General features: G+C 43.8%; 5 protein-coding genes across 6 annotated transcripts in view; 2 read left to right on the top strand and 3 right to left on the bottom strand.

The window, feature by feature from the left end:
* The window catches only part of clu (clusterin), an 8,071-nt gene extending 187 nt beyond the window's left edge, over positions 1–7,884 (bottom strand). Inside the window, exons 1-9 of one of the 2 annotated variants that reach the window (XM_062550131.1) lie at positions 7,766–7,884; positions 4,950–5,082; positions 4,269–4,417; positions 3,783–3,953; positions 2,979–3,360; positions 2,350–2,490; positions 1,475–1,701; positions 775–950; positions 1–301 (exon numbers count right to left, since the gene is read on the bottom strand). The exon at positions 1–301 is cut by the window's left edge and continues 187 nt beyond it. In XM_062550131.1, coding sequence (XP_062406115.1) covers positions 289–301; positions 775–950; positions 1,475–1,701; positions 2,350–2,490; positions 2,979–3,360; positions 3,783–3,953; positions 4,269–4,417; positions 4,950–5,037 — 1,347 coding nt within the window. In that variant the 5' untranslated portion in view covers positions 5,038–5,082; positions 7,766–7,884 and the 3' untranslated portion in view covers positions 1–288. The remainder of the gene's footprint in view (positions 302–774; positions 951–1,474; positions 1,702–2,349; positions 2,491–2,978; positions 3,361–3,782; positions 3,954–4,268; positions 4,418–4,949; positions 5,083–7,765) is intronic. The other variant, XM_062550132.1, reaches the window with a different exon arrangement.
* Positions 7,885–14,904: 7,020 nt separating this feature from the next.
* scara3 (scavenger receptor class A, member 3) lies at positions 14,905–29,275 on the top strand. The gene is made up of 7 exons (XM_062551238.1): positions 14,905–15,428; positions 22,000–22,035; positions 22,289–22,333; positions 23,014–23,133; positions 25,136–25,216; positions 26,471–27,514; positions 27,897–29,275. The coding sequence occupies exons 1-7, from the start codon at positions 15,422–15,424 to the stop codon at positions 28,331–28,333; spliced, it is 1,770 nt and encodes a 589-aa protein (XP_062407222.1). The 5' UTR covers positions 14,905–15,421; the 3' UTR covers positions 28,334–29,275.
* Positions 29,276–46,135: 16,860 nt separating this feature from the next.
* Positions 46,136–50,398, bottom strand: ccdc25 (coiled-coil domain containing 25). The gene is made up of 9 exons (XM_062550651.1): positions 50,193–50,398; positions 49,655–49,702; positions 49,526–49,565; positions 49,315–49,366; positions 49,073–49,148; positions 48,870–48,973; positions 47,226–47,428; positions 46,899–46,944; positions 46,136–46,786 (listed from the first exon to the last, which is right to left on the bottom strand). The coding sequence occupies exons 1-9, from the start codon at positions 50,215–50,217 to the stop codon at positions 46,757–46,759; spliced, it is 624 nt and encodes a 207-aa protein (XP_062406635.1). The 5' UTR covers positions 50,218–50,398; the 3' UTR covers positions 46,136–46,756.
* A 591-nt stretch (positions 50,399–50,989) lies between these two features.
* On the top strand, positions 50,990–58,092 carry esco2 (establishment of sister chromatid cohesion N-acetyltransferase 2). Its single transcript, XM_062550650.1, has 11 exons — positions 50,990–51,109; positions 51,764–51,837; positions 52,141–53,140; positions 53,736–53,820; positions 53,933–53,960; positions 54,241–54,388; positions 54,646–54,777; positions 55,160–55,249; positions 55,631–55,774; positions 56,540–56,739; positions 57,423–58,092. The coding sequence occupies exons 2-11, from the start codon at positions 51,788–51,790 to the stop codon at positions 57,553–57,555; spliced, it is 2,010 nt and encodes a 669-aa protein (XP_062406634.1). The 5' UTR covers positions 50,990–51,109; positions 51,764–51,787; the 3' UTR covers positions 57,556–58,092.
* Positions 58,093–58,793: 701 nt separating this feature from the next.
* pbk (PDZ binding kinase) lies at positions 58,794–62,462 on the bottom strand. Its single transcript, XM_062550664.1, has 8 exons — positions 62,369–62,462; positions 62,090–62,154; positions 61,908–61,995; positions 61,666–61,805; positions 61,318–61,487; positions 60,721–60,850; positions 60,114–60,305; positions 58,794–59,391 (listed from the first exon to the last, which is right to left on the bottom strand). Exons 2-8 carry the CDS (start codon positions 62,148–62,150, stop codon positions 59,156–59,158), a joined length of 1,017 nt encoding a protein of 338 aa, XP_062406648.1. The 5' UTR covers positions 62,151–62,154; positions 62,369–62,462; the 3' UTR covers positions 58,794–59,155.
* Between the last annotated feature and the right edge of the window lie 7,556 nt (positions 62,463–70,018).

Raw genomic sequence — 70,018 nt, 5'->3', positions numbered from 1 at the left:
CACAGAGCAATCCCTATATACCAAGAAGGGTTTCACAAGGTGTTTACGGAATGTGATAATTTTCTTTCATGGTGTAAGGTTTGGAGCAGGACTCATGCTGGATTTCTAGAAGGAGAGGGGTAGTAACTCTAATACAAGTAGCATGAGCTGGTTCACCAACCCCTAATGCTGAAAAACGCTTCTACTAAGCTCCTTGAAGATGATTTGCTCTTTTCCCCCCCCTCCCCATCCTTGCAAAGGAAACATTTCGAATCCACCATCGCAGCTGTCACCTGGCACTGATGACGTCTACTTGACGACCCTAGAGGAGATGGGCAGAGAGCTACATCAGAATCACAGATATCAAACTAACATTTATCTTATTGAGGTCGGCAACCACAACCATGGTTACTCTGTTGTGTGATGAGTTTTGTTTTTTGTTCATTGACTAACTGGCAGGGAGAGTTTTTTTTTTTTTTTTTTTTTTTCTGGATAATCACCAGTTGATCATATTTTGAGCCCCATTTCACTACCGAGTAGCTTGCTTGGTAAGGCAGATACTCACCGAAACATTTAAGTTCAATAAAGCTCACAACTGATAACCTTGAATCTAATAATCCACTGATAATCTTGAATTTCCCCTTGGGGATCAATAAAGTATCTATCTATCTATCTATCTAACCCAGCCCTCCCAATTTGATGTTGGTCATTCCATTATTGCCTTTGCATGAAGGACCAAATGGTTTACCAAAGCATGACGTGCTAGTATTCTGTGGACGGTCTAGGAGAACTCACACGGTAGTCTCTTTGAAGCGGTCCAGAGCCTCTTGTGCCACCACCTCGGAGAACTTGGGGTCACTCCAGGGGATGTCCCCGGGCACGGTGAAGGTCATAGGGGGAGCATCGAACAGCTGTACCGAGACGTTGGTGTCGTCCGGCTCTTTAGATTCCTCATTGCCTCTGCTCAAGATCTATGAGTACAGTAATTTCCTGTGTATTAGCCACATTGTGTTTAAGCCACAGGACAGCGTTTCATGCAAGTTAAGAGAAACAAAGCTATATATTGATACCATATTAACTGCCCCCGTGTATTAGCCTCATAGCTGAATACATTTTGCAGAATCAATGCATTAGCCGCAGCTGATAGTTGGCAAATTACGGTAAGAGAGTGCACTGGTCAAACAAGTGAAGCCTTATGTGGTGCCAGTTTCAGATGAAAAGCTTTTTTGTAATGGATATTTTCATATTTTCCTTTCAGTCTAGGACAAGTCTTAATCCATGTATGGGAAACAAGTGTTTACTTTTAGTGTTTAAGACAAGTTAATGATTCAGACAACTTATTCAAGATGATTCATGTCAAGTTGTTCTTTTCCCTTATGGTTGCGTAACCCTACCATTTTTAAATGTCAACAAATGGAAATAACTAGTATGAAACCCAGAAACCCAAACAAACATCCCAACAGGGTTTTCATCAAGGCTTGAAAGAGTCACTAACCGTTTTGACCTGGAAGAAGCCATCTTTGGTCGCGGTGTTGTTGGCCAGAGTAGAGACCCAGCCAAACTGCTTGCTAAACATGTCCAGCAGTCTGGAAGTGTTGAACATCTCCTCCTCGAATTTGCGCAGGAGTCTGTTGTACTCCTGCGTGAACCTCTCAGCCCTCTCCAGAGCCTGCTCCAGCTGCTCTTTCAGGGGGCCTTCCAGAGGCTTCTTTCCAGAACAGTCTGAGGAGAAACAGAACAAATTCCCGTGAGCCACTACGCCTGAAACACTATTCTGCTACATCAGAGATGCAGTCCTCGGTTCAGTTTTGCGGAAGGTCAATATTTGAGCTTAACAGCCAAACAAATTACAGCTCGCCCTTCCATGCCCTTGAAACACTGTGTTGACTGGCTAGGCTCATCTATGGCTTGAAACTAGAGAACTGTGTGGAGCAATTTGGCATTTGGTGTAAGGCATTAGAATTGCTAACTGTACCTTTTAGTTGATATTTTTACAAGTCATTTACAAGATCTTTTCACAAGGCTTTCTTCACATTAATTCTTGTGCAGACTATGCACAGCATCAACAGTTGATGTGATAAAGTTGGCTGAAGTTCTGACTTCTAAATACTGTAGTAGGTAATGCTTTTGTTGGGAGAATAATGTCTGGTGGTTGCTTAAGTTCTGATTTCTAAATAGTAGGTAATGCTTTTGTTGGGAGAAGAATGTCTGGTGGTTGCTGAAGTTCTGACAGGTGTCTTTTTGCCCAGTGTCTGTCCGGACACTTAAGCCAGTGTAAGCAAAAGTTTCTGGCTGCTAGGCTGTAGGCCTAGTTATTGGCATCAGTATCAATGTAGCATTGCCCAGAGGAAATGCCTCAGTGGCTCTTACCGATGTGCTGGATAGCTTTGCATTTCTCACACTCCTCCTTGAGTTTGATGCAGCCAGCCGAGTTCCTTCGAATCTCCCTGCAGGTCATGCGGTCGTTTCCGAAGGGCTTGGTGATGACAACATCCTCATTTGTGCTTTCATCTACAAGCAGACAAAACAATTATGTTACATTACTGGTACAAACTACCCGAAAGAAATTGGTCAAACTGAGAAGATGGCTATGCAAACGACTAAACTAATACATTAAAGGTTGCATCAGCAATCGCAGGCCCACACATAAATGATCACGTTCATCTAATCTTTTCTTACGATCCGCTAGCTGCTGCCCACCCCATAAGCAGGCCATCAAAAGGGCAGCCTAAGCTCCGAGATCTGTACACCAAAACAATTGGTGCTACTCAAAACTAAAATAAATTGTGTTCCAACCAATCACCGACAAGGGGTGGGTGTAGTGGGGTTTCGCGTTCGTCCACAGCTGCACACAAAGTCTTTATTTTTTCATGATGCATGAAACGCGGAGGGGAGGGTCGAGCTAGCTCGGTTTTGGGATCTCGCTTCAAAAACCCAACAGAAGTGACATTGCCCGCAATCTGCTGATACAACCTTTAAGGGTAACACAAAGGTACGACTACCTCCAGATGGGTTGAACCCAAAGTCCCCATCACTCCCCATGTGTGACTCCATAGACTGAAACATGTTCCGAGCCATATCCATCATCGGCTGGAACATGCTCTGGAATCCGTGGAAGTGCGGGTCCGACAGAGGAGACCGGTAGACGCGCGGGCGGCCGAAGGGGCTGGCGAAGAACGGGTGGTGGAAGGAGCGCATGCGGTCGAACACCTGCATGCTGTCGCGGAAGATGCTGTCCACCCCCTCGGACACCTCGGAGTAGTGCTTCTCCAGGTCCTGGAACTCGCGGCTCTGCTGTTGGTCCTCCCGGGCCAGAGTGTCGATGTTCTCGCCGTTGATCCAGATGGAGAAGGGAGACGTCCTGTTCAGCACTTCCTCAAACTGAGAGACAGGGAGAGTGTTACAACATTCTTCAAATATCATCTAATACAGCATCAACAAGGATAGAAGCCTCACAGGTTCAACAGTACAATTAACTATCATGCTTGGAAGCAGTGGATAAATGCCTTATAAGTGCCCTGTGGTTGGGGTGGTGGATGTTATGCATGATGTTGTGCATCACCCCACAGTGTGACCCATAAGACAGAGGGCCCTAACTCCGTCAGCAGGCAACAAGTCCATCATCCATTAACTAAAGCTACAGTATGGCATAAGTAGCTTGCTCATGGTATCATTTCACAATGCGATTTTGCCAAGTTAATCAATTAGATTCAGATTAAATTTAGTTCATACACTTTGCTCCGTGTGTGTCAAGCTGGCTGTGTCCCCAGGGTGGACGTGCTGCTGTCGCTGCGGCTGCTCACCTGTCGGCCCACCAGGCCAGAGCCGCTGGAGCAGGTGCGTGAGTAGAACTTGACGCAGGTGTTCTTCAGGCAGGGCTTGCACTCCTCCCACAGGGCCTTGACGGTCTCGTTGCACACCTCCTGCTCCTCCTCCAGCTTCGTCTCCATTTCCTGAGCACTCTTCAAAGCCTCCTGCGGTGCGCACGCACGCACACACACACACAAACACGGGAGGGGGGGGGGGGGGGTCTTCAATATTACTTTGAAATATTAATTATTTATTTCACTCTTAATAAAAAATATCAGAATGGCATTATTTTTTCAAGTCCATTTAGTTTTTTTTCATGGTTTTAAACTGGTGTACTGGTTGTTTTTCACCATGTTTTTTCCCCACTGAAATCCTTGCATACCTATGCATGCCAGTTCAAGACAGGAACTCTGCCTCAACCGACAATTGAGGCAACCCAGGACACGTTCTAACAGCTCATGGTCCCAGACCCACAGTACCTCCTTCTCCTGTTTGGTCTTCTCCAGGGCCGTGAGGAACTTCTTGTGGTCCTCTCCTGATTTCTCCATCACCGACTTCATCTCCTTCACCCCAGTGATGGCATTCTCAATCTGCTTGTCCAGATACTTCTCTCCCTGGAGCGAGATCTCTGCGCCACACGGAGCAGAGCTTGTGTGAGTCTCACACAAAGCTGGCAAGCTAACAATCAACAACCAGCTAATTTATAATACTCGTAAGAATATGACCAAAGATCCTTCATTACTGACAAGATAGAGCAACATAATGCATCTCTATGGAAGCAAAATTCGAACAGTTCCTGTCTGCTTAAGGAAAGATGTCATAGTGGGATTTCGATCGGCAAGCAGTTCAGTTCAAATGTAACGTCACTTTCTAGGTCTGCCCCCCCTCCCCTTCGCAAAAACAGAACGCGGAAATGGTCGAACGTTTGCGCCTCTTGCTCCGCTTTAACCCTCTCTGATATGACTAAATGCTGAGTGGTGCATTCCTTCAATCATAAAACTATAACAATAATGAAATACTTCATTGTACGAGTACATTTCAATAATGAAGAGATCTATATAAAACACACATTCATGTTTAATCAATAATACTAACTATCTGACCATGTCCTAACTAGCTATAAAGGAAGCTGATTAATGATGATTAACTTTGTTACTCACGGCTGAGGTCTTCTTTGGAAGGAGGCAAAATGCTTTCTGAGAGGACACATAGAAGAGTGAGAACTGCCACTGAGCCTAAGACCCTCATCTTGTGTGGATCTTTGAGACCAGGTTTTGAATGCAAAGCAAAAACCTGAAACACAAGACATGTGAACTTAAAGGGGTTTACCTACTGATTACAGTAATAGATAGGGTTTTCTAGACCCACTACCTTGATAAGAACGCAATGGCAATATCAGATACAAAACTGAATACAAACCATTATGAGGAATAACACATCTAGCCTACATACAGCATTAGCTTTCAGATACAACTACTGTACAGTACATTGCTGTGAAATATCAATTACAGATATGTGTGTATGATTATATGATAACGGTTACTTTATTGAAGCATTTTAACAACTCACCTTTAATATATAATAAAAGGGTAGCTACACTTGAAAAAACTTTTTAGAAAATAAATGTGACAGTTGATGTCACTGTTTGTTGATAAAAAAAATAATTTGAATACTACATGCCGCATAGCGAAATCCAGTCCATCTGTATACGTGTGTGTGTGTGTGTGTGTGTGTGTGTGTGTGTGTGTGTGTGTGTGTGTGTGTGTGTGTGTGTGTGTGTGTGTGTGTGTGTTTGTGTGTGTGTGTGTGCGTGCTTATACAGCTCTGGAAAAAAGCTCTGGAGACCACTGCACTTTTTTCTGGTGTCATCGTACGATTGCTGTGTGAATGTAAAAAGGTCTACATACTAGACACTGCTTCCAAACTGATTTAATGCACAGATTCAAATGTGCACATCCTCGTTCAGTCCAGTCATGACTCATGCAGTGGTCCACTGGTCCAAACAGCTTGAAATGTGTCAGTTATAGCACATTTCATGACATGCATCTAGGTAATGATGAAGCAATTCGTCAAATTTCCTTAACTTCACATCACAAGATATTGGCACAAAATTGTTTTGCCTGCTGATGTTTCATTTGGTCAATTTTGTTGAGTGAGCCAAATGCCATAATAGATATATTAGTCTTCAGCAATCAAGTGATCTGAATGAACACCACCAAAAGGCAATCTATTTTCAGTTCAAATATCAACCTGACCTATTTTTGTCAATTTAAAAATAGGCATTATCTGAGAACATTCACGTGTACTGTTCTCCTATGACTTTGCAGTTTTATATTTGTCTGGCTGTCAATAGCAGGGTAATACAGCAGTGCTCATGGCTTTGTTTCTAGCTGCCCTTGGTGGTTTTCATGTGCTGATACTCAGTCTATTTTGATACCTGGGAGGCGCTCCTGTTTTTCTGTCCCAAATATTCCCACTAAAGATTATTTGTGAGTCATAATAAATGAAGAGAATGATAACAAAATGCTCCTGCAGCACAATACGCATTCAAATTTAGTGTCAATATCTAGACAACCTGGACAACATAGTCCTATCATCCTCCTTCAACAATCTGACACCTTTGAACTTGTGTAGCTCCATCAGTGATTAAACAGAAGCAAGCACAAATCCCTGCCAGTCTTTAATCTCTCTTGATAATCTGCGAAATCTCCTAATCCAACATCCTTCACTTTATGTTTCAACAAAGCCTGTGTTTACCTTCTAGAAAGTGTTTACTGTCATTTGTATAAGACTGAAGATAGGGTAGCAACATTATAAAGACAAAGGTAACAGAAAAGTCACAGCGTTTGGTCTGGTCTGTGGTCATTTCATCTATGGAGGGGGTGACTACTTTGAGTGTGGTGGTCCAGTCTGAAAACACACTGCAGAGTTACTGCTGTGGCTGAGAGGGCTGAGACTGAGAGGGTGGAGAGAAATTAGAGTTCACATCCCAATCAAGTGCAAAGAGCACACAAACATGACGGCTCTTCAGCCAAAGCAGACACAGGGTGCCTTAGTTACATAAGAAGCATGCAATCCCCTGAATGTTTTACACAAACGTTGCCTGTGGTGCAGCTGGTGGACTATGAGAGAGAGAGAGAGAGAGAGAGAGAGAGAGAGAGAGGGGGGGGGGGGGTCCTCTCAGGATTGCAAAGTCATTCTAACAGCTGTTTGCAGTGCAGACCTGGGGAGCAGTCGGTACCCTACTCTCTCCTCTTTCCTCAGTGAGCTGGGCAAACATTGGGTGGAGTGAGATGCACTGCTAGCTATCCATACAAATCAAAGTTGCTTTCCCTTCCTCTGAGAGAGAGTATGTTACCTATATTGGTAAACCTAAAATCCCTCTCAATGAGACAACAATTTGGACAGCGTTAAGAAATGAGACGCCCGAGAGCGCACGCTGCTGACAAAAGGCAGCCAGGCGGCTCGCCATCAAATGTAAACATGCAGTGGAAAAAAGACAAGCGGCGCGCTTACAAACCTGTCCCATCATATCAGTGGGACGAGTCGAACTGCGTCGAAAAATCTATATGAATTCTGTATCATTGTCAGCCTAATGGTCAACATCAATAGTGGTGTTGAATTATTCTATGCACGTCACCTGATTGTGTGAATAAATGTTTTCCTTTTCTGAAATTAAAATGAACATGCGCCCCCAAGTCAAAATAAAATCGAAATGGTACATAGTTGCAATAGCATGCGTTTTGAAACCCATTTACAGCCCAAATCGTTAAAGAGAGACGGGAGGATGCAAATCCATATTTAAAGCCTATGTAAGACATGGCACTGTACACCATATGTAGATATGATCCTGCAACACATCACTCTGACAATTATTGTGGTAGTTTTATCTTGCAAATGAATGAATGCACAGGGAATAGGCTATTTCTACATACTCAAATACTCAAACATGGAAGCATTAGAAAGCATCTCTCACCTCAGATAAAACCTTGAGCCTTCCCAGTTGATGAAGTGCAGCAGCGACTGTTGTCCACCGCCATGTATTTATACTGAGCCGCGCGGGGATGTTGATTAGTGATTCACTAGACAAGAACGCCCTGTGGACTTTTCCAGAAGTTGTGTAATTTCTCGCGCACCATCCATGTATGGTTTTATGTGGGCGGTAGAGGGCGTTGTTGTCCCATCAAGTTGAAGTTCATGGTCCTGTTGGTAACAGTACCAAACATTTTTGAGTGTGTGTGGGGGCATACACGTTTCTAATATCCCACAAATAGGCAAAATACACATTTGTCGTTTGTTTTACAGAAAGTACGCGCATCTTACTAGTCCCACAAATGGCTTTCATCTTTTGGTTTGGAAGTTTCAGAAGTGGGGATAGTGTGGAAGTTTCAGAAGTGGGGATAGTGTGGAAATTAAAGCAGACCCGAGCAGTTGCAGGTTCTAGTCTATCCCAGTGGTCTACGCCAGGGGTATGGGCAAATGAGCGTTGCAATTACAGCTGTGGTTGCTAATGCTCGGAGAAAGAAAACCGCAGTAGGCTACTCCCATTATGGGCTATAGTCGGGTAGAGGCAGCAGAATTAAACATGTTACCTCATGCCCTTATCACCCCTTTGCCAACATCCCAGACAAGTCCAAGGCGTCTCCGCCTGCACACCGTTTTAAACGTTTTACTTGTGAAGTAGGCCTATGCCTTTCCTAGTGACGCATGAAGGTCATTATATAACTCCGGTCAGACCCGACGTTGGTCCAGACAGCCTTAGTGGGAATACAGGCAAATGTTGTAACCTCATAAACAAGGGAGAGGCTTCACCGATGCCGTCTGCTTTGGTTTGGTACCATGCAGTGCGCATGTAGGAACAACAACTGAATGTCCACCACCGTTGTTTTCTATCTGATCACTGCGCGCCCTACTAGGCCTACTGCAGACGTTCAATCGATGGCATGAGTAGGCCTACTGCAGTTAGCCTATGTCAGGAGGAGCGAGGGCCATACTTCTCTGCATAGTGCAATACATCTGGCAAAACTCTGTGTGGCTGAATGGCTATATACCAAGTTATTCCAGTTCATGCATGCGGGAAAATATTCGTGCCCAGCTTGTTTTCCCTGCAGCCACATTCGTGTCTTGTCCCGTCGCCTGGATGTTTTCTGGTGAAGATGACAAGATGATGAAGTTGTCAGATGTAAGCTGATTCAGAGAACTCGTGTGGTGTGCTGCTCTGCTCGGACGGTTACGGTAAGGGGAATGAGTCAGGCATCGTTTCAGGCTGTGGGGGTTAGAGTAGCCTAAATTGCGGTTACAAATTCATGTCTATCTCCCCCATCATCTCCACAGGCAGTCGGCCAACGGCAGGCCCTGGGGCAAGTGCTGTGTTGATGTTTTCCCCTCTCCCCCTCTCCCGCTCTTCCAGTCCTTTGCTCTTCCCAAGGTCAGACGCAGGCCCAGTGACCCATTACGGAAAAAGCGGCTAGCTCTTACGGCGCGCCAGAGCGACACCATTTCGCGCTCATTAATCCGTATACTCCACTGTTGTGTTGGAGGAACAATGCATTCCTTGAACTCACACACCAAAAATCATAGCATTCCTATAGTCACCATCACAGTCTGGATCAGAATTTGCAAAGATGTGCAGTAAACAAAACTGTTTTTGTTATTTTCAATGTCCTACAATTTAGTCTATGCTGTCTAAAAGACATGACATATTAAACCCCAATGCTTTTAGTGTTGCAGAACATTGCAGTGAGTGTATCACATGTGACTTGATCTGGCATAATGTAGGCCTATCGTGTCTGTCAGGCCATTCAATGCAGTTGGTCTGGGAAGATTTGCATGTGATCCCTGACCTCCTAATCCCCTAACCGTATACTGTACATTACACCTACTTTCTGTCCACTCTCCAAAAGTTATGTTTAAGTACATGATTTATCATAATAGAAAATGTGATTTATTATCATAGAAACGCAACGCAATCCAGAATCCTCACACAGCAGTGAAGATGACATCTGATTTTAGTAGACAGTAGTTGACTAATTATAGTTTATTGCCTGGCTTATAGGATAAATAAATGGCAGATAAACTGCTGAAATAGTCAAGAACAGTCTGGCCTTGGCCAAGATACTTTACATATAAACTAACTGTATCAAAGAATAGCAAGCAACGTCTTCACTTCAGGAATACACCCAAGATTTATAGTGGGTGGTGCACTTTCTTTTTTCTCTTTTGCAGTTTTCTTTACAATATGTCCACCAGATGGCAGTCTATTCCCTTCAGAAATATTCAACTCTATCTTCATCTTCTATTGTGAATGATCTGCATTTTCACCATCAATTCATTCCAGCACCTCACCCCACTACCCCATTATAGTTTCTTCCCAGCTCTCGAGTGTGAACCTGGAAGCCTATTTATCCTTCACATCCCGTATCGAGTAACGTAGGGGAAACCTCAGCGGCATCAGAAGTATTTCTAACACTCACTTGCACTTGAGGAAAAAGATTAGAGACTAAGTTGGACAGATTTCCTCAACTCAATGACCTACAGATGGAGTCTGAGCTCCTTTTTTCCTCCATTGTGTTTTTTTCCAAGTTGAGCAGCAGAGAGGAATCAAACTGCAGGAAGTCATTTTTAGTGAAGTGCTGTGTGACATTTGGTGTTCTGTTTATTTGACACATAGCCCGTGTCATATCTATTTTGCTTTCGCTCCTCGCAGCTTATTGAACAATCTGTGGGGGGGACTGCAACAGCTTTGGGGGATGTTCTGCAAATCTCGCTGACAACAGTGATAACAACCGTAGGCTACAGTTCTTGAATTTCCCCTTGGAGATCAATAAAGTATCTATCTATCTATCTTTCTATCTATCTATCTATCCATCTATCTATCTACATTAAATCTCTGTCATAGTGTGGTTTTGAATCTAAATAATGGATTGTCTTGTGGTCAGCACGATTTACATAGGGCCTACGTCTGTGTGACCACATGTTACTCATTGTGCTGTCGTGTCCATTGTGCCATCCAGGTCTGATATAAAGACACAGGCTGAAGTTGACACTGACATGATAATATTATATTTATTTTTAAACTTTTCAAGTCATGTTGCCGCTATGAGCTACATCATAGATACCACACATAGCTGTAATCAGAACCAGAAAATGTCTACCAGTGGAGGAATACTGTACGTTTGACCAAGACTCAAAAGTTAGGAAAACTCCATAAAACACTTACACATCCAATGTGTGGTGGTCCTACAACATTGGGAGAGGTGTTACACATGTAATATGTTCCCTATAAATCTGGAATGCACAATTTATTCATTCATTTGAAGTATTGTTTAACTTTAAGATATAGCTTATAATGTACCTGCCCTGGTAGAGCATGTGTCAAAGCCTCTTCTCAGATCAGTAAGGGGAGGGGATCACTGGAGCTCACAGATGTTAACGTTGCTTATTTTCACTTTTGAACGGTGCAGCACATGTAGTGATCTGAGTAGTGATGTTCTCAGATCAGTTTCGCCAGTGGGGTTTTCCAAAAGGCGCAGTCTGATGGAGCTAGGGAGATTCCAGAGAGGTTTTTAGTTTTAGCCATCCGACAGGAAACCTTGCTGGGTTACTCTATTGGTATACAAGCAAGCCCACACTCTTAAAACGAATGTGTTGGAAACAGATTCTGGACACAGAAATGTGTTAATAACAACACAAGTTGTGTTATTTTCAGCACATTTTGTGTAACAAATAGCAAAGACGATCTGTTGGGAACAACACAAACTGTGTTGTCCCTATAAGAGTGCATTGTGTAGCCTATATAAGTTTGAGTACACCATTTCAAGACAGTTCCTTTATCAATGTCATAGTTGTCCCCACAAGGTTTCTGTTTTAACATTCCATATGTTATGTTAATGCAGCGCAAGCAGTTTAGGAACAAAATAGAACGTTCAAGCATTGTTTTTGTTTTTCTTGTTGAAAGGATTACAGTGTCCTTCTCCTTGTATGTTATAATGGTGAGTCACTGGCGTGTGATGGACTAGTGGATTCTGGAGGAAACAACATGTGAGCGCAATACTCCAGGTTCTGCCTGGACGACACATAACTGGACCCTCGTCTGCTCCCCGGTGGCGGGGGGGGGGGGGGGGGGGGGGGCCGTGCGGAATGCATCTATAAAAGATGATGTGAGGACGTGTTTCTGTGAGAGAGAGAGAATGTCGTTCGGCGCCACGGGAAACACCAGTAAACAGCTCTCTGTCCAGCAAACTGACCAGAGGTTTGGCCAGAAGTATTCATTTTTATGTCTAGGAATTTTTTTTTGCCCAATAAAACTCAGCATCAGGAAAAGGGTTGTTTTTACATCTAAATATCAGCTCACACGTATTTTGTCTATGATGTGTGTATATTTAATGGCAGTATTTTATTAATCCATCGCAAGTCAGTCCAGTTGGAATCAGATATTCTCCCTAGAGGTTGGACTCCAGTATGTGGTTTTCAAATGAATTGATCCCTCATTAATCTACACTTGTAGTCTATTAGTTCTAAAATTCTGTCCATGATTCCAAGAATCTACCAGCAGAACATCAGCGAGCTACATTGGCAGGTCTCAGGACAGCTTAAGAGTACTCTTTTCCATGGAAGTCTCTGAGCACACACAGCTCATCCAGAACAGTCTGCTGGAATGTGATGGGGTGTGATGGAATGTTGTATTCAGCCAATTAAGCTTGTTTCATTTGTCCGTGTGCAAGATTGCAGCGCTGTTGTTGGGGATGGTGACCAAATGTACATAATTGGTCCAGGATCAATCAGCAAGAACCCGTGGCGGAGGTGCTGTATCGTGATTGGCTGCTATGCATCATCCACTGCTTCTTTGGCCAGTCTAGATTTGTTCTTGGAGCACACTGTGTGTGTGTGTTTGTGTGTGTGTGTGTGTGTGTGTGTGTGTGTGTGTGTGTGTGTGTATGTGCGCGTGCATACGTGAGTGTGTGCCTGTGTGTCTGTGTGTGCACATACGTGCATACGTGCATGCGTGCATGTGTGTATGTGTGTGTGTGTTCTGTGCATTAGGAGCATGTGTGTTTACTCTCTAAACATCTCCTGCAGTTTACTGCAGTTCATTGCAGTTTGGCTTTTATACAAATGGATACACTGTAAGCATCATATAAATGCATGTTGGGATGGCATCCAGGTGTATCTTCCTGAGACTGTCACACTCACACCAGATATGGTGGTGAAGTCAAAGTCAGTCATCAGAGATGAGGAAGCAGCTGTGATGAAATGTACATCCATATATAACGACCAACTGTCTTATTTCAAATCAACTCCTGTGTGCCGTTGTCCTCCTTCGCGATGATAGATGACCATTATCTCTCCCCCGCAGGAATTTTGTTGTCTGTGGACAAGCGCGGGATCAGATCAAGATGAGGGGGAAAGAAACGACTCCCAGAGCTCCCATTCCTGGACTGCACGTCTCGCGGCAACGATCTGGAGTGATTTATGGAGCTGTGAAATTCCAGCTCCAGCGTGAGTCTCGGAGGGGGGGGGGGGGGGCACCTAAAGCGAGTCCCCTTTTTTTTTGTCACTTCAAACGCAATTCACCCGAGGAAGGTCTATGACCGAAATGTCGTGATTGAATGTTTGCATGCGTAATGCACAGTGTGCAGGATTCTCTCTTTTAAGTGTCACATAAACGCAAAACATGCTTAAGCGCCGGCTGTATGTTTTTGTTTTGTGCCAGAGGCATTCCTGAGTTGACTGCAGCGGCGATGGCTTTAAAAGCATCTGGGTTCGGATGCGCCGGAGTTGCAGTTGTGCCGAGGAATGTGGAGCGTTCTCTCACACGTGGACCCCAGAGGACTAGGACGAGGTGGAGGAGGAGGAGGAGGAGGAGGAGGAAGAGGTGAAGAAGAAGGAGTAGGAGGAGGAGGAGGAGGAGGAGTGAAGAGTTCATCTTAGGGTAGAAAGAAAAGGGAGAGGTGAAGAAGAGACAACAAGTGAAGGTGTTTACATTACAGGAGAAGCTTCTCCGCATGGTTGCATTAGAAGAAAAGAAGAAAGAGGGACGCCCACCCCCCACCCCTCCATACACACACACACACACACACACACACACACACACACACACACACACACACACACACACACACACACACACACACACACACACACACACACCACCCTGTGTGTATGGATATCTGTCAGCATGGGTCGCTGGTTGTGGGTTATACAGGGACCATATGGAAAACCATATGGGGATTCATCATCATGACATGTCCTTGTCTGTTGTCCACAGACTCCAAAAAATTCCATGATATCATGGACCCCAAATAACTCAAAATTGCAAAATTGTCATCACATGATCTATGGCTAAATCCAAGCAAATGTGAATGTGTTTATCCAACGTTTCAGGCTATGTGGATTAGACCCATGTGTACAAGTGCTGAGCATGTGTTATGGAGGTGCACGAGGATGAAAAAGGAAAGTGATGTACACTGACGAGAGGGGAGGAAGTTACATATGATTCTATTATGAATTCAGTGTCACAGGTCAACATCGGGTCTGCATTTCCAGGATGCTGTTGTGTAACACATTTTCCAGGTCATTTTTGTTCTTGTTGCAATCACCTTTTTTCTCTGCAGTGTGGGGGGGAGATAAGACACCACTCGCGTGTGTTGCCAAAAGTGTAATCAAGCGCCACGCTTACCATTCTTTGTGGGACACGGTGCATACAAATGACCACTGCCCTCAGACTGACCACTTTCCCTCTGCAAGCTTGACCATCCTACATTCCTGTCTCTCTGATCCACAGGATGTCCATTATTAGTAGTGTAGGTCCAAGTTAAAGAGGGCTGGTCAGAGATCAAAGCCACAGAACACATCCCACTCTTACATAAGAGAGAGAAGGGGCTAAACATTACATTTGAAATTGCAGAGGGCCTTGGGAGGTGAAGGTGATCGTCTCTCCATGTTGGGACATTTGTTAGCAATTAGGTCTGTGGGACTACTTTAGCCTCGCTTAAAACATATGCACCCGCTCTCTCCCGCCCTTCAGCACTTGCTCTGGATCCCACCCTCCCTCTTTCTCTCTCTCCCTCTCTCTCTCTCCCTCCCTCTCCCACTCACTCCCCTTCTCTCTCTTCTCACACACAAAACCGCTCGCACTCATGTCATGTTGCTCCAAGCTGCGCATGGTTACTGTCCAAGGTATTAGTTTCTCTCCGGGGCCGCGGCAGAAAGACAGCATGTCAGAGAGGGAGAGCTTCAGGCACACTTTGCGAGCCATGTAGCCTCCTCTGTTTCCTCCTCCGTCTTCCTTCACACACCCCCCGGGAAAAAGATGAACGTGAAGACCTTTTGAAAGTCGTCCGGAGGTGTGGGGCTTTTTGTTGTTTTCTTTTTTTCACAGCAGTGGTCATCCCTAAAGACTAACATCAGACTGGTCCGCCAGGTTTCCAGCATTCCTGAGATCATTCCTCCACTGATGCTTGCGGAGGCTTGTGCACGGTGCACTTCTTGACGGTCAAACGGGAATCCCACGGCTGTCCACTTCTGCCTCAGAGGGACTTTAAGGGACTTACACCACCCACGGGAGCATCCACTGCCCGGGGCAGCAGCTGCACAGGTACCCTCTGCGCTGAGGACAGGCTGAGGAGACATCATGAAAGGTAGGATGCTTTTCTCTTCCCCCTCCCCTGTTTCCTGGCTTTTGAGTGGGCTTTTGGACCTTGTGGCTGTGGAGGCGAAGAGCAGAGCAGCAGGGGGAAGGCACGGTGGATGTTTGGGGGCACAAATGTGCAGACAGCTCGGCTTATGGCAGAGGGCCGCGCCTCTCAAGGTCTCGGGGAAAAGAGATCGGTTTGTTGTTCTTGGATGCAAGACATCCTCTCGCCCTGGCTTTGAACAGGAGTAGAGAGAGAGGGAGAGAGAGTGTGTGTGTGTGTGTGTGTGTGTGTGTGTGTGTGTGTGTGTGTGTGTGTGTGTGTGTGTGTGTTTGTGTGTGTGTGTGTCTGCTTAAGTGTGGGGACATATTACAGTTCACATCAGACACGGTTTCGTTTGCCCACGGGGGTTTCCTAAAGGGATCTCAGTGTGCGCCGCAGCCTCAGAAGCATAACACGGAAAAACACTCGCCTCAGTCAACACCGCGTGAAACAAGAACCTTGACTCTCCCCTGGACCCTGGGAAAGCAGTGAACAGATAGCAAACTGGTGTGTGTGTGTTTGTGTGTGTGTGTGTGTGTGGGGGGGGGGGGGGGGGGGGGGGGGGGGTTAAGGGAGGATAGTCAAGCTGCAAACATAAGGGGGCTGAAGTGGTTGTATGATGTTTGAGCGGATTAATGTGCCGTGTGTTGACAGGTAGGAGGTCTCTTATCTCCCTGCTCTGGTGTGTACAGCTGATCCATAAAACGTAGACACTAATGCATTCCTCGTGTGGCACAGAATGAAGAGAGACAGAGGGTTGTGGGACAGGAGGGTGGGGAGGGTGGGGAGGTGGGGGCGGGGGGGCAGCAGGTGTGTGTAACTGATGCATGCTGACTGCCGGGAAAGAGAGAAGGAGAAGAAAAGAAGAGAGAGAAAAAGAAAACTGGAACTCATTTATCCCTCAAATCCATCATTCTTGGACGCTGGGACATCGCATGAAGCCACCCTTAGAGGAGACTTTGATCAGACGAGTGCGTGTCGCACACCAAACACATTGTATATAAACAGGATGCCGCTGCTTGTCGGGAAAGCGGGATGTTCCTATTGTTGCAATTAATTTGGAGCGAATTGTTCGCTGGCTCGTCAAGTGGAAACGAACCGAGTGCCCTATTTGTTTTCAGGAATTTGAGGACATGTGCGAGTGCTTATAAACAAGTCGAGAAAAATTTGCTTCAGGAGAATTGGTTAGGGATACGGGTGGGAGGAAGTAGGGGTGTAGTGGTAAAATAAGAGGCGTGTAAACTATGAACATTCAGTGATGGTAAGGTGGATTGCGCCATGTGGTATCGGAAATGTTTTAAAAAGGCATTCAGAAAATGTTTGATGTCGGTGGAGGTTAAAAAGTTGCAAATGGTGAATAAACTCTTTTGAGAGGTGGATAGACTCTAATAAGAGATGGATAAACTCACATTTAGCCCCCACTATAGCCCTGGGAGGGAGGGAAGGAGGGGAGTCAGGGGAATAGATTCAAGTTCACTGTTTCAGAGGATAATTGAGTTCCCTCATCACACTGCACAACTACAAATTGTCCTGCCGCTGCAAATGACTTTGATATGGCACAAGTAGGTCCATTCGAATGCACTTCAAGTCTTACGAGAAAATCCCACGCATTCTTTTCAAACTGCATCTGAATCAGTTGAATGTGGACCAGAACTTTAGGAGACACTTGTCTTTATTAGCTGCGGTGAAGGCCTGCATTGGAGGTTTGGAAGGGCCCCTTGCTCCCCGTGTCTGCATTCAATTAGGGGGTTTTCAGGAATTTGTGTCAAAAACCTCATGTCAAACGTAATGAGCTGGATCGACAGGGGCCAAAACTATAGTGGAACCGGCTGATTTCATGTCAGTTGTTTTTAAACTCCCCAACACAACACACACACACACATGCACACACGCACACATGCACACAGGCACACACACACACACACAGACATACACACATGCACAACAGGAACACAAATACTTTTGGGGGTAAAAAACAAGACCATTTGAAGAACATATACGTCAGGCCCGGTCTCATCACTGGACATTAAAAGAGAACGCATGTGACGCGCTGAGCTGTAGTTTTTGGACAGCAGGGCCGGTGTTTTCAGCGGCAGTGCACGGTCAAGCAGGGCTAACAGAGGAATACACACAGAGATTAAGAGGAAACCTTTCAAATCCCTCAACTGTAAACAAACCGCAGCGAGGGTCAGCCGGGTCAGGGCCGGCAGAGCCAAATAAGTCATGAGACTTTTGTGGACTCTGGGTGCTGAGCGAGGTGTCTTGTTCTTACACCATGTTCCACAGAGTTCATCACAACAGTAGGAGTGTGTGGGAGTGATTGAGCTCCTCTGTCCTCCTCTTGTCTTCTCTGACACCCCGCCAGTTTTACACGCATCTCTCTCACGAGAGCAACTGAGGCAAATGAAGGCTACTTTGAAACAGTAAAAGAGAAAGATGTTGAATGTGTAATGGATAATGATTATTATAATACATACCCAACTATACATTCTGTAAGTCAGCACATGCAGTACAAGTTATCCACATCAGCATCGGGGTGACCATACGTCCGGATTTCGGGTGGACAGTCCGGTTTTGGAACCCTTTGTCCGGACCTCTCTCGTGCATCCTCATTTTTGCCCTTTTGTCCTCATTTCGGGTAAAAAATGGGCAAAATGAGGATGCACGAGAGAGGTCCAGACAAAGGGCTCAAAAACTGATTGTCCTCCTGAAATCCAGACGTATGGTCACCCACATCAGCATGGATGAGTGATATTACTTTAGGTTTAAAGGGCCATATGGGTAAGGGTCAGTTTCCTGGATTAAACCTAGCCCTAGAGATTGTCATTGAAGTTCTTAAACCTAGCCCTAGAGATTGTCAGTGAAGTTCTCTGAGGACTAGGACTAGGACTAGACTCAATCCATAGATGGGAAACTGGCTTCATTAGCAGCCTTTTGAACATTTGGATTTCCTGTGCTGTCCTATGTTCTTCTCCCAGCAGATAAGATGTCCACTCACTTAGCACCTGTAAACCCACCACAGCTGTCCATTTGTCTCCAGTTTCCAACCGCTGCACCCTCATGTTGTACAGTATTTGGAGCAGAAACAGCATATGGCCTGCCATCTCTCTGTGGTCATCTACTGTATGGCAATTACAAGGTCAAACTAGGGCCCAAACCACAGAACCGAAGAGTGTGCAAATGAGGTTTTCATTTTCATTAGAGTCAGAAAACGTGATGGATAAAGGGCTGGAGACCCACTGGTCATGCCAGTGAGAGAGATCAGATGTACATACAGTATACACAAATTAGGCACATATGTATACAAAGACATGTATTTCGATTTACATACCTGCTCGCTATTCTCATATGGATGTAGTTACAATCACTCACTGTTTTGAGTAGAGAACCGAAAGGTACTATGTAATGAAATCGCAAAACCCCTAATGTTTCCCAGTGTCCACAATGTTTCAGCAGGGCCCAGGGCCGGGTGTTTTTATAGGTGTCTGCCGGTGTCGAAACATCTGGTGGAGGAGACGAATGAGCTGTGTTGGCCCCTCCCTCTGCTTCGAGTAGCCCTCCAAATGAAATAATGTAATCCCCCCCATGCCATCGGGGGTATCGCTCTCTCCAGTATTACTGTACACACCCAGCAACAGACAAGAAACATGCCCCCGCGGAGTCCTTAGTGACAGGTGAGACCGGTGGCCTGGCCCTCTTCAGAGACCTCTGCAGTCATAATAACACACCCTGGTAGTTTTAAACCGCTCATTGCAAGAGAGAGTTTGACTATCACTTTAAACCTCGTCCTTAATGAGAGAACACTATCTCACTTTCAGTTGTGTCTTAGTCTTAGTAGCAATTATGACGTGAATGTTCAAATATTTACCGGTTGCTGGGTCCAGATTGTCAGTAAGTCGTTTATTGTGAGGGTATACAGTTTAGCTGAAGCAAGCAGTGCCGCTATAGATGGACTTCACGTTCTTTCTTCCATGTTGTTATATTGTTACATAACACATAAACTGCCCGTTCCCAGTGCTTTTGAAAGCAGTCAAAACACCTTGAAACTCGTCAGGGCACAGGATGTTTTTGGAGCGTTTTAAAAGTGTCTGCCTCTGTCCTTTTCCACACCCTCTTACATTTTTGCACGCTCATCAAACACTGCGACCACATATTTACAACCTTAATGATCGTCAAAGCTACAGCTCCTTTCCAAACAAGCATCATATCCACCCAAGCATCATCGGTTACGTTTCTGTTTATGTCTGTGTGTTTATTGGCAGACACTTTTGTTGAATGCAACAATAACATTAAGCATTAAATCACCATTTAAAAGAACAATAGTTTAAAGTAAAACAAAAAACAGTATTGACTGTATGCCCTGACTTTTCACCAAAAAACAGGGGTTCAGATTTGGAGGGTACACAAACTGTTGCTATGTTTTTAACGCCTGCGAAGGGTTCTCACAGCCTTTAGTTACCGTGGCTCATTCATGACACCTACCGCCTTGGCTGGAGAATAGCGCTAATGATTGCCACAAATCCGGTTGATTGACGTTAAATAGTGGGAGTATGACTCTTACTGTACTTTGTTGACCCCGGGACTTTTCCACCGCTGGAAAACAGCTGCGCTAATGGGCCACTCTGCACACACTGACTGGTGCGCACCGGGCCGGGTCGGTTCTGCTGAACACAGGGCTCTGGCAGACACAGACCAGAGAGAGAGAGAGAAGGGGAGAGAGAGAGGGAGAGAGAGGGGTAGAGAGAGAAGGGGAGAGGGAGAGGAAGAGGGAGATAGAGAGGGAGAGGGAGAGAGAGAGAAAGACAGACAGTGTTCAGACACCAGGGCACATGGCCAGACCAGAGGGTCGACTCTTCCCCCCCTCTTGGCGGGGGCCGCGGGAGTGCTCACTCAGGGCTGTGCAGGCCAGCCTTGGCACAGGACTGTAGAGTTTGGGTTGAGACACCTGTGAGGGTCGAGAGTGTGGCGGTGGCATGGGAAACACAGGGATTCCAAGACCTGAAGCCACCTTATATTGCTGGGATAGGATTTTTGAACAACTCGGGGGTTTTTTTTTGCACGTTTTTGGACCAGTACCCTACACTCTGCAGTGTCTCTCTCAGATCCAGCCATCTACTTACCTGTCTAGCTGTTTTTTCTTTCAGACTGAATAGAGTGTCTGTCCACACACATACACACACACACACACACACACACACACACACACACACACACACACACACTGAGGCAGGTCTGCTTGCAGCCCCAGTGTGCTCAAGGTGGATGAATGAGAGGTCTGGAAAACTCTTGCGTCGTCTTCAGCCTCATCAGCTGAATTTAATAGTGAGGGGGAAATGACTTGCGTAGAGAGTCACGCACAGTGGCTACAGCTGGGCGTCAAGAGCAGGGTGTTGCCCTTTACATCTCTACCACGCCACTGAAAGGTGCACTATTCGTTTTCTCGCTGTTTATGAGGTAGTGCTGTGGGTACCGCTTAATTTGATTAAGATTTTAAAAGCTTTAAAATGTTTATTTCTGGCAGTAATGCCATTTCTACAGTTATTTATAGACACTGAATTCAGCACTAAAAGCAACCACATACTCACTGAAAGCTTTTCTATTTATTATAAGGCCAAATATGCTCTACACATGCCATTACATAATCAATGACATCATGAGCAAGATGCTATTTCATAGGGAGGTGAACAACAGTAAATCATCTTCATATAAAGTTACATTAGTCATTCAAATCTTCAAATGTGATAGTGATATGTTATAACAGTGTAGTAAGACTTCTAAAGTGAGGGCTGTGGTCTGTCTCATGCGCTTCATGCTTGAAACGTTGGCCTTTGAAGTACCTCACCTTCCCGAATGCAGTGTTTGTGGGAATAAAGTTCCCTTGCTGGAAGCCAAAAGGTTCAGAGCCCCCCCTTCGGCTTCTCCCATAATTCCCCCTGGCTCAGCAGCTACCACAAGTGAGTGGGGAGCACTCCAGCACTGACACCATGGCGACGCAGGCCTCCAGCGCAGCACAGCACAGCACAGCCCAGCCCAGCCCAGTGCACACATAAAAAGGTCTCCTGCTCTTGGGTTTCATATTGTGTTGCCATGGGACCTTAGTATCTGACAGCTCATTTGTTCCCATTCTTCCCTTCTCTCTCTCTCTCTCTCTCTCTCTCTCTCTCTCTCTTTCTCTCTCTGTCAAAGAAGTCTGTGAAATATTGGTTTTACAAACAGATGCAAGCACAGAGGAAACACTTCTCTCCCAAACTAAAATTTGGATCATTGTGTTCATATAACATGCATGCCAAATATGACCTCATGCGCCCAAATTAGAGCAGAGCTCACATTTAGGGTGAACGTACGGTACTGGAGTGGGGGGGGGGGGGGGGGGGGTATATGTTCCTTGTGGTATTTGCAATGATTTACAACCAGAATAACTAAGCTCGTGCCTCGTTCTGCCCCAATGCTGGCTTATGTTTCAGACTGTTGACCTTAATTTGTGAATATAAATCTCAAACTGCGCCCTCTTTTTTGTGTGTTTTTTTTCTTCCAGAGAGCTATTGTGGCTATGAGAACCAACTCTTCAAAGGTATGGGAGACCATCAGCCCCCTTCACCCACACTCTTCAACTACTTACTAATCCCTAATAAACCATATCCGAGTGGTGACATCAGTAAGACAACACCTATGCGCTCCCAGCTAAACTCTCACAGGAAGCACAGACTCCCTCTCTTGGGGACCTGAGATTGTAATTAAAGCGGATTTAGTATGGAGATTGCAGTAGTGATGGTATAACCCTGGAAACAATTAAAGTATTATAGTGACTCATTCTTCTCTTGCAGAGGAGGATCTGACCGGGGAGGACGAGGAGATGCCTCCCTTCAGAGGTAAGCGGAAAGCCTTGAGGGTAGTGCAGCTATTTTAAGTCAACTATAGTCATTTGTTTTACTCTGAGAGGCAAGGGATATTTATGTAGGGAAGGGGGGTTGCATCATAAGTAATTGGGCTGGCCCCACGAGTTGTCGTCTGTAAGCTATTTATCAAGTAGAACACAGTCCAGGCCAAGTGTATTTGGGCAAGACGGTAATTTTCGGTCTCGAATGACAAACATGGATATAGGGCTGAGAATTGGGAGTTGTCCAAATTGTGTTTGTTTTATTCGTAAACGGCACAATTGAGTCGCTGGCACGTGTGTCTCTGTGCGCTGCTGCTTGTCGCCTGCTAGCCTGCCGCGCATACATCTGCAATTACACTCTTGTTTATGTGCGTGCGTTTTACATCTGTTTCAAATAGCCATACTGAGCCCGGTTGAACGGAGCTGGCCGTGGCTCCGGTGTAAACTCCGAAAGAGAGGCCCGTTTTGGAAGGGGAGCGGCACGCGGAGCTTGGCCTAGCTGGGCCAGTAGTTCAGCGGTTAATCATGCTCAATCAAAACAGCTCACGAGTTTTGGGATGTGTATTTTACGCCACGTTTAGCCCTTTTTGCAGAGGATTGTCAGCAAGATCTCTGAGAGAGAGAGTGTGTGTGTGTGTGTGTGTGTGTGTGTGTGTGTGTGTGTGTTCACAGGAAGGACACGGGGTGGCTGTGTAAAGTGCCAGCAAACACACTCCCTCCAGCTGGCTGTGAAGGTGCTCTACGGCTTCCTTGCGTTCCTCATCATTGCTGTGGCGGTGCTGGCTTCCCTTGGTGAGTCCAGGCCCAGCAGGAGATGGAGAGATGGACATAAAACAATTCTCTTTTAAAAAAGGGTTCTTGGGGTGCTTTATAGAACCATGCAGACTTTAAAGAACCCTTAGGGGTTCCTTTAAATAACCATTTGGGGGGTGCCATATGAAGCATGCAGTAGAACCATTTTTGGTTCTATATAGCACTTTTCTAAGAGTGTGGGTTCTCTCTGTATCTGCTCTTATTTAATCCTTCTTTCTCTCCCTCCCTCGCTTTTTCTCTCAGTCTATTTGTTGTTTTTTGTCATTGTCTATCACCACATTATTTCACGGGTGACACGATAGTTGTGGGTAAAGCCATTATTTCACAGCTGTGCAAACCCTTTAAGGTAATCCCAGTGTATGAGTTGACTTGAAAAGCACACATTTTCAGGCCAATCTCTGCCTGTGAGGACAATCTGGTTTATGCAGTCGACCTACTTTGTGGGTCCAAAATTACTTCATTCCCGGGATCATTCTTGCATAGAAAAAAAAATGTATTAGTGGTGCTGAGGTCATTTTTAGATTGTCAAGAGGCTCCTATCAACCTGATCTCAACTGGGTCTGATCTGGCCTTGATATGATTAAACTCAGATCCTCCAGTGATTCGATAAATGCATGCTCGCTACCAGAGCTCCCTTGGGCACGGCCGTAACACCACCCACTCGGGTTTGGCCGCTTGGAGGCGGTAATAAACACGATTAATTCCAGATTCAGGGTATACGTGAGGCCTGCCAGCACCCTGGGTCGAGGCGTCAAGCTTCACCTCCCTTGGCATCGCTCCTCTGATCCAAACTCTCTCCCGCTTCGTCACGCTTGAATCAGCCACACGCTCCACAACTCGCCTTTTACAACAGAGATGGGGGGTTTTGATGGTTATAGTGAGCTTGTTTTCTGAGTGTGCATGTGTGTGTGTGTGTGTGTGTGTGTGTGTGTGTGTGTGTGTGTGCCCCATGATTCCCAGGCATCAGGTGAGTTGACAGGTCCTCCTGGGATGCAGATGTTTATTTGCCACAGGCACTCAGTGTGTTATGACTAGTTCTGTAAATCTCTACTGTAGTCACATAGTGCCTGAATGACCCCCTCCTCACACACACACACACACACACACACACACAGACAGACACGCACACACACACTTCCCCCACCTTTTAACATCCCAGCCCAGCCTCCCCTGCCACGATCGGTATGTGTTTTTATGAGCAAGCTGGGGGTCACATCAAAGTTTATATCAGCTTACGACACATCTCTGTGGTGGAAAGCAAAGCGAGAACAAAGAAGCGTAAAAACTACGAGTTGTGAAACTCAAAAGCGCTGTTGGCCTCGTATCACAGCGGCCAAGCGAGAAAAAAAACAGAACCTCAAAACAACATGGACAATTTCCATATCGCTTCATACATCTGTTTCATATCGGCCCAGGAGTCCAGATGAATGTTTTGTTACATAATAATAAACAATCACCAGATCACATAACAAGCACCACATTGCATTGTATTATCATACTTGGTTCAAAGAAAAAAATAATTAAACCATGATCAATAATATGCCTGTGTGTTAACTGACAGGCCCGAATCTCAAAAGCTATCATGCATCAGCCAGCATCAGCAGTGAGCAGCACTGAATTCAGTTCCTTTGTCACTCACAGCACAGCCTTACAGGTGGTACCATGAACATCTGGAACCATTTGCATGAGGCAAAAAAAAAAACGAAGCCTGGCTCCAGAATGTGTTGTATTAATCCCTTAAGACCCGAATCAGAAATGACTTTGTCAAAGTGTGCCGGAACTCTGTTGCACTCACCGGAACCACGTCCTCAGGGGAGAATTCCACAGCTGTGTGCCTGTGTGTAGCCGCATACTGTATTGTTTCACATGCAGTACATTTGAAATGATTTTGCTCCAAGGAGGAATCAATCAACATCAAAACGATTAACAAACATCTCAATAAGTGCATTATTTTTTCTTACCTTTTGTCTTACCTCCACAGTGTTCAGGAAAGTTGACAGCTTATCTGAGGAGGAAACGTTTTATGAAAAGAAGATAACAAAAGTTTCACAGAGTATACAAGGTGAGATTGATGTTTTCTTTATAGAATGGGTTGTATGCAAACACCAAGCATAACTGGTTTTGAAAAAAATTGGAAAACTGACCCACATCTGAGACTGTGTAACACTGAACATATAGGCAACATTTGCATCCCACAGTGAATGGAACAGTGCGAGTCTCATAGTTGCATGCTGGACGCTGTGGTCTTCAGAGATCCATATTTCAGAGCAGTCATATTATGACTATGTCACATAGGACACGGGCGTTGATAGTGTAGTGGTTAAGAAGCTGGGCTAGCATGTACTGTAGTAGCCTGAAAGTTGTCAGTTAAATTCCCGGCTTCCACCGTTGTGCCCTTGAGCAATGCAAGGCTCTAAACCCCAAGTTGCTTCAGGGACAATGTGATCCCTTATAATATAGTTGACATACTGTATGTAAGTCACTTTAGACAGAAGGAGTGTAGTAGCTGAACTAGTTATGCATATAGCTTGTGCATTTCTGGGATTATGTGTTCAATTCTCAGTGAGCACCAATGACAATAAACTGTACACCCACACTGTGATAAGGGAATACAAGCATTCGTAAATTAGTTCAACTAAACAAAAGAGCCAGAGAAAATATTTCCTTTTATAGCCAAGGCTAATGGCTCTGTAGAGCCCACAGTTTTCAAAAATGCTGACAGCGATACTGTTTAGAATTCTTCAGATTGCTGTCTCTTTATGGTTGGATGGCTATCACTGAAACCAATGAAAACAGCCTTTCAAGCTCTGTAATCAGAAACTAAACTTTTAACACAGTCTAGACACAACCAAACAGGAAAGCTCTGAAGGAGTAAGCTGTTCTTCCCACCAGTTATGTTGTGTGTGCATCGCACCCTGAATGGACACATGCTAGAGACATGTGGTGGCTGAATCTGGTAGATGATAATGCTGCTTTGGAGGAAGAGGTGTAAACGCACACCAAAGTCGAGGTGCAGGCAACTAGGTTTAAAGCTTAGTTAGGCAGAGAGATGCCGCACACTCCGAATTGTAAGTCAAATTTTTTTTTAATAAAGTGAAAACATTTCGGCCTTTATGGCATGCGATCTGAAGAAGGATATAAAGGGCGAAACATTAACGCTTTATTAAAAGACTTTACTTACAAGTCAGAGTGTGCGCCATCTCTCTGCCTAACTAATATGATAATGTTGCTGTCACCTATGAAAGTTTGAAGTGTGTAATGTGTTTTTATGCCCACTACTGCTCTTGAATAAAACATCGCTCTTCTGTATCCTCAGATCTTGGAGCAGCCAACAACTGCACAGAATGCTTCAACCTTGCACACTTTCGAGAGGAGGTCAGCAAACTGAAGAAGGAGTTTGAGGACATGCAAAGCCAGGTCCTGGGCCACGAGCAGATGTTGCAGCAGGCCACTAAGACACAGAGTACCCTCTCACAGTCCAACAACAGGATGTTCAGGGACCTCCAGAACTATGCTGTCACCATGAAGTGGATTAACCAGTCGCTCACCGGGTACCTCAACCAGGTGAACGGCTGGCAGGCGGTGATGAACGAGACGGACCAGGGTATGAAGACCCTGCTCCAGGACCAGTACGACCTCAAACTGACGGTACAGACGGTGAACACGACAGTGGGCTTGAGCGCGATGTGGATCGACGCGCTGCAACGCAAGGCCGACGAGGACACCCTGGTGCTGCAGAAGATGACGACCGAGTGGCAGAACTACAGCCGCATCCTGGGCTCGCTCAAGGCCAACTCGAGCGCCACCATGCAGTCGGTGCGCAGCGTCCAGAGCGGCATCTCGGCCACACACCAGCGCATCAGCCTGAGCTCGGAGATGGTCCACGACCTGACGCTGCAGGTGATGAACCTGCAGATGCAGCTGGACAACGTCTCGTCGTTCATCGACGAGCACGAGGAGAACATGCACGATCACCAGTACCACTCGCGGTACTACGAGAACCGCACCAGCGAGCGCTTTGGCACGTTGGAAGCCCGCATGGGTGCCATCGAGATGGAGATCGACACCATCTCGTCGAGCATCAATGCCACCGTCAGCCACGTGCAGAGCATGTACAAGTACATCCACATCGAGAGCTCCTCCTGTCAGACGAGGCTCGGAAGCCACACCGAGGATCTGCAGAACCTCAACAACACGGTGCTCCTGCTGTTGCACTTGGCGGACACGCTGCGGACGCAGTACATGCTCATGAGCGTGCGGCTAGACATGGACGTGCGGAACCTCTCCATGGTGATGGAGGAGATGAAGCTGGTGGACACCCACCACAGCCAGATCATTCAGAACTTCACCATCCTGAAAGGTATGGCTGGAAAAAAAGAGAATGCTAGAGTGATTTCTAAGAAAATGTGTCAAACCTGTGCCTAAATTACGCATTACGTGGATGATGTTATTATATTGCATATAAATGTACAAAGATCGTTTCATTCAATCTCAGGTTCAGTTCTCTGATATACTGTACTTGGTAAAGTCAGTTGGTGTAGGCTTCGGTATGTGAATGAAATGTATTGTGTGAAATGCTGTGTAATCATTGAGGCTAGTGTGGACAGTGTACTACTAGAGAATGACATTTATCACCATTACATAAACTTAGCATAAACACAAATGTAGAATTGCCATCAGAATTACTAGAATAGAGCAGAATAGAGTTTACTCACGTTTTTGTTTCCCACCTATCCACACAGGTGCTCCAGGTCCACCCGGCCCGAAGGGAAATCGAGGAGAAACTGGCACTAAAGGATCTATCGGCCGGGTGGGAAACAAAGGCGAAAATGGGCCAGTTGGACTCTCTGGAGCATTGGGACCAAAAGGCTTTCCGGGTCCCAAGGGGGCACCAGGTGAGCCCGGACCCACTGGGGTGAGAGGAAACAATGGGGTCAAAGGTGCCAAAGGATCTCTGGGGCAGCCTGGACCACGAGGGGAAAGGGGCCAGAAGGGCGACATAGGAGTGCTTGGGAAAGACGGCATTCCCGGTCCCAAAGGTCCGCCGGGAATACAAGGACAAGCAGGCTTACCTGGGCTGCATGGCATACCTGGGCCAAGGGGAAAACCTGGTCCTGTTGGTCCACCTGGCCCGCCAGGAACACCGGGACCCGCGGGCATACCTGCCACCCCATCTTGAGCAGCTACTTACAGCAAATCATGCCCTTTATCCTGAGTGGAGACGCACTGACAGCCAACTGAAAAAAAGAAAGAATGTGTACTTGTTTTTAATTACTCCATGTGGATCATTGAAGAATCCACATTTGACTTGGGATGGGATCGTATACTTCTGAGCCTCAAAAACTCTCAAAATCACTCCCCTGAATGGTTCGTTTGGGAAGCAGGAGACATCTCTCCAGCCACAAGGGCCTGATTTTAATTTGCTGGAAATTCACAGTGTGGGGATTAATTTGCCAAGTCCTGGAGTGTGGAAGCAATCGAGTGTTTATTGCTGCGTGGCTTGTTGATACCACAGTACACTCATGAGGGGGGCGCTCTGTTGAGTTTACAAGCCAGAATTTTTTTGTTTCAATTTTGATGGCACTTTAATGCTTTTGATGTATAATGTTGTACTCCTGTTTGTATTTGCTTTCTGAGCTAACTGTGGTTCAGAGCGGGTACTCTGAATCAGTAACAGGTTTTAAAGGAACAACACAAAACCAGAATGTGCCGTGATGACAGTAGATCTCCCTCTACAGAATATGTTGAATCACTTTTGTTACAGAAGACCTGAGAAAAGTCTGAAAGTGTGGCACAAAATTGGACTCTTAAGTTTGATGGCTGAAACCAATAAACAGTAAGACAACAGACAGAGATATTTGCCAACACGAGGTACTACCTGATTTAGTAGGCTCTCTTTACAATGCTGAAATGCTCTCTGAGGTGACAGTAACTCTGTCTCATGTACAGTGTACTAAAAAAGCATATGTTTTTAAAAAACATATTTACTGACAATCTATATTCAACATTGTTTTTGAGATGTTGTTATTTTCCTTATACTCTCCTTGCACATAATCTATGATTTATGATGAAATTTATTCCAAGTTTTTATTGCAGTGCAATTGCAAATAATAAAAAAAGATTACTCAAATTGCTAAATTGTTTATTTTAAAAACAAAATAGGTGTTCAGTTTTTATTTGAAACTTTCCTCTGTCCTTCTATCATTACAGCCATATTCTTTGGAGGGTTAGCACTCACTTATGACATATAGAGGTTGCAAGGACCCTGAAGAAATGCAGGTTCCAAGTCACAGTAAAAGCTCAACTATTTGGACCAGGTTCCATGTTAGATCGCATCTTACATGTTCAATCCAATTTGTGTTACTTGCTCTCCAGACCTTTCTCCCGTAGGGCTATTCAGAGCTAGAGCCAGAAGAAGACCACATCACTCCCAGTGTCAGCTGCAACCAGATCACGATTGGCCTCAAGGAGGGCTGTTCTTTGGAATATTCCACGTAATTTCATCCCAGCGACTTAACTAAGTCCAAGATCCCGGAGGAACGAACAAATAAGAAAACACACGCAGCTCCACAACGGTGTTTTCAGAGAGGTGAAAATTGAAAGCGACTTTTTCATTCAGACATCAGTTTACAAGGCTTTCTATCTCCATTGTTACATGAGTGTTAGACAGCAGAGCTGGTGTTATTCGCTGTGAATTTGTTACACTGCTGCTTCTTTTCAGTATGCCTGTATTCGGCCAGCCTGCTGCTGGCAACCATCCACTCTGAACCAGGTGCCAGGCATGAGAAGATCTAAGGGGACGCGCACTTCACACCAAAAAAATGGCCCGTAAAGGCCTGTGTAAATCCCACATATTTGCGGTCAGATGGGTGTTGAGAGGAATTTCATGCATTTCCCAGCCTACGCGGCACATCGTTTGCTGGGTGAAAAAGCCATAAAGAATAAAGCAGGTCAACTCAGACGTAGAGGATGTGGAGTGTTCTTAGCGAGGGTGTAAAGCTCCCTTCCATGTGAAATTAGAGAATGTGCGTCCAACGTCCATGCCGGGCTGTCTAAAGACACCCCGTTAAACGCACACGCACGCACGCACGCGCGCACGCGCGCACACACACACACACACACACACACACACACACACACACACAAAGTGAAGGCATGGCTTCCCTTTCTTTACAGCCACCACATGTGGCACACAAACTGCCGTGAGATATCTGACCTCTTGCAGCTTCTCAAACCTTTGCCAGATGTGTGCCACTAAATCACCATCACAGCTACAGTGCAACATGGGGGGGGGGGGGGGGGTAGTGCGATGGGCCATTACAAACAGCATGGTCGCGGTCCAAGACTTCACTAATAACAGTCTACGTACGTGGAGCCCAACATCCACAGCTCAGAGGCTGGCTGTGATGGATGTTGTGCCAGGCCTGCGTTTGAATGGGACATGCAGACAAGATGTTTTTGAAGTTTTACAATGAATACCAGCAACTTTATGTTGGTGCTTTTAAAGCATGGCGAAGTAATAATAGTGTTGTGGAATACAAGGAACACGAAATACCACATTTATTGTGATGTATTGAGCGTCTGTTGGACACCCTAATGTGACTTTTAATTGGATTGAGCAGAAGCCCTAAAAATGCACAATGTTCCTTTTTATGTTGTGATACATACCTAACATCTGCACGTTTTTCTGTGTAGACGGACCTCACCAAAGTACAAATATATGCTACAGATTTAATCTATCATTGTAACATACAGTACGCCATTACCAATCTGTTTTTCTTGTGGACCGAGGCGATTATATATATAGTATATATTTATTATATTATAATGATTCTATATTTATTCAAGAATCGAGAAAGTATGTCTATCTCTATTTCAGCTTTCCTCTTTCTGTGATGATCCGTCATCTGAGGCCCATGTAGGCAAGCTCCCCTCAGACCTGTTTGATCAGGACCTAAATGAAAATCCTTGTGATGTGGTACTTTAGTCTGCCTACATACACACTTGTTGAGTTGCCATACATTCCACTACAACAGCATAAAGCCCCATGCCCCTGAGGAAAAAAAATGCTCCATGGAAGAAATGTTGACGGCTCATTTTACAGTTTCTGCTGAGAGAAGAAGTGGACATGTTGATATCTAGAACTATTGCAATTATTCATAACCTGAGAGTTCCAAATAGAACTGTTGAGGGTTGACATTATATGTGGAGAACCGAAGGTCATTGGAGAATTTTCAAAAAACTATGTCTGTGCCATTTTGAATTACTGAACAACAATAGCTATGGTGCCAGTAACTCCCAACACATTATTGGAGATAGACCCATGAAATAGCTACACGCTGCCAATAAATAACTCTGGACCTAATCTTCAATACCTGCTGAACTCTGGCAGGCGCTGAATTAGATTTCCTGCGTTATGATCTCCACCAGGGCTGGACTGGGACAAAAAATCGGCCCTGGCATAGTTGGCCCACGTAGACCTCTAATTATTCAAGCCCCCACAACCACTCGCTCCCACCCGCCCCCCAATTCACAATCCTGGCAGTAGCCTTAAATATGCGTATCTATTGAACTAAGTGCCGTGCAGTACTGAAAGTGGACAAGTGTAGGCCTACTCTCTCACTCGCTCTCTGACTCCCTGGTGAGGAGGCCATGGAGCACATGGAATAATATCCATATTCAGGTTTCCAGGCAGGAGTTCCTCCAGCTTCCAAGTCTGACAAACAGACAGCATATAGAATAATATCCATATTCAGCTTTCGAACCTGACAAACAGCATCTATGATTAATGTCCATATTCAGTTGTCAGGCTTGACAAACAAACAGCGTATAGAGTATTAGGGATGTGTTCTGGGCTTACGGCTCTGGCCCTGCTTGTCCTTGTTATCGTGGCTGCACTCTGCACTGGGCTCAGGAAAAGAAAAGGAGGGCGGGCGGTGGGGCAGAAGGAAAAAAGAAAAACAAAAAAATAGTCCCCCGTGTGTCGGCAGCCGGAGGTCAGGATCACATGCAGGCCCACGCCACCACTCTGGAAACAAGTCACACTCTGGTCTCAGGTCGCGCTGGCTCCACCTGCGCTCTCCACGAGTCTCCTCCATCCATCCACTCTGTCCAATCCATCAGCCTCTGGGCCAGACTGCAGCACTGCCCAGTGTTGTGTGTGTAAGCGGCTCCCCTGCCAAGGCAAACACAGTGACCTCAGGCGTGGGTCAGCATCAGTACTGAGGGGCTGTTTAATTGATGGGTAGAGAGCTTACGCTGTTTCACTGGCTGGGAAAGGTCTTGTCGTCGTGCAAATGGAAGTTTGTTGTGACGAAGTTTACAGAGCTGCCAATTCTAATGACTATGCAGGTTGAGATCCTGTTGAGGACCTCAGCCCAAATCCATTATATCACTAGCTTCTATGTTGTTGTGATAAAAGATGCTTTTATGGAGTCCAGATTTTGGTCTGTGTTGTCAGCTCATGTGAATAGTTTTGCGTCTGGGTCTGGGAGATGTTTGAACTTAAACTGTATCCTGGGGTGAGGAGTTGAGTTCAACCTGCTGTCAGAACAAGAGAACAGATGTGAGGAGCATTTCAAAAGCAGTCCATATAAAGCAATAACTTCAATACTACATATGGTAGCAACATACGGTGCCCAAAGTGAATGTCGGCAGGGAAATCAAATAAAGCCATGTCAAGTGAAGGATGTAGGCCTGAAAAATACAATCCAATGAAAATGATCACCAATAGACACCAACATGAAGTCGGTATACTAATTGTCTTTTGGAAGGTTCTCTAAATGTTGTTATTGAAAAAAACATATTTCTGATTAGACTTTTAAACAAGATATCCCAAAGTAAGAGGGCGTTGTGAGTTTTTGCCCCTCATGGAAAACACAATGGCTGCCAGAGTCAACGAAGCCAGATGTTAAGACTCAGAACCCCGCCAACGTGGAGTTTTTTCACCCCTGGTGGAATATCTTTCGCACATATTCTTTTCCTGGTCATGCACCTAATGAAACATCTGCCAGAGCAAAGGTAAAGAGCTTTTTCACCCCCCTGTGTTTACATTTTTTAAACGACTCCCCAGAAATAGACACAAAGAGGTGATTAACGCCCTGGATACAGTACTGGTGTTAGCGTCAGTCGCATGCTGGGTCTTACTGCTGTTGGAATATACATTGTAATCATAAGCTCTAACCACACCACCATGTACGCTACATTATGGCCACATCACCATTGTGAACATGTACAAACCTGAGGATGGCTTGTTTACATACAGTGAATATTTATATTAGCCGAGACGTTCACGACTGCATTCATTTTCCGTGCCTGTCTCTTCCTGCCCCTCTCCTTGAGTGTCCAGAAAGTTCTATTACCTCAGAAGGCTTGTGTCACGTTACAACATTCTTGAACGCCTGCATTTGCCAGCATCGGAGGATAATGAAAATGGGGGGAGCAGATGACATCTAATTGCATGACTCCTGATGTCCACGGCCAGCTAGTGAAACTTGAGTCTTTTATCCCTCCGCGATCTTTGGCTCGAGAGAACCACTATGAAAGGAGACAAATGTCACTCACTGGACACATTTCAATGAGGGATGGCTCTTATTAAGGCAAATTAATGGAGCGTGGCACGAATGTGGAGAAAAACAAAAGGAGACACATTTTGGGGATGAAAAATGCACTTGAGTGACCAAAAATGACAATCTTATTTTTCCTTTTCTGTTCTCACACATCTGGATTGTGTTTAAACGCATCATAACCCTGGATAATGTCTTCAGCACACAACTGTTTTTAGCAGAGCGGCTATGGATGCGAACCCAAGGTCATCCCTTTAGGCAACAACTAAAGCTGTTTTGTCATATTCAATGTTCAATGTTCAAATTGGCCACCTAGAAGGTATTCTCCTACACAAACACATGGCCACCCATAAAACCAACCTTCTCTTCTAACAAACAAGGTCATCTATGAGTTTTGAAAGTATCTCTCTGCAGTACTTTACATAAACTGTATTTGCAGAGCTCTTCAAGTTCAGTTTCCCTTCTGCCAGGCAATCATGAGCCAAATGTACCTTTACTTTAGAGAAACTGCATTTGAAAGACTCATTTAGAGTTAAAGTTCTGGTTCTCTTAAGCCAGGTAACCATGAGCTCCTTATACATCTAAAACTGACGTCAGCATTTTTTTACCTCATCAGTCGACGGACTGGACCAGCTTGCTTATAGAAATAATGACATCACTTAAACCTTGGAAAGACGTTACAGGTTGATTCCTGAATTACCCCACCACGTCTGGTTCCAGTCCCATGACAAGGGGACCAAAGTCAGGGAACATTACCCAGAGCAGTACCTCAACACCGTGGCCCGGTACCTAGGTAAGCACACAGCTGTTCAAATACATAGCGCAGAGAAGTGCCTCAGGTGTCTGGGAGATTATTATTGTATATCACACTGTGTAAACACTATTTCCGTTTGGCTCCCCAAGTTGAACCTCAGCTCCGCTCCATTTCTGGCTAGCTACAACACACACACACACACACACACACACACACACACACACATAGACACACTCTGACTGCCTGACAAGCTGCAAGGTCACTGCACTGACAAGTGTCTAAATTAATGCCAAAGCTAGAAATCTGCTCCACTGATGTCTATAAGCTATATTCTGGTCTATAAGACTTTTGACATTGACAGATTCCTAACCATAGTGAACTTATTTTCCTTTAACCTCAAACATGCATTGAGCATCTGTAAGTGGGTAAACTTACACCCCTGTTTGAATTTGATTGATATTGTCAAAATGATGTTTTTTGTTATTTGTGGTTTATGCACGGTTTTTAGGTTGGTATAGTTGGCTAGTTGTAGACCAAAACCCCACAACGCTACTTCATCATGTTGTGTCTAGATTCATGAAGGCCAAAGTCAATGCCAGACAAGCAGGATATGTTTAAACTGACGCAACATTTAAAACCGAAGAAAACACTCACACACATTAAACTCTAGACCCACACACTACGGGCAGTTAAGCAACCAAAATTGCACACTCACCCCACTTTAGGGGTGAAAGGTGAGCTCTATTAGACAGTCCATCAAGAAAGACAGCTAAGGCTACTACATAAGTTGGGGTGCCTCCCAGCTAGTCACACAACCTCTGATGGTGGTCTGTGTCCATTCAGAAAGTCATCAATCTTACATTTCGGTTTCTGCCGTTCTCGGACTGATTTCTCCATCACGATGCATTGACAAGTGAGTTACTCCCCCGAGTCACAAAGTCATTTGTGGTTTCAGAGTCCTAATATAGACGGAGAGCATTGCGAAATGTTGATGTAAAAGACTGCATGAAAATCATACTCCTTTTCAACAGACTGTGTGTCTCCCTTCGCCAAAACCAGAAAGCAGAGATGAGCTTTCAGACCAAAGTGTGATCAATTTATGGCGATTGGCAACACTGGTGAAGGCGGAGCTCTTCATCCATCATGTTTTCCGTATACCTCTTCTTCTGCAAGGCTGCAGCTTGTTGCCAATTCAACAGCAATTAACATGCCTTTGGGACATTTTGCAATGCTCGCTTTCACTGGTTAAGAAATATTTGGAGCGCAAAAAATAGCTCCGAAGAAACACATGGAATTCATGTTAAACTGTAAAGAATTTTGTTTTTCAGCTGTCTTAGGCCACACACTCCACAGGAGATATCCAACGGAGTCATCTGTCAAAGACTACCAGGAGTTGTTATATGGACTCATCTCAAGTTGTATATTAAGAAAAACACATAATGCACGATGCAAAGCAAAGAAAACCACCACATAGTCAACCCTCTTGGGTCTTTTGCACATAGATACTTATGTTTTTGCAGGAAATAACTCGTCAGGTCACGTTGCAACATCTTGTCTGATTTTACTATCCCTTGTTTTGTTTTGTGTTGATTGGAGTCTTTGGAACTGCCCCCTGCGGTGGAAATGCTGGCAGCTCACATCAACCTCCCAGACATAAACATGATCAAAGGTGAAGCCAAGTTGTCAAACTAAAAGAGTCTTGAAGAGGTCAACATAATTGTCTGTACAGCCCGAGCCTGCTTTGGCATAATCCGAACCATTACTGACTTTGTCGACCAAAAAAAAGCATAAATTCATGCAGAAGAAACTGCTTAGAAGTGGAAGAGTAATACCATTCCCAACACAATGTGCTTACAAGTCTGTTATGTATTACTGTCATTATGCCATTCCATAGCCCACGTTCATTTTGTCCACAAAGGCGGCAAGGTTTCCCCCCACAAGCCTGAAGATCAGAAGAGGAACGTGCGTGGTCATTTTCATCCGCCGCGGGCGAACCTCCGCGGCGACAGCGGTTTCATCCACACAGGTGGTCTCCCACGTGGGGGTCTCTCATTTTCTCCTCGGGTTTGCGGAGCGCAACGCAGCTGCCCTCGGACCAGGCCCGCCAGCTTTGAAGTGTCTTTTGCTTGGACAGGTCCTGTTCCTGCCCTTATGTCGCAGAGGAGCAGTATATGTTTTCTTTGGACCACATCAATGCTTACCCCCACTTTCCACAAAGTCCATTATTTTCGTGAGTGCCCTTCCTTTCGGTATCAGCATAAATTAAAGAGCTCGAAATGAGTCGGTGGGGACCTCTCCCCCCGGACAAGCAAACCAGACCAGGCAGGGTGTCACAGACAGCGTTTGTGATTTAGATTTGCCATCCCTTGATCTGGAACTTTGTTTCGTGGACAAATCAGATAGCTGACCCATTTCGCATGAATGAGGACTTTGTTCTCTGCCAGAATGCTGCACGAAATCATTATCATTTAAGCAGAGATCAAACTGTGATAACTGGACAATGTTTGCGGATGGAAAGTTTTAAGGGGTGCTCATTCATTCAATATTCTTTGGTAGCTCAACACAGCAAATAAATGGTTCACATTCTTCTGATTGATAGGCGTCGGTTTCACAATTTTTCACTGAGCAGACACATTCCCTGGGACAATCCTTGACTACTTTTGAGTCATTCATTATCTTCGCAGACAGCTTGGAAACGGGAAGCTGCCTCCAAAATAGGCTGCTTTTGAAAGGTATGCAGAAACCAGGCCAGAGCTAGCGCATAAATCTGTGGCGCATTTGCTTAAAGCCCCGTTTGTTCAGTAACGACATACATTCAAAAGCCAAAAAAAGGCAATGGAATTCTTCTGGACAGCGTCCATCTCTCTGCAAAAAAACATTCGACCGTAACATGAGAACAGATAAGGAGTATTAAAGCTGTATTTTTGTTCTCAATATCAGCAAACTAGTAGCTGAGAGCATCTAAGGGGGCATGTGGACTGCCAAATGTATGGATTAATGTTGACAGATGCTTAACAGATACTGACATTAAAGGGGATATACATTTCCAATGTGCAATTAGACACACATTGCAGGTTATGTAACCTGGTTTTAGGGGGGTTGTGGAATGGTCCGTGCATGCGTTCGCTTTCACTATGTTATGTCAGAATGCTTTAGATATGCCGTGCATTAGCACAGCAAAGTATTTAGTCCTCCTCTTGGCATGACAAATAGAGTGGAAGAAAAAAACTCTTAAGAAAACACAAAAGCAGACACACAAACATGTAGGCCTATCCTTAATGCCAGAGTAGATAGATGAGTGGTTGTGTAAAAGAAAGAAAGAGGAAAGCAAGAACAATAACAAGGAGAGAGGACAAGAACATGACACACTTCTTTGGCACACCCAAGGCTGACTTTAAAACAACAAACATGGCAATCCGGGCCAAATGCATCCCCTCAGTCAGCGGCAATCTTTGTCCAACTGCCAATCAAATCATGTAACCATACTGTACGCGGCATTTATCTGACTCCATTTACACATGTACAGTATACACACGCACACATACTAATTTTCACCATATCTTCTGCCCATCGCTCCCACGGCTTCAGGTAATGTTACCACAAGGCTCCAGCTTTGGGTCGGCTCTCTGCTGCTGCTGCTGCTGCTGCCGTGGGAGCCCCTCTGGCGGGGCCCTCCCATGGCAATCAGGCAGGAATGGGAGCGTTGGGTCGGGCCGAGGGGAGAGGAGCGGAGGAGAGCAGAGCGGAGGGCCCACTGCTGCTGCTGCTGCTGCTGCTGCCTCTCTGCTTCCCGGCCCTTTCTGCTGAGTTCATCATCTGCGGTTTGCCTGCGAGAAGCCCTGGGGGAGGGACAGGACATGACTGGCAAGTTGCAGCTAAGCGGGTCCAGATGCTAAAGACCAGGACGTGAAGCAGAGAGAGAGAGAGGGGGAATGAGGGAGATAGAGAGAGATAGAGAGAGAGTGAGGAGAAAGAGAGAGCGATAGAGTGAGGGAATGAGGGGGAGAGAGAGAGAGTGAGGGAATGAAGGAGATAGAGAGAGAGTGAGGAGAAAGAGAGCAATAGAGTGAGGGAATGAGGGGGAGAGAGAGAGAGTGAGGGAATGAAGGAGATAGAGAGAATGAGGAGAAAGAGAGAGATCGAGAGAGAGAGAAGGGGGTCAGGACTTGTTAAGACAGCTGTGGCTTTTACGCAGGGACTATTACGGGTGGTGGTAACTCCATATTATTATTGTTGTTTGAGTTTGAGGGTTTTCGTAAAAACACCCCAAAATGTCCTTTGGAACCAGACAGAGGACAGGACAAGAGAGAAAGAAAATAGGGGTGTGTTTGTGTGAGAAAGAAAGGGAGAAGGGGAGAAATAAGGGGACATATGCTCTGGTTAAAAGCACTCAAAACAAATGCGAGAAGCCAAACCCGTAAGCCTCCGAGAGAAACAGAGAGAGCGAGAAAGGGGGAGAATGCCAACTCGGCTGGCATGGCATGAAATACCGCTTTCATTCACTTCCTTGTTTTGCACACCTGGTGGAGGAAAAGTCATGACTCACTGTAATGGAGCTGGGTACACAACACCAAAGAGGACTGTTACTGTGGGGGCGTTTTCACATCAAACGTTTGCATGAAGGCCCTGAAAATGTCCAAAATATCTCTTCGATTTTTCCAGGGAAAGAGATTTATGGCCCTAAATGCAACCCCACATCCTGCAAAAACATGACGGCTTATTGTAGCTCACATGTTTCAGCTTTCAGAAACAGGATCTGCAATGCAGATTGTGTTAGTCTGGGGTAGGATGGTACGCAGCTGGAGCATGTTAAGATGCCAAGATACCCTGGACAGATATACAAAACCAAAGTGATAATGGAGAATAATGTCTCTGTGATAGTATATGAGAATTGTTTAATAAATGAAGCAGAATACTACCGTTTTCATAATAGCTGTGGACTTAGCAGTATATGGTCAATATCATATCCTTAGAAATTGCATTGTTATTGTCTGGAACACTGTTAAATAAGCATAGCAGTTAGCAAGAAAACTTAGCAAGATTAAAAACACTGAGTGCATCTTCATGTTTGGCAGGATCTAGCTCGTCTTACATATTTTGATTGGCCCAGTCTCATCACGGTTCATTGGAGTGTCCATGACTCTGCAGGAAAACAAGAAGCAGTGACTGGCTCAAGGACCAGTAGGGAAAACAGCTATAGCCATCTGATAGATGTGAATGCTAGCAAATTAGCCATTCACTTCTGACAGCGTTTGCCCCAGAGCCAAAGCCTTTGAGTGTCAATGATCCGGTAAGAACCCATTTGTTCTGAACATGCACCCAGGGAACAAGAAGTCAAAGAGCCATGTCAGCTGTTACGAACTCTGTTCCGAAGATATTTTAAGCCATGTCTCCAGCATGAAGTAATCCATGATAAATAATTGGCTTTTGCATGAAGGACTGCCACATCTTCTCCCCATTAACTATTGTCTTGACGCTCATAAAATGTCCAGTCATCACATACAGTCATACACCAACAAGTCAAACAGCAAAGCACAGCCTGAACGTCAACCCACAATCCCCCCGTTTTCCTCAGTTGATATAAATAAACAATCCGCAATTTCGACATGTTATGAAGGACTTCCAGACAAAAAGACTGCAATGACGCCTCCCTAAACGTGGCAGCAGCTGCAACCACAAGCCCTCAACCCTACAGTTTCCTCACGTCCCTGACTTAGCTCTTGGGAAACTTTAACTGTGGTTGACTTCCAGTGTCATTGGGTTAAAGACCACAACTCGAGCAATTTATTGCGTACTTTTGGTGGGCATCTCAGAATGCCACTGTGTTTTGGGGCCTGGGACTTTATGGGACTTTTAAGGGATGTTATTTACACACACACATCATGTCATGTCATTTCTTTCTTTTTTTCGTTCGTTGGAGAACTCTTTAACAGACCCCACGTGACAAGTGAGTGGCTTAACCTGTGTGCTGTGTGTCGGGCCCTCTGGAACCGTTTTGGTGAAGAATGGCCTCATACGGCCAGTGGAATGTCAGTGAGATGATGGCACCGATGAGAGAACCAATAAAGCCAGGTGATCCTGGAGAGCAGTGAGGGGAAGTCTCACACATGGTGGCAGTGATTGAGGTGCTCAGAGGAGCAATTTCTGCACATTTTTGTGTGCTTGAGTCATGGAAGACTGGGAACACCTTCCAGAGAGCAACTGTAAAAAGATGAAAGATTTTTATGAGGTGCTCTCTCTCTCTCTCTCTCTCTCTCTCTCTCTCTCTCTCTCTCTCTCTCTCTCTCTCTCTCTCTAAAAAAGCCACACATTCTAGATCCCGGTGCTCAGGCTCTGCTTTTCACAATTTCATTAGTTTGTCTGTGGCATAATTCTTGTAATGTACAAAAGCAATCCCTTCAGTCAGATGACTCCACCACTGGGTGTTCAGCTGTAAGCTATCAAAACCTAGGCTATGCAAAATATTACAAAGGCCTTCGCAAAGCCTCCCGTAGGCCTAGTTTCAGGCACTGTTTCTGCAGTACGTGTACTTTGAAATGAATTTTCAGCAGAGCCTTGAGTGGTGCCTCGTGTCATTGATGGGAACAAAAGACTTTGGCAGGTTTGGGTCGTGAGGATAACTAGGCCATCATCGCTGCCTTTGTTATTTTAGACAGCTGTCAATGGCCCTTGGGGGTGAATCAGCGGGATAAAATATGCTGACGGTAAATCCAACTGGAGCCCGGCCTCCTCCTCTGCCCCTGGGCCCGACTCATGTGATGAAATCTGAACCCTCGGGAGTAAATGCACCGAGCTGTGACTTTAACCCTTTCAGCGCATGCACCACATCCCCAGTGAGCTGTAACACGCTCCCTAATGGTGTCCCTGTGGTTTAAGGTGTTTACATTCACCTTTGGGTCATCATCACGGAGCCCAACTTGTGGTGTAATGTGTATAGTGTTGTTGGTAGAGTCATCTGTTTGGTGTGTTGAGCAAGAGTGATCATGGAGCAGATGTTTTGAAGATGGGCGTGCTATTTTCACTTTCAAAAAGTCCACACAAATGGGTTCCATAAACTTTTATAAGATGCACACAGGACCATTTAGTGCCAGTGAAATGACATTAACTGGAACTCTTGAATGTGATGTGAGTCCTTGGCTTTATTTTTCATTATTTTTGCCATCATTGCTTGTTCTCTCTTCACAGATACCATTGCAGAGTCGCCCAGGGAGACAGTTAATCTAGCTGTCCGGGGCTGTACCAATGCCGATCCTCTCCCACAAGCACAGGAAGCGTTCTATCACCCCCAGGTGTGTGCCATATTCCTTTACATCAGGGCTGGCTGTCCGTCCCTCCAGTGGGCAGACTCCCTGGCCTTGGTGTTTTACGGCTTTGTTTGCTTTTGTTGGAAGCTCCATCTGCTCTGGCCACGCAGCGGAGAGAGAGAGAGAGAGAGAGAGAGAGAGAGAGAGGGAGGGAGGGAGGGAGGGAGGGAGGGAGGGAGGGAGAGAGAGAACATGGGGAGACCACAGTGAAGCTGAGCATCCTGCTTTCTGTGGCAGTCCGCACCCCTGTGTTGCCTGAGGTCCACCCACGCGGTCTCTCTCTCTCTCTCTCTCTGTCTCCGTCCCTCTCTCTCTCTCTCTCTCTCTCTCCCTCTGTGTATCCCTGGCCTTCCTCCCCCTGTGTCCATGTCTCTGAGGGCTCCTTCGTTTGTGTTGGTGTGTGGTCTTCCTCTGGCCCGAGAGAGGGACAGCCGTCTGTTATGGGCAGCACTGGACCGGAGCGTAACAGCCCCACAGATCCTTGGGTCTGCTCCCAGGCCACATCTACCAGGACACTCTTCCCTCAACTCTCTCTCTCTCTCTCTCTCTCTCTCTCTCTCTCTCTCAACAGGAAATTACAAGCCCCCGATAAGGTATTGTGCAGTACGTTTTTGGACTCCCCAGTGGAGAATTTGAGAGAGGCTCAACGCACTTGCTATTGGCAGCACACAGACGCGCCTTTGTCCCGGTAGAGGAAGTTTGCAAACAGCGTGTTTGCACACTTGTTTTCCACGGTGGCGTGGAGAAACCTGCGGTTCGGCAGGATCGAGCCACGCACAGTCCCTCACTCTCTGGCCATTGTTCAGCCGTGTGCTGTTGAAATGAACATGGAGTGTTTTGGGGCCCTGGCAGGGGACCCAACAGCTCGCAAATGTGTGAGTGGAATGCAAACGAAAGCACGACCCTGCCATCAAGTTGTCCTTCGCACGTCACCCCATTTGTTTCCCATAACACCCAGGAAGCTAACGAGTCGCCGGGGTCGACAGAGTTTTGAACAATTTCCAAAACACACGTCTGAAACAGGAAGGAAACCCAAAAGGGCTGACCAAGAACACAGTTACAGTAAAAAAAAAGAAGAAGAAAAAGGGAACCTGGTCGTTATTACCAAGCAGCCCTGCACAACATCAAACACGCTGTGCCGTGTTGACTTTATCGAGATGAAATGAATTAGGGAACAATTTCGCTTCCGCACCTAAAACAGCTCTGCTGGCTGGTCTCCCAAGTCAAGGTTGGTCTCCCCCCCGGCTCCACCTGGACTAGCGACCGACTGAACTGGTCTGAGCTGGTCTGAGCTGGTCTGGTCTGGTCTGGTCTTCGGCGGGGCAGAGCGCAGCAGAACGGGGGGCTCGTGCCTGTTCCGTCTGGGTCACGCCATGCGGCCTGGTGTGGGGATGACTGAAAGTTTCCTATAAACACAACCTGGACGGCGGCAGGGCCGAGGAGGGACACCAGGAGAGGCGGCGCGGCTGGGCCGAGGGGGTCAGAGTTTCCGAGCCGAGCGAGCGCCGGTCTCTCCGACTGACTGCCAGGACGGAGACGCCTCTCCTGGACACTGGAGCCATTCTTCAGTGTCTTCACTTAGACGCACCGCTGCATGGAGCCGTGCCTGAGAAAGGAATACTGCAAATGGATGATGAGTTTAGACACAAGAAGTGTCATATGGCTAACAATCATTATGGCCGTTTGGAAATTATTCTTCAGTCCTTTTTTCAATTTGTTGAAACACTGTATCTGAGCAGAACTTTTCTCTCTAAACCTGTAGACATGTTGACATTTCAATGTTAATTATGGGATTTTTTCCCCCCTCTCTCCTCCACGCACCTGTTGGCGTGCGGCTATTCCACAAAATCATTCCCCAGTCAGTAGGCACATTTGGGAAGTGTTAATCAAAAGCTGGCAAGGCTGTTTTGGAAAGCTGACTTGCCCTGCGGACCCGGGCATCCATTTCATCACGGATCCAGAATAGATCTGTTCCGACAGCGCTGGATGCTGGCCCCGGTGAGGCCCCCTGTCCTCATTTGTCCTCCTCCTCCTCCTCCGAGACGGAGAGAGAGAGAGAGAGAGAGAGAGAGCATGCCGGCCGACCGGCCCGTGGCTTCGGTACAGTGAGGTCAAGCTATTGTCTCATGTGCAGTGCTGGGAGAGGCCTTTTGTCTTGCCCCTGCTCAGCTTAAATTAGACGCGCCCTGGCAGAGACACATTTATTTTTCCACTCAAGACTCCATGCAGACAGCAGCTCGTTAGCCGAAGAATTCTGTGTGCAAACCCGCACATCCTAAAGACAACAAAAACAGTGTAACGGGGGAAAAAAATATGTGAAGAAGGTCATTTGAATTTTAATACACGTCAATGTCTGCAAGTTTCTATATTTGTTTTATTAAGGCATTTTAAAAGGTTACGTGTGGGCTTTTAATGTTGTTTACTTAAATCGATAGCACTTAAGCTATTAGTACTTTGATAGTTAAGCCATTGCCTTCCACCAAAAGAGAAAATAACCCTCTCATTGGGAGGTTTTGTCTTATGAGGGCTTAAATTAACCTCAAGTCTCTTCGTATGTCTAAGAGTTATATCCTGAAATTTGATGTCATCCAGCGTCAGTCTCTTCTGAATTCTCCAAAACCGGTCATAGTCTATACTATGCAATATACAGTAGGCCTACATGTTTAAGTGCTTTATTGTACACTGCTGCTGCTGTGAAATGGTATTTACCATAGAAACCTGAGGTTGTTGGATTGTGCAGTTCAGTGTACCCACTTCATCAATGAGGCAAACTTTATAGTTCCAAGCTGCCATCTAGTGGTGGTAGGTCATTGTGACAAATAGGAACAATAAAGTTATGAAATCTGCATAACAGCGTTTTTGGTACACACAAAAAAAAACTTTCTTAACTCAAACATTGACAGACACAATGATAATGTAGACATATATTTGGCATACACAGTTACGCTTCATTATGGATCAGAGTGGAAAAATCCTGTTGCACATAAAATAATCTGACAGAGCTTTCAGTGCCCAAGGTATTTCCTGAACTCCTGTCCAATGCCTTTCAACAAACCTTTTTTTAGCCTTTTCTTTCCACAAACAAGATCTTTGAGGTTTTCCTTTTTCACAATAACTGCAAACAAAAGAATATCTCCAACAGATGTGTAGTTGTCAAAACAAAGTATGGAACAAGGCACCAAGCACAACACTACAGGTAGATTATGAGACAAAGGTCTGTATGAGACATGATGGTGAAATCAATAAGATCCTTTTTCAGACTCTCACATGAAGTAGCTGAGAAGCCTGCACACAGAAATATTCCTTTTGTAGAAAGCAGTTGTGTAAAACCTGACATTTCTGTGAACCCCTTTGTTGGTTAATTATCCCTTCTGAGCTTTTCTAAGCCTATTAAATCATTTGACCTCAACACCCTGATGGCAATTTATGCAATGTGAGATGTTGTTACATAAAGCTCTGGCATAACCTGACAGAAATACAGAGGTAAGAAGGAGCTCGATTAAAGCCACCAAACGAGAGGTAGCTAAACCAAACCACACACATAAGCATGACGCCATCACTCGCCTCATAACATCACACACAATGTGGTGCGGACACATAAACACCTTACTGAGTGCACCGTGTTGCAGCACCTTTGGTTGGTTTCTCAAAGTGAACTCATATAGTCATCACAATGGGACACTGTAATTGTTATGCACTAAATGGTCTCTGTCGTGTGTGCATGTTGAGAGGGGGCATGAAATGTGCCTGTCCAGACTAGTCCCCGTGGTCCATGTCACGTCGCCTCATGTCCACAAAAAACAGTCTTGACAGTCTTTTCACAATTAGGTCGCATCTGGCAGCATCGAGTGGGTACAGAGTAGAACGCCTCTGCAGTCGGGCAGTGACAATGATCGATTCAGGCACCGAGAAGCAGAATCACATGCTGATAAAAAAATAAAAAATAATAAAAAAAACACCAACAGGCCTTTCTTCAGCACTCCTTGGATGAAGACCGCTTACACGGCTGTCAGGGGAGATGATGAGTTGGTGGAAACAGATTGGAGATGGCAACTCATCCCGTCTGGCCCTCTGCCTGGGACTGTAAGCACTGCTCTCTGCGTGCCACTCAGTTGTTTACTTGGAAGACCAACTTGAACTGCCATTTCACCCCCGAAAAAAAGGCAAGTCAAAATAAATGCACCCCATTTCACAAACCTAACAAACACATGATGACATTTATTTGCACACAATGTCCTCAAGGGCCTTTTTGATGATTTTGCATTCTGTGATGACAACAACAATGGCAATGACAACAAATGTATTATTCGACCTCACACACACGACCACCTCACTGACAGAAAACATAACAAGGCAAAAAAGGTGGTAAAGCTTTATTCGGACCATCCATCCTCTATCCAGCAATTCCTGGATAGACTGTCACAACATGAGGTTACTCTCTGGGTCTTGGCTCTGTGGAGCAGCATTCAGGGTGATGTATATGATACACTTGTTCCTGTTGACTTGTTAAATCCCGTTGACAGGGCAACGGAGCCAGAGCAAGACTATTGGCTATGTGTTTAGGTCTACATGCAGCATTGACATGACCAAATATCAGACATCTTTAGGGTTAAGAACAGAAAGGTTCCAAAGGACAAAGGACGTGTCCATTATTGTCAAAAACCGCAAATCATCATAGGTATTTTCTGGCATTTCAGCAGAGCCTGGTTAAGGGAGAACGGTGGTGATCTTAGTTCCATACAAAGTGTAGCTGCTTGAGCATTGACATAGTCTTGGTATTGTGCTTGATTGGCACGACTTTTTTTTTTCCTTATATAATCACACAGTGACCAAGTTCATCTGTTCATTCAGCGCCCGCTTCCAAAAGCCCGCCGCGACACCCTTTGACGTGGACGCCAGGCAGCAGAGGTCAGAGTAATGTTAAGGAAAGACACACCCTGCTCCCTCGCTGGCCAAACGCCCCCGGATCGTCCCCGTGTCTACATGAACTCGTCCGAGTCATTTCCGTCCTGTCGGGAGAGAAAAGAACACAACAGTCACGACCGGAGCAGACGGATGAGATCAACGTATTCCCACGTTGCTTTCCGAACCAAGAGGTCGAGCCGAGAACGGAGAAGTTACCTCATTTGTGGTCATGTTTTCACTCCTCATGAGCGACGTGTAATTCCTGGAGGAGAGATGACATGACATTTTAAACCTTTTTTTCTGTGTACAGTGACAAACAGGAAAGCAGTTCAGCTCTAATTAATTTACACACATCAACTTCACTCAAAGACGCTAAAGGAGAGGTTAGACTGGAACAATTTGTTCTGGTAAAAAAGATATTCTGCTGAAACACTTCCTGTCTGACTCCCCTTGCTGTTTGTATTTGTTTTGTTTGTATTTACCTTGCTGTTTGGATTCGTTTGTTAGTATTCCTGCTGTTTGGATTACTTTGTTTGTATTTACCTCAGCTCCTCTGCCTCCTTCTTTTTCCTCGTCTCGTCTTTCTCCTTCTTCCTCAGGTCCTGGATCTGGGCCTTCTTCTCGTTGCGCTCCTCGCGGTCTCGGGACTCTTTCTCTGCCGCCAGGTCTGGGTGTCGCTCGTCTTTTGTCTTCTCCAGCCGGTTGACGATCTCATTGATTTTCTTCTCTACTGCTACGATTTTAACCTGTTAAACACACACGCAAACAGCATTCCATTGGTAAGACTACATATGCTGTATACTTATGGCACATGAACTTGAGGTTTGTACTGAAAGGACTATCTATAATCCAAGAATTAAAAATGGTAACACGGCAAAACAGCAATAAATCCAAATGAAAATTACAGACACTAACGCAATACAATATGCATTGATTAGTGCAAGAATTCAGATTATACTATCATACTAGATACAGTATTGTGTACTTACAGTTTTTTCTCAAATACTAAAACACAAAAGCCAATCCTCTAAACCAAATGACCAGTTGTCTAAACACATTTACTAAATCTAGCCACAATTTTTCAATACCATAAACACATTTCACATGAAGACACAATTCTCAAAACACAATCCTCCGTTCTCATAAATCTAAGCACATTTTTCCTTGCTAAAACACATGTTGCAAAACATATTCTCAAATGAAAGCTCATGTGATGCAAAATGCTTGCCACAGTCAGCAATAACTGAACACAATGAACATACCTGGCGTCATTCATTACACACAACGACTCAAAAATGAAGACACTTGTTGCTAATGCGCACAGTGACTGTGGTGTGTGTGTGTGTGGTGTGAACGAAGAAAATAAAATAATGTCACACCCTGATCACGTTTTCAAGAGTACTGTTGTGTGCAATAGATTCTGGTTTTTGCATTGAGTTGTGTTACAGTAGTGTACTTGGATAGCCTAGAAATCTAGACGCACCCTAGTGGCCAAAAATATTTTTGCCTATACATTTCTGTGTAGTTTGGCTTGCCAGGCTAGTACTTGGAGAATTTTTGTACTCTTGATATGAAACTCACAACTCTAAATGAAGAGCTCTTTTCCAAAACGCTATAAATCCATTTTATAGACATTACTGTACTGTAACAAATCATGTTACTGTATTTACAGTAATTGTGTGTTTCAGGTAATAAAAATGCAGTTGTTTTGTTTTTATTGAGTAAAGATAAATTACTGTAACTAAACATAACCCAATACAGTTTCACTGACATCACTTGAAAAGCAAAATGTAAAAAATATATTTATGAAAATTCATTGGTAAAATGGTGGATATAGCGTTTTGGAAAAGAACTCTTCAAATGCCTAATCCTCTGCAGAGATCTAAGAAGATCCATTACTCTATGCATTGGCAGTTATGAAACAAAGAACCTTCTCACAAATTGAGCATTGTGCTTTCAATTGTTTTGCTGAAGTGTGTAATGATGTGTATAGTGTTTACATTTTTGAAAGCTTCGAGCTACTCTTTTGGTGTGAAAGTTTGAGTTTTGAAGTGAGAAGGTGTGGTTGTGCTTATGTAGCTTTAGAAAAGGGTATTGTGTTTAGACATTGGGGAACATGGAGGAAACGTTTGTGTTTTAGCATTTGAGAAAAACTGTAATGAGAACTGCAACTGCAAAATGACTTGCCTCTTTTTGCCGGAAGAAGCCTATCTGACCAACATCCATGTCTCCTGTTTTCTTGAGGTTGCCCCAAGGGGTGTAGACAACATTGATGTTATTCATCTTGCAGCCTGTAGAATAAAAACAAAACCAATCATCCTGTCCATCATTACTGTAAAGCTGTTTAAGGCTGACATGTATTTCATTAGCTTGAGGCCATCAGTATTTACCTTGAATGCTGTTATTTTTCACCAGCTGTGCACAATCCACCAAGACCTCTTTGGGTATGTCATCAATTGTTTTACCCTGGGAATGAAAGTATATTTCAAGTTCATATATGCCAATTTTTCTTACTATACTTATGTTAACAAGTTGTAGAGCTAGAATATATCACCACAATGTGCAGCTAGGAAAGTCTTGCTTTCTACTACTTTAATGGAATAACTTGTTTATTGTATGAAATTACATCTACCTTAGGCATTCTGAGATACACATGGGCAGAGGACAGCTTGTCCACGTGAAACCTGTAAAATACCTCAGTTAGGTTCAGGCAGGTCCTAGTTCCAAACATCAGGCTACATTGCCTCACAAGCCACCTGGTGGACTTTCAAGTAAAAGCACGGCAATGCACATCTGGGTAACATACAGTACACATTGAAATACATAATAATATCTTTGCTCACCAAATATCCTCAGGCCATCCATATTTTATAAGGTCTTCATCTGAACACAGGGGGAAATCAAGTTCACTTGTTCAGCTTTGTTATATAGAATTACTCACTGTGATGTATTTCAGGACAAGTGCTACTTACTTTCGTATTTATCTTTTCCCATGTAGATCGTGTAGGGTGGAGTCACAACTGTCACAAACAGATAGTACCAGTCAGTGAAATGCAATTAACTGCGACCACGTAAATTGTTTACTAGCAAACGCTCGATTGCGATTGCTCGGCGCTGTCTCAAGAAAAGTTCCATTCAAGTCAGCAGACAAGGTAAGACATGACATCAAAAAGCGAAGCTGTGATACGAAGTTGACAAGTCACAAAGTAAGTTATGGACAAGAGACTTCACGTCAGAAACATCAAACCAGCTGGGCCAACAGATCATTGCAGTTCAGCTAACTGAGTCCATTAGACCTGTTTCCAAAATACGACTCCTTTCTGAAGTGCAGTAAGATTTATCTAAAAGAATGGGCTATATTGCAAGTGTAAGCATTATTCTGATTTAGAGAATACAATTAATTGTTCACGACTAGCTGTCTTTTAGCAAATGTTGGTCAACTAGGCCACCTGGTTAAACGGCAACGTTATCATTAGTTAAGGTTAACATTAGCTTGTGAAAGGAACTCACCAGCGCTTGTGAAGTAAAACACCATCTTGAATAAAACAATAAAGTTGATAATTCAAGGTAACAGCGCACAGTATTGAGCTGTAAAGATGCCGATTTAGTTAAAAAGTGACAGATAACAATGTTTCACACAGAATAAAAATGAAAGGTGGTAACAATCTAGCGTCGCTAGCATCGCATGAAGTGACACAGGAAGTGATGTTGTAGGAAGAGGGAAGTCAACAGTTTCGTGCTTCAGTATGTTCAGTATGTCGACATCAAGGGACAGTAAGGTGAAAAGGGATTTGATGTGTCCGGAAATGTTTAAATAAAAGTAAACGAACTATCACTTATCTCTGTTATAACTATCTTTTACTGTCTATGACTATCACAGAGAGGAGTTACTCAAAGCAGCAGACTTTGTGTAAAAGGCATGGGAGATTATTAAAGGATATGGTCGCATGCTTTTTGATTAATGAAAGTTACTGTACAGTGAAGTGGATCACCTAGGCACATAGGCTGTAAAACGCTAAGCATTAATATCAATCAAGATCACAGTTAAATTTAACGTAACATTTAACTTGAATTAAAAAATAAATTACATTAAATATCGTGTCGAAAGCTTCACTATAGTTAAAATCTTTGCTAGAGTTAAATCACTAGAATTAAAACATTACCCAAAAACAAAAATGCGATTAATGGACATGGTATTTCCTTTTATTTTGAAGTGTGTAAAGCTCCCACTTTCCTTTCAGTACGTTGTTGGCGTCTGACTTCACGCAACTTCGTTGTACAATCCTGCTTTCGCGCGCGCCAGAGCGCGCTATTCAAAACAAGTCGTGAACCGCGGAGTAGGCAAGCGCACAGTTCAGTTGTTTTGAGCGGGTTACTCAGTATTACCTGAATGTAGCGTTCTGGATTTTTTCCTTTGTGTTTATCGTGTAAGTATTGTTTTTCATGTTAAATGGTCATCTGAGAATGTAACTTTGAGAATGTATTCATGATTATTTTGGACAGAATAGTGCTTTGTGTTACATATGTTTAGTCTTGTCCAGACATTAACTTAGCATGCTGGCTGCCCTGGCTATTGACGGTCGCTTATAATTAGTTGACTTATCTTTAACTGTTGGGTAATTGTTCAGTGTAGACTTTAGTTCCACATAAGTTAGTGTGACCTTATCTCCAGTTGTACACGTTAACTATCACGGGATACAGAAAACTCCACAGAACTCAGTCTAGTTCGCTAGTTGACAAAGCTAAGTTAGCCAGGAGTTGCTTCGCGGGAAAAAATAGTTAACATAACCTGCCGAAGTTGGCTAATGTCATGGCATGTTTAACTTGTTTGATAACCTCCCTGGTGTTTAGCAGCTAGGTGGTAGCTATCATCAAACTGAAATGTCTTGCTGTCTGAAATGTCTTGTTAATTTTATTGCTGACGGTCTCATTCGCATTCGCATGGTCAAAGTCGTGTTGAATTGAGCCGGGAAGGTGTCACGATGCAATGCATTTCTTGTAGCATCAACATCTTTAGATAGTTAAGAAAGATGTTTTTTTAGTCACGTATGTTAATGCTGTGTTACTTCTATCATCCTTAGATTTCCTTTACAGTGGTCCTGAAGATGTTGCCCAACCTTACTTCAAGAAAGAGGAAGCAGTGCTCTCCTGATGGGTAAATGTTAATGACCTCACATCTAGGCCATGAAAATGTTAATGATGCTATTAATCAGAGTTAGAATTTCTAGACATATTTTAAAAGCTCCAGTGTCCATCATGTTTTCATCAGTCTATAATCGGCATTTTGTGCAATGGGCAAGCATAGCATCCAGAAGTATTTTGAGTTGTGAAGCAAACTATTCTGCGGAAGGATTTAAATGTGTAGATGTATCCTGATATGGAATGCCTTTTTTTTTTTTTTTTTTTTTTAAATACATTTTTTGTTTATTCATTCATTTTTTAAAATTATGTATTTCAGAAACCCTGCAAAGAGGCAGATTATCAATGGCTATAGCCCTCCGAGGAGATCATCCCCTCGCAACGCCCAACCTTCCATCCTAAAGTGTGTCGGTCATCTTGAGAAGGAGAACCATTCACCCATTAAGTCACCAGGAAAGAGACAACGCACCTCGCCTCCAATGCCTCTTACCCCTAAAAAAGGCTCCTGGAACTCTTTACTGGAAGAACCTCCCAAAAAGCAGATGTCTCCTCAGAAGGCCACTGTAGCAGGCTCCTTCTACAGCAAACAGAAGGTCTTGTATCTCACACCCCTGGAGAGGAAGCTGCTGAAGGAAACCAAATCACCGCCGTCCAAATCCGTCGAGGAGAAGCCCAACCCTCCACCTTCTGCGGGCAAACCCAAAGGCAAGAGAGGCCGACTTCCAAAGAAGATTACGTCATCTAAAGTCCAGAAGCCCAGCATTAAGGGCTACCTTTCAGCAAAGGTCAGTGTGAGTAAGGTGTCTCCCAGCACCAAGACTGACTCAATGAACTCTCGGTCAGAAGCCTCAAAGAAAACTCCCATGTTTACCTTTGGTAGCCTGAAGAACAAGGCCAAACCCAAGATCTTTATAGGCGCTGCTTTCTTTGCTTCTGGCAAAAAGCCCGCTGCCATTCACAAACAGGCAGTGCCATGGAAGCCCAAACAGACTGAAAGTCAGGAGAAAGGCAAAGCCAGGACTCCAGAGAAGAAGTGCAGTGAGAAGGATAAGGAACAGCAGAGACGTTCACCGATTCGACGCGCCGTGTTTGCCAGGAAGCCGCCACAAAAGGACAGATCACCAACGGAGCTCACAAACACGGAGAAACCAAAGGAAACAACCACGGACAAGCCCACGGACGTGCCCCTGAGTCCTGAGGTTGGGTCCCCCCGTGCCTTCCTGGAGAAGCATGGCATCATGAAGGACCTCAAAGTCATGCTGAGGAGATCTGAGTCCCTCAGTAATTCTGTTTCTTCTCTGAATAATGTCTGCACACAGGTAAGGGTCTTGCGCTAGTTTTATTGGTGTAGACCTGCATCTGTGTCCCGCGTAAGTGATGCTTGTCGAGAATTATTTCATCAATGCGGCATGTGAGGGGGGTGTCGTGTCGTGTGCTTCCCAACAACTGCGGCCGTGTATCAATACTGCACTTCTTCGACGTGCACAAATGTACATACCACCTCCTCTACTGTTTGCTAATTTTGTGAAGTTGAGTGGTTGAAGTGTACTGTTGGTACACAAGTGTGTATGTACACCAACACTTAAGTCTAGTCCAGAATCCAGCATCTCATAATCATTTTTGATGTAGTTACATCTTGTGAAACTACATCAAAGACTTATATTGATGGTTGAAATGTACTGGAAATGTACTGTTGGTACAGATATGACCATTATGACCATGCATTTCTGCATTCTTTCACTCAAACTTCGTCACAGACCACTTGGAGGTGCTAACAATATCCTTGAGCCAGCTCTTGATGTCAATGGCGGTGCAGCATTTGTCTGGTTACCTGCCCAAAACGCCCACAAATGGCCTTATGTTTGTGTGAAAAAAATTGTGATGCTGATGCTGTTTAATCGTTGCTCACTTCAGGAGTCAGATATTGAAATGGGCTCTGACACGGAGTTTGACCTCAGTGAGATCAATCAATCACAAGATGACAGCAGCTCTGATGATGGTAATAGTCTCAGCTTAATCTTGTTTTACTAAAGAAAAAAAAAACATTTTTTTAGGTCCATTTTGTTTAGCAAACGTGTGCTAAGACCAGTTTTTATATTGTTTGTTCACAGCTGTGTACCCCATCTTTGGCTCCAAGAGGTAAGCGGAAAAAAACCCCTTTCAACTTGGTCAAAATTGAAAAACAATTAAAAAGAAAACTTGAATGGTTACTTGCCTGTTGTTCTCACTCTCATACAATTTATCTGATTTCTTAGAATTCAATAAGGGGACCAGTTTTCCTGAATATGAGTCAATCAAATAAATGCCAGTTAGCTAGATTCGAACCATTGGACGGTGTCCACAGCATTTGGGTGCAGCTTGTGTCTGTAACTGTCATTAAGGCTAATGTTGTTGTTGTTGTTGTTCGGTGTTTCCCCAGGTCCCAGAGGAAGAAGGTCCTGTCCTCCCCCAGGACATGTAGTACCCCCTCAGGTCTGTCCAGCAGCCTCACACCCTCAGCCAAGGACCGGAGCAGTGCCCGCACCAGGCGGGAAGGCAGGAAGTGTGACGACGACCAGCTCATTATCGTGAGTAAATCCTCCGATATCTGTATCCGTGTTAATCTCTGTCTGTCTTGCATTTTTATAATGTGCCTCGTCCACATGCTGTTTACTAAACTGTTGGATTTGACTCACTCTCAGCATTACTATGTAAGCTGCCTATACTTAAAGGAGTAATCTGGCGATCTATGTGAAACATCACCCGATTTCCTGAAGACATCTGCAAATATGTAAGATGCTAATGTTTTAGATATGAGGGTGAATTATTGCGGTGTTGTGTTTAGGACGCGGGCCAGAAGCAGTTTGGAGCGACCACCTGCGGCTCCTGCGGGATGCTGTACAGTGCGGACAGCCTGGAGGACAAGCTGCAGCACAACCAGTTCCACCAGCGCTTCCTGGACGCCATCAAGTTTGTGGTGCGTACAGGCGCGTTCACACCAAGAACTGTAGCGATAAAAGCGTTCACACTGACCAATGATATGCAAGGTCTCTCCTTGTATTATTGAACGTGATGGCTAAAATGTGATGGGTTCTGATTGGCTTTTCATTATTTTCGAAAATCACTCAAAAGTGATTCCGCTTCCTGGATGCCATCAAATTTGTGGAGGGTAACTTGTCCCTTTTACATGAAAGGCGCTCATAAATGATGCTGCTATATAACTGATTTGTTTTGATGTATTTGCTTTGGGCCATATCAGTAGTGGCGGTACAGTGCATACAGTTGCTCATAATATTGCATACTATAGACTAATGGACTTTTTAGTAGTATATAATGTTCACGTTTGTTCTCATCTCCAGGGCTGGAAGAAAGAGCGTGTGGTAAATGAGTTCTGGGACGGTAAAATACTTCTCGTTCTCCCCGATGATCCAAAGTATGCAACAAGAAAGGTAAGCTAGTTTTCAAACTGTCAACCTATGCTACATGACCTGCTGTATATTTTCACACTCATGCTGTCCTGCTCCTCAAATGGCTTTTATACCTCTCAATAAGAACCTTGACACATTCAAGGGCTTAACTTGAGCTGAAATAGCATTCACTTCATTCCCCACTGTATGTCAAATCTAGAACTGTTAACTCTTCCGCAACCCGCAAACCTGTTTTGGATTTTGTTAAATGTTGCCAATAATGCCATGGCAAAGCAAATCAACAAAAATGTGTTTTGAAAATTGCAAAAATTGAATAAAATGATGTTTGTTTGCAAACCAGTGAATGACCTTGTCAGAGTGTCTAACCGAGCGTGTGTGTGTGTCTGTGTGTGTCTGTGGCAGGCGGAAGATGTGCGCAAGGTGGCAGACAGTGAGCTGGGTTTCCAGCAGATCACCCTGAGCAGTCCCAGCTCAGCCAAGACCTACCTGTTCGTCAACAGCGACAAGATGGTGGTGGGCTGCGTGGTGGCCGAACAAATCCGACAGGTGAATTGCGTGTGTGCTAGGATATGGATGACACTGTGCTGTATGATTTCAATTTTTCAACATTTATCATCATGTTGCTATTAGAAAAAGCCAATTTCACATTTTCAATTGTTTGTTCTTGTACCCCTTGTTCATACACCAGTCACAAAAAGTTAGGAATATCTGGCTTTCGGGTGAAATGTAATGTTTCAGTACAGAAAGTACTGAAACATTGAACTGTTGGACATGCGCTTTCAAACGTTTAGAGAAGCTCACATCAACTTAACCTGTAAAGGTTATAGTGGAGTTTAGGTTCATCCTGAAATTTCACCCTGAAGCCAAATATCCCTTACTTTTTGTTAGTAGTGTATATGTATTCATGTAAAAGGTTAGGCTAGGTGAACCCTGCCTGACCTGCCGGCGAATTTGGGTTTCGCCCGTCAGCTCAGGCTGGAAACCTGCACATCTACCTACCTCCTCTGTTCCCTGCCAGAACCTTTGGCTCCAATCACAAGCTAGCTTATCCAAAAGATACACTGGATGGTTGGTCTAAACGGTTGAAGGATTATCCAAGCGTACAGAGTCATGATTTGAATTATGCCAAAAGAGCTTGACAGTCCCATGGCCGCCCCTCCTCCGAGAGCTCACGCCTCTCGTGCAGTAGAAATAAAGCGCAGACTCCCCATACTGATGTTCAGTCTTAAAAGATTGAGCTAAGTGTGGTGATAGCCAGACTAGTAAAAGTGTGCTTTGTGATCGTAACGTTCCTACTCCTCTTCCTGCCAGGCGTTCCGTGTGCTGGAGCAGTCTCAGCAGCCGCAGCCGCAGAAGAGGGCGTCCATAGATGAGGAGGACATCCTGGAACGCCACCGGGCCTGGTGCTGCTCCACGGTGCCCGAGCGAGCCATCTGCGGGATCAGCCGCGTCTGGGTCTTCAGTCTGATGAGGAGGAAGAGCATCGCCACGCGCATGCTGGACACTGTCAGGTACCCAAACACGCACAGACACACAGGCACACGTGTGTACACCAACACTTAAGTATAGCCCAGAATCCAGCATCTCGTACTCCTTTTTGATGTAGTTACATCTTGTGAAACTACATCAAAGACTTGTATTGCTTTAGTTTTCTCTGCTCCTTCATAACCATTTACTCGGTTTAGATAGCAACAACTACCCATTTCTGTTGATCTAATCAGTTATGATTGGCTGAAGATTAAAATAAACCTATTGCTAGTAGTTTTGTTCCCAGGGATGATGCATCTATATTCTTAGTCACTTTGCATAAGTGTTGCCTAAATGGATAAATAGCTCGAGTAGGTTTTGTATTCTCTTTACTGAGCCAGGGCTGTAGAACTTGTCCAGTCAATGTTGACAAGTCGATGAGCGAGCACCCAAATAGTGCTGTGTGGACAGTCGTGGTGACGAAATTTGTGTTGTGCGTGTTGAAGTGGTGAGGGGGTGATATTTGAAATGATAAGAGCCTTTATGGTTATGTTTAATGAGGATCACAACGATCAGGTCACCATGACCGAGAATAAGATTTTTTATTAGGAGTATGACAGACTTGACCGTTCAAGAGAAAGTGTCGCTGTGGACTGTTTGTTTTAAGTGTTTTGTTTAGTTACCCTCTTCATGTTTGTTTTTGTTCTTTTTTTATTCTCAATTTTAGAAATTCTTTCATGTATGGAAGCCATCTAACTAAAGAGGAGATTGCTTTCTCCGACCCCACACCAGATGGCAAACTCTTCGCCACCAAGTACTGTGGGACTCCAACTTTCCTGGTCTACAATTTCATTGGCTGAGAACACTTGTCAGCATTTCTTTTTTAATTGGATGTTTTTGATCTTGTACAAATTTTATTTTGAGTTTTCTTTTTCCTTCAGACGTTGCATTTTGTGTAAAAAAGGAGATATTGTTAGTTAATGCAACTTTTGATGTAGTTCTTTGATGTTAAAAATATGAAGTATGTACTCATAATGCCAAAAGTAATAACATGTGAAAGGCACAAATCAAATGGGATCAGAATGGCTTCACACAACCTCCAAACTAAACCAATCAGAATAGCGTATTATTCACCATCAATCACAGTTCTACAGCACATGTAGAACAATGCTGTCTCATGATATGTTGTGTTTGCTCATACCTTTTAAAACAGTCTGTGTGAGGTGCTGACATCAGTATTAATTCTGAAGTGATCTTGATAAGCTTTAGAGGTTAGTATCAGTTACATGATTAATTTGAAGGTCCAGTTTCTGTTTTTCCCCTTAGACACTCTAGAGTTGCATTTAGTACTTGATGTATATTGCATTATATGTAAATAAAAACGTATAATAACAATATTCCTATAATTTGGTTACAAAGTTATTTTTTCACTGAAACATAGCACACTATGACTGCTATAATCTCCATATACTCATTTCCAAGACCATACCAAAGGAAATGTAGGCTGACATGTCTATTGCTCAAATGTATGATTCCTACCTGAGATGGTAAAGTCATCTGTTTTGAATCATACTTATCTGAAGGCGTTCAAGTGAGTTGCCAGACATAATCCCATCTTGTATGAGTTGGCAGCATGTTGATCATTGTGCCACAATGAGAAATTATTTCAGTAACCAAGATATTAAAACAAGTGATCTAAGCGATGTTACACGGTCTCTAAACTAAAACATTTGTCATACCTCACCATCCGCTATCTGCCTATGCCATGAATACACTAGTAGAAAACGTACAGGCTCCAAAAATGGCAACAATAACAACCTGGACCATAAAAACAAACTGTTACGCCAAATCACCAACAAGATGCACATTTGGGAGAGTTTCAATTGCACAGGAGGTAGTAACAAGCTAGTGCTGTTTTGTTTAAACGTCAGAGGTTACATTAGCAAAAATCTCTTAGAGGGCTTTAAACAAACATATTTGGATCACACCTTGAAAAATACTTCATGAGCACCTCTTATGAAGGTAACAGTTGAATTTATGAAATAACAGGATTCAAACAGGCTGATTTGCACCAGAAAGAACTCAGATGAACCACTAGTGTAAGCTGTCATTTTATTCTCCATGATCTGAGTGTTTATATATTTACTATTTAAAAGAAGTATTTTGACATTTATAAAACATACAGAAGTGACAATGGACAAGAGGACAGTTTAGAAAACAAGTAAAACAAGAATGACAAAATCAGAAACCTCGGAAAAAAAAAAAAAAGACATTTCCAGTTGAGCCCATAATCAGCAGTATAAATCAAAACAAATGCCGTTTAGAGCCCTCTGATTTCTTCTCGAAGGAGAACCTTTATGAGTACTGTACAGTATTGCGTTTAGATTAAGAACAGTTTAAAGAACCCGTGTTGCGCCTGATGTTCTTGGGTAAAAATGTGCAGCGTCCACTACTCCTCTGCTAGTCGATAACGATGACCTCGCTGTCTGTTTCATTGACCTGTGCGTTGTTAGACTCCAGGACCTGGACGATGTGTGCGGCGGACGGCCGCTTCCGAGGGTCCTCCTCCGTGCAGAGGCAGAAGAGCTCCGCCATACGCTGGTAGGCTCCGCCCAGTGTCTCCATGTCCAGGGGCGGGCGGGTGCCCAGGCGCTCGTAGTAGGCGTCCTCGTCAAAGTCCTCCTCAGAAGACTCGTCTAGACAAGGAGGGTGGATTAAAAATGCAAAAAGTGACCAAGGGGATATAATGTCTGAGAATAATTGTGTCCAAGGGTAAGCTACACAATCACTTCCATACACAAAAACAGCGCCAATGTAAAGCCAAGGCAAGGCAGCTTTGCGCAGTGCTTCTCAAACTTTTTACAATGAGTACCACCTCAGAGAGCAATTGTGTCTCCAAGTACCACCATAATGACCAGCATTAAAATAAAGTAGCGTAGGCCAATTTCAATATATTTCACATTGTACAGACTGTTTTCCGTTTTTTTGTTGTTGTTTTTCAAAAAGATAAAAACTAGAGTAAATCTAACTTTTTTCCATTACATATATTTTCATATCATTTGAAGTGATGATTTTGTCTTCATGAAATACAACTTCTTGGAGACTCCCAGAGTACCACAACAGAGAGTCCGTACCACAGTTTGAGAACCACTGACATAGCGCATTTCATGCTCAAGACAACTCAATGTGCTATCCAATATAACTATCCAAGACATATTGATTGCAGTACCATATGTGCATATCCCAAGAAGAATATACAGTATTTGCTATGTGCATAAACCAACAACAACGACATACCTTTTAAGGTCCTTTAAATGACTCCTAAGCGTAATGCCAACACCCACCCTCAGCTCAGAGGGTGAACAGAATGTAGGTAAATACTGTAGGTAAATACTGTGGATCATAGATGGCGTTGTACCTTCGTCTTCATCAGTCTCGTCCTCATCCTCATCATCCAGCATCTCCAGATGAGGCATGGAGAGCGTCATCATCTCCCACAGCGTCAGGCCGTAGGCGAAGATGTCCGCCTTGTCCGTGATCAGCCCTCCTTCCAGCGCCTCCTTGGGCTTCCATGGCTCTGTGCCGATGTAGCGAGCGTTTGGGTCACTCACTGGTCAGAGAAACACAGAGCAGAAGAGGAAATCAGATTTAAGGTATCATATTTAAGGCCCGTACACACACCTCTCATCCGATTATTCAGACGAAATATTCGCATGTAATTACGCAGGTTATTGAACTTGTGTATTCGAATTAGTCTGTACACACTGAGGACGAAGTTTGTTGAGATAAAAAAAAACTTTCGGAACCGTCTTGACTCTTGTTTGAAAAATAGGACTCTGTGTGTACAATAAACAAACAATGCCCCCCCCCCCCCCCCGCATCCAAACACACACACATTTTTTTTATTATTTTTTTTTTTTAAGGCTAAGCTAATTTAATACTGCAGCGTTGTAAAACTGCAAAGAAGCTAATAAACGAACCAGAAAATGAAAAGTTAAAACTCTTGGTCTTAAATGTCTCTTTACCTTGCATGTTCTCATCCAATCTGAGGGACACCCCTACATCACAGATCTTGACCGTATTAAAGTCGCCCCTGATGACCACATTACAGGACTTCATGTCCCCATGTAGTAGTTTCTTCTCATTGTGAAGGTACTTTAGGAATACACACAAAACACAAACGTACAGTAAACAAACAGAGTAAACAAATAGGTTACATATTCACAAGGAAAAGTCTGAAATACAGCAAGAAGACTGGACCCAATCAAGGTAAAACAAGGGAAAAAAAGGGAAAGAAAACAGTAATGGTTATAACAATAATAATAAATAATAATACATTTTATTTATATTGCGCTTTACATCAAATAAATGACCTCAAAGTGCTAAAATCCTATACGCTATTACAGGCCTTAAAGCAAAGACCTTTTTTGTGCCTTGACTTATCAGACATCTGAGACCATTACAATTAATTATCCATTTTCAAAAATCTTAAAATAGCCTGGGACACATCCGAATTCCAGCAGAGTGCCTGAGAACTGTAAACCTATCAGAGGGCAGAGAGAACATAGATACAGATACATGTATACAGTATGTTTATGAGAGAGAACCTTCAAACGTCACACCTGAAGGCCTCGAGCCACATGCAGAGCCACTTTCTCGATGAGTGGAGCTGGGAAAGCTTTGAGTCCTTCCTCCCTCCTCCTCTCGATGAGATCATTGAGAGACTGCTCTCCACCGTACTCCATGGCAAGACATTTGGAGCCATCCTTTGATGTTGTGAAAGCACGGAAGCCTGTGTAGCAAGGCACAATAGCAATGCAATAGTGTTACTGAAGACTAGCTTCAATCAGAAATGTTGTTCATAGCCTACCACATTTGTATGAGAAGCTCCAGAACTTATGCAGCAACATTCATAATCTACTTCTGTACAGAAGCTGGCTTGGAAAGATGCAATTTTCAGGTACAATTACCAACAATGTTGGGATGCTGTATGTCTTTCAGAATCTGCGCCTCATCATTCAGACGTTTCTGGTACACATTCTGTTGGGTCTTCGCGCATTTGCTGTTGATCTTTTTAATGGCCCATGGAGAATGCGTCTGCTTTCCCATTCTGAAGAACAGTTGACAACATGGCATCATGGAATCATAGGGGTTGTTTACAAAAAGAATCCTTTAGAAACATTTCAGGGATGTGTAGGTAACATAGTTGTACCTTTCCATCAGGTAAACATTGACCCCTGTCCCACATCCCAACTTCTTCATAAAGGGAGACGCTGGAATCATGACGGGGGTTCCCGTTGCTGAAAAAGTAGAGCGAAATAAAAAGTGTTACTTTTATATTTATGTTTATAGTTTCTCAACAGCGACGCAACTGATATCAAATACTATACTTACGAGGGCTTTTCATATTCCTCCTTTTGGGGGTTTTGAAGGCATTTGGAGTGCTGTCTGCCATTTGTCTGACAAAAGGGAAACAGTTGAATTGACGTAGTGCCAAGCGGCTAACGTTGCAGCTAAGGTTTGCTAGCCTTGGATTGTGTCAATCAGAACAGGACGAGTACTAGATAGCCTACGTTACTTCTGTCAACAATTTAACTGTCGTCTACTATTTCTTTCTAAATGCAATGAAAACAAACTTGACTAATTGATCATTTAAACGCACACAAAGCCTACCTTACTCGTGTTGGACTGATCACTCAGATGGTTGGGGAGGGAGAACGCGCGCCTATCTTTCAAAAACCCAAAGCATTTCATGACGTCATTTTGTACAGGCACTACAAGTGGACAAACCTTGCAACCGACAAGTATTTCTGCGCTCTAAACCAGTGGTTCTCAAACTTTTTACAGTGAGTACCACCTCAGAGAACAATTTCCTCTCCAGGTACCACCAGTATGACCAGCATTAAAATACAGTAGTGTAGGCCAATTTAAATGTATTTTACATTGTACACACTGTTTTGCCTTGTTGTTGTTTTTTTTTTTATTTGGTTGGTTTTTTCAAGAAAGACAAAAACTAGTTTAAATTGAATACTTTTTCATTATATATCATTTTCTATCATTTGAAGTGATTATCTTGACTTCATGAAATGAAACATCTTGGAGACTCCCAGAGTACCACAACAGAGAGTCTGCGTACCACCAGTGGTAGGCCTACCCGTACCACAGTTTGAGAACCACCGCTCTAAACAAACAAACAAACTAAATCAGTAGGCCTAGAGCAGGGGTGGGCAATTATTTTCCCCAAGGGACCACATGAGAAACTGGGACTGTTGAGGAGGGCCGAATTCAAAACACTGAACTCAGGCCTGAACTCAATTCTGTTGAGTTGGTTTTGGTAGCCTACCATAGAACAGATGAAAATGTGAGGGAGATAGTAAAAACAGCAATATTTAATCCAGTAGCCTATTTAATCCTCATTCTAAAAAAAAAATTGATATAGATATGTTTTTTTTTTTTTTTTTTTTTTCAGTTTACAACGACTGGTTCAAAAAAGTAATTAGGCTATAGGCCATGAAAATGTGAAGGAGTCAGTACAGACATTAGGCCTGTGCCACCATTTGATCAACACTCAGCAATTTGTTCATCTTTAAATTAACTCTATACAGAATTAGACTATGTCAGTATAGCCTAGTTAATCAACATTCATAAATAAAAAGTTTTTGTGAATGTAGGCTATGTTTTTCCTTTAACTTGCAGTTTTTCTCGATTGTTTACCCACATTTTCTGAAAACATGCCTCATATTCACAGAACAGAACAGAATTCTCAGCAAAACTCTTCAATTCTCCTGCAAAATGAGCGTTACCTTCAAAACTATGTAGGCTACTGTCTCCTCAAAATGGTCTTTTGTACTCAAACCATATTAATCAGTTTGAAGGTAAACTTTAACATTGCACCTCTTCCTTGGATTTTGTGTCTCCCAACTTGTTTGGTGTAATAATGCAAATTGAAATACGCCAATAAAGCCTTTAGACTTGAAATTTTTGACAGCCTCATCAGATGATCAGCTGCTTTGTTTTGGCACCATGGTCCAGAAATCTTGCAAGGAGATGTGTGACAGAGTGAAGGACCACACAAAGTTCATTGGGTGAAAAAAAAATGTCACTTACCTGTTTGGTTATGTGTGCACACACACACACAGACGTAAATTTATTCTGCCACTGTAGTACAACCGCTAGCATAAGGTGTACCTCCAAGGTCAAAGGTTAAACACTAAGGCAGGGATCACATTTACCAGTGACAAGGGGGAAGCCCATTGTTTGCTATGGTTAGGCAGCAGAATAGTTGGAGCGGCATCGTAACACTAGCATTGAACTAGCATTGAACTTGGTTCAACTTTAAAAGCGTAACATGAGCAATCAATTGTCAATAGGCTATAGAACTTAGACTGATTTTGTAACTTATATGGTCAGAGTGTTGCGTTCCGGGGCACATGGGCATGTAGCCCCACTAGACTTTTACAGAGAGAATTAGTTTGAAATGTTTATGGTACAGTGGTATGTTGGTCTCAAGGGCCCGCATCAACCAACCAACTTATAACCACTCATTTGTGAATTGCCCCCCCTCCGCCAGTAAAAAAAAAACACTAAGAAAAAAACACTAAAATGCAACAATATACTGCTTAAATTGCCCTTATCTACAGTTGAGCTCTTCTGAACTGCACCAAACACACGTACACACACACACACACACACACACACACACACACACACACACACACACACACACACACACACACATACATACATACACATGCATGTTTGCACATATACAGTACATGCACGTTTGTACACACGCACACACACACACACACACACACACACACACACACACACACACAGAAACACACACACCAAAGTTACAAGAGTAGGACAAAAATATTTTTTTGTGGCGAGAATGTGCATGACTGAGTGGCGGTCATATTTTGTACTGCTATGAGGTACATCTAGTTTTGCAGACACTTTTGTCCTCAGTAACTAACACAACTGGGGGAAAAAGACAGACCAGCACTGTCTGAATTTTCTGTATACTCTCAGGTGTAACAGCTTTTGTATTTTAGGTGTAAAAGGCCCTCTCTTGGGGAGAAATGGGCTCCAAAGTACAGTTCACCACCCCATCAACTGCTGGAAAAAAAAAAACCTGGGTAAACTGTAATAGATTGGATTTGCATTCTCTGTTCTCTTTTTTACTTTTTGTTGACCTTGATGGAACATGTCATGACATCAAGGAAATATGTTAAGAAGGACTGTGGTAGCCTATTACTGTTTTTATTTATTTATTCATTTATTTTATCAAAATTCACACACAATGCACCAGCCGTGGCGTGACTGGCTGGGGCACCTGCACCGCACGCTGGCGACCCGGGTTCGATTACCGCACCGTGGTCCTTTCCCGATCCCACCTCAACTCTCTCTCCCACTCGCTTCCTGTCTCTCTCTCTACTGTCCTGTTCAATTAAAGGCATAAAAGCCCCAAAAATATACTTAAAAAAAAATAATAAAATAAAAAATTCACACGCAATTCAGAAAACCAAACACACACACTGCAAAATGCTTCATATATCCTGCAAGCACTGTGGTGACAAAACCTGTCAGCGGGTTAAGCTTTGTCCAACCAGCTAACAAAAAGATAACCTGGCCTGGGCAGGCTGAACTTGCTGCCAGTAGAGCTGCATGAATTGCAGAGATGCAGATATGTTTGGAAGCCATATTGGTGGGACCCACTTCATACTGGCCTGCTTCACATAATTGTGAGTATAACAGCAGTATCCACCACTCAGCATGTGCCATATGGTTTGTCCATGATAAAGGCCTACAGTACCATTGGAATCCTCATGATAAGAATTACTCTTATTGCAACATTACTGATATAAACGAGCTGATGAAACGTTTACACTCTCAATCAATGGCAGCTCACAGAACAAGAACAAGTAGGCTAAGGCAGAAAACAAAAATTCAAACTGTAGGTGAGGAAAAAGAGTTGATTGTTTTACGATAAACAGGATTAGGCCACTTTTTGATATGACTTGTGGATAAGGTGGAAAAAAAGTGAAATGTCAATGTCAATGTCAATGTCAATTTATTTATATAGCACATTTAAAAAACAACCACAGTTGACCAAAGTGCTGTAAAATAAAATAAAATAAAAATAAAATAAAAATAAAGTAAAATAATTATAAAATAACTTAGAAACATAGTAAAGATAAGTCATAATAATAATAATAATAATAATAATAATAATAATGAAACCAAAATAGCAATGCAAAATGGTGGTAGAGTAGATACAGTGAGAATAATATGTAAGTAAATATTAATAGTAAAATAAGGTATAGAAAAAACCCCATAAAAACAAAGCAATAAAGATAGATAAACAGAGTAAAGAAGTTAAGCATCTAAAATCTAGGGTGAGGTGGTGGTGGTGGTGGGGGGGGGGGGGGGGGGGTTAAAAGCTAAGGAGTAGAGATGGGCTTTGAGATGGGATTTGAAAGTGTTTAGAGAAGGTGCTAGTCTAATGTGGTGGGGGAGATTGTTCCAGAGTTTGGGGGCAATAGCAGCAAAGGCACGGTTTCCTCTACATTTGAATTTAGTTTTGGGAACAGTCAGCAAAAATAGATCAGAAGATCTAAGACTTCTGGCAGGGGAGTATTTATGTAGTAGTCCAGAGAGCTAGTTGGGGGCTTTGCCATTCAAACATTTGAAAGTAGTTAGCAAAATTGTAAAATGAATCCTATGGTGAACAGGGAGCCAGTGAAGGGAGGCTAAGATGGGAGTGATGTGCTCTCGTTTACGTGTACCAGTTAAAAGGCGAGCTGCTGCATTCTGAACCAGTTGTAGGCGGGATAGTTAGGCCTGGTTGATACCAACATATAGGGAGTTACAGTAATCCAGTCTAGTTGTTATGAAGGCATGGATTACTTTTTCAAAGTCTAAAAAAGACAAGAAAGGCTTGATTTTGGATAAGTTTCTTAATGGGAAGAAACTAATTTTGGTTACTGATTTGACCTGTTTGTCAAATGTAAGATCTCCGTCCAAGATCACACCCAGGCTCTTTACAGAGGACTTTACATAGGGTCTCAGGTAATGTTATAGTCTAGTCACCAATCCCAAGCCATTACAGCGAAGCATACTAGAGAGTTGAAAATGACTGCACTAGGACTATCTTTTAATACAATATGCATATATTAAACACTGCTGAGCTATTTTTGATGCAACGAAAATATTGGCATGGTTTGAGACTCTATCCATGAAGACCTTACCACCATGCCTGGCGTGAGTAATTTCCTGCTATTATTTTCTGAATTACATGCGCACCCTAGTGCTGATTTCGGGCATTGCGCTATTACGCAGCGTTAGGGCCTACAGCTAATGGAAACAGGCTGCTAGTCAGACACAGATGACGGTTGTTGAGATGGCACATCATGGCCATCCCTAACTCAAAGTGCAGTCCACTGAAAATTGGACTATGGAAACAAATTGACAAGCGTGATTTATTTTTTTGCGGAGAAAATGTGCAGGACTGAGCGGCGGGCATATTTCGTACCGCTTTGCGGTACATCTAGCTATCATTATTATTATTTTTTTAACAATATTGACCAAAAAACATTTCCTAAACAGCTAGTTCTAGCAATTAGTTCTACACTCATTATGATGCAGTTATGTGTCATAATCCAACAATGCATAAAGTTCTATGGGTGTCATGGTGACCATGGTAACATTGAAAAGGGGATGCCAAGAGCAGCAGAGCTTCATTCTACAGCAATCAGTCAAAAAGTACAGGTGATTACAGGTGAGTGTAATGTAACAACTGTTTTGTTGTGTCAGTATCTTTGAACATATTCAAATTACATCAGATTATGTTCTTATTACATATGAAAAGACTTAATGATAAACAAAATTCTTAAAATAATGAGACTTTTCTCTGATTTCTCTTTTTTATTCCCTTCTTTTGTTATACATTAATAAGCTGATGCTGAATGCTTATGTACAAGCACGATACTCATATTTCAGTTGTTAATTGCATGCACTCTTAAAAGGAATTATGAGTAGTGCAATTCTTGTGCTCAACTTTAAAGAATAAATGAAAAGTAGTCATTAAAAAGGTAGCCTATAATGTGTGAGGGTATGGGGGAGTTTGGTGTGTGTGTGTGTGTGTGTGTGTGTGTGTGTGTGTGTGTGTGTGTGTGTGTGTGTTTGTGTGTGTGTGTGTGTGTGTGTGAGTTTGCGTTTATTTGTGTGTGTGCTGGGGGGTGATGAACTGGTGTGTGTATGTGTGTGGAGTATTGTGGAGTCTGTGTATGTGTGTGTGTGTGTGTGTGTGTGGGGGGGGGGGGGGGGTGGGGGGGGTATATTGTGTGTTTATAGGTGATGGTTATGATTATATTTGAAATTGTCCGGCATGTTGGTTGATTTATAATGTATGGGTTCACTCATTAACACAGTGTTTTTAAATCTACAGTATCTATCAGATGGAGGTGAAGAAAGAGGAAGAAGGGATGAGAATGCTGGAAGAGAGAGTGAAAGAGCAGCAGAAGATAAGGAGAGAAATGCAGAAAAAAACAAAGGAAGTAAAAATAAAAATGAGAGAGATGGAAGAAAAGGCCAGCGAGCAGAACAGAATTCTGAGAGAGAAACTGAAGGAGAAAGAACAACAGACGAGGGAGATTGTAGAGAAAATGAGAGAGCAGGAGAGAATTCATCTGGAAATGGAGAAGAGCGCCAAGGAGGAAGAAAGATTATTGAAGGAGATGGTTGAAGAAGCAATAGAACGGAAGAGAAAGCTGAGAGAGATGGAGAATAGAGCAAAGGAGAAAGAAAGAGGACTGAAGAAGATGGTAGAGAAAATGAGAGAACAGGAGCGAATGCACAGAGAAATGGGGGACACAGAAAGCCACACGTACACGGACTCGGACGATTCTTGGATGGAGGAGGAGGAGGATAAGGAAGCGCTCAAGAGACAAGAAGAAATAACAAAGCTTAAAGAGATTAAAGAGAAGATATCTCTGGAGGTCCAAAGGATAGCACAAATAGAGATAGAAGAGGAAAGAGAGAGGAGGGTGAAGGCAAAGGTGAGAGAGGAGGAGAGAAAGAAGAGAGAAATTGAACAAAGAGCAAGAGAGGAGGAGAGAAAGAAGAGAGAGACTGAACGAAAAGCAAGAGTGCAAGAACAATTAAGAAATGCGATGAAGGCAAAAGCTGAAGATGAGGAAAGGGAAAAGAGAAGATGGGAAGAAGAGGAGCGGCTGAGAAATCAGAGCTGGTGGCAGATAGGAAGGGAAATGTATGAGGATTTCTATACTTTTTGCGTAGAAACATATTTACTGCGAAGGAAGAGGAAGAGAGAAGAAAAAATGAGAAAGAAGGCGGAGAAGGAGGAAATATTGAGAGAAAAGGCAAGAGAGAAGAGATACCGTTGAGAGAGGCAGAATAAAAGCAACAGAGCAAGAGAGCAATGGAGGAAGAAAGAAAAGTGACAGACATGGAAGTGTTACTAAGAAAATAAAAATAAAATAAAAGTGTTCAAATTAAAACGTACAAAGGCCTGATTTAGTCCCTTTGTCAAAAACTGCATTTACAAATATTACAGAAAAATGAATGCATGATTAAGATTATTTTAAAATAAAATACAGTACAGAGTACAACTAGTTAGATATAAATATAAAGTAATATCAATACATTAAGAACCAGTTGAACACTGATGTGTTGAACTTGAAAACACTTCTTCTCTTCATAATGACTTAGCCTTTTTTAAGTGTGCTTAGTTCAGCAGAATTGATTCAGGAGGTTGCTACATGAGTTACATATTATGGTCATTGTGCATCAAGTAGGCTACCAATTGTGTGTAAACAATTGAATAAAACTGCCTAATACACAAGACTGATAGGTCAACTCGCCTTGTGTTGAGGCGGCAGCTTCAAGCAACCTGTGGGTAACGTCATAGGCTAGGCCTACTAGTTCGCTAACATAAGCTTTGCAAATAAACTTAGACATATTTTGGTTGCAATGGCGGGATTATCCGATTGTAAACTGGCTGTCAATAACGTTATGAAATCAACTCTTCTTATCGCCACCAAGCAGCAGTAGGAGTTTGACATTCTGGCTACCGTTGCAGTGGTACGCGACGCAGACACAGGAAATTCATGTAGCCCCACTAGACTTTTACAGAGAGAATTAGTCTGAAATGTTTATGGTATGTTGGTCTCAAGGGCCCGCATCAACCAACCAACTAACTCATAACCACTCATTTGTGAATTGCTCCCCCTCCGCCAGTAAAAAAATAAAATAAATGCAGCAATATACTGCTTAAATTGCCCTTATCTACGGTTGAGC

The sequence above is a fragment of the Sardina pilchardus genome, chromosome 12, assembly GCF_963854185.1.
Source record: "Sardina pilchardus chromosome 12, fSarPil1.1, whole genome shotgun sequence".
Classification (NCBI taxonomy): domain Eukaryota; kingdom Metazoa; phylum Chordata; class Actinopteri; order Clupeiformes; family Clupeidae; genus Sardina; species Sardina pilchardus.
This window is presented reverse-complemented; position numbering and strand designations above follow the sequence as displayed.

What these genes read in the sequence shown, in the direction of transcription:
- scara3 (XM_062551238.1), top strand. An exon ending in GGCGGTGCTGGCTTCCCTTG is followed by an intron (nt 23,134 to 25,135) that starts GTGAGTCCAGGC and finishes TTACCTCCACAG; the next exon opens with TGTTCAGGAAAGTTGACAGC. An exon ending in AGTTTCACAGAGTATACAAG is followed by an intron (nt 25,217 to 26,470) that starts GTGAGATTGATG and finishes CTGTATCCTCAG; the next exon opens with ATCTTGGAGCAGCCAACAAC.
- ccdc25 (XM_062550651.1), bottom strand. Translation starts at nt 50,217, where the DNA reads ATGGTGTTTTACTTCACAAGCGCTG. An exon ending in GGGAAAAGATAAATACGAAA is followed by an intron (nt 49,566 to 49,654) that starts GTAAGTAGCACT and finishes CCCTGTGTTCAG; the next exon opens with ATGAAGACCTTATAAAATAT. An exon ending in GCTTCTTCCGGCAAAAAGAG is followed by an intron (nt 47,429 to 48,869) that starts GCAAGTCATTTT and finishes TGTGTTTAACAG; the next exon opens with GTTAAAATCGTAGCAGTAGA.
- pbk (XM_062550664.1), bottom strand. Translation starts at nt 62,150, where the DNA reads ATGGCAGACAGCACTCCAAATGCCTTCAAAACCCCCAAAAGGAGGAAT. An exon ending in GAGGAATATGAAAAGCCCTC is followed by an intron (nt 61,996 to 62,089) that starts GTAAGTATAGTA and finishes CTACTTTTTCAG; the next exon opens with CAACGGGAACCCCCGTCATG. An exon ending in CGAGACTGATGAAGACGAAG is followed by an intron (nt 59,392 to 60,113) that starts GTACAACGCCAT and finishes CTCCTTGTCTAG; the next exon opens with ACGAGTCTTCTGAGGAGGAC.
- esco2 (XM_062550650.1), top strand. Translation starts at nt 51,788, where the DNA reads ATGTTGCCCAACCTTACTTCAAGAAAGAGGAAGCAGTGCTCTCCTGAT. An exon ending in ACGACGACCAGCTCATTATC is followed by an intron (nt 54,389 to 54,645) that starts GTGAGTAAATCC and finishes TGTTGTGTTTAG; the next exon opens with GACGCGGGCCAGAAGCAGTT. An exon ending in CAAAGTATGCAACAAGAAAG is followed by an intron (nt 55,250 to 55,630) that starts GTAAGCTAGTTT and finishes TGTCTGTGGCAG; the next exon opens with GCGGAAGATGTGCGCAAGGT.